This window comes from Oryctolagus cuniculus, chromosome 1 (genome assembly GCF_964237555.1).
Source record: "Oryctolagus cuniculus chromosome 1, mOryCun1.1, whole genome shotgun sequence".
Classification (NCBI taxonomy): domain Eukaryota; kingdom Metazoa; phylum Chordata; class Mammalia; order Lagomorpha; family Leporidae; genus Oryctolagus; species Oryctolagus cuniculus.
The window spans coordinates 133,035,119-133,107,207 of NC_091432.1; the positions used below are offsets into that span (position 1 = coordinate 133,035,119).

A 72,089-nucleotide genomic window follows, 5' to 3' on the forward strand; every position below is an offset into this window, starting at 1 on the left:
GGTTAAGTGGACACCTGTAACACCAGTATCCCACATCAAAGGGCTGGTTTGAGTCCTGGCTGTTCTGCTTCCCACCCAGCTCCCTGCTAATGAGGCTGGAAAAGCAACAGAAGATGCCCCAACTATTTGGGCCTACCACCCATGTGGGAGACACAGATGGAGTTTCAGGCTCCTGGCTTTGGCATGGTCCAGCCCCAACCATCGTCGCTAATTGGGGACCGAACCACCATTCTTGGGGAAGGTATTCAGCCTAGCAGTTAAGATTCTGGTTAAGGGGGCTGGCATTGTGGTATAGTGGATAAAGCTGCCACCTGTGATGCTGGCTCCCATACGAGCACAGGTTCATGTTCTGGCTGCTCCACTTCAGATCCAGCTCTCTGCTATTATGCCTGAGAAAGCAGCAGAAGATGGCCCAAATCCTGAGGCCCCTGCCACCCCCATGGGAAGACCCAGAAGAAGCACCTGGTTGCTGGCTTTGAACCAGCCCAAACTCAAGCATTGCAGCTATTTAGTGAGTGAACCTGTGGATAGAAGATTTTCTTTCTCTCTCTCCCTCTCTCCCTCCCTCCCTTCCTCTCTGTAAACTGTGCCTTTCAAAAAAAATAATAAATGAATCCTTAAAAAAAAGATTCTGGTCAGGCTGCCGATGCCTCATTTCAAAGTACCTAGTTTAGTTCTCAGCTATGGCTCCTGATTCCAGTGTCCTGCTAATGCAGACCCTGGGAAGCAGAAGTGATTGTAGTTGTGGAATGAGCCAGCAGATGGGACCTCTCTCTATGTCTCTGTCTGCCTCTCAAATAAATTTTCAAAAATCATTGTGCTTCTCTGTGCTTTCCTCTTTTTTAAAGATATATCTATTTGAAAGGCAAAGTGATAGAGAAAAAAGATATCTTCCATCCATTGGTTCACTCCCCAAAAGACTACAACAGCCAAGTCGAGGCCAGGCCAAGCCTGGAACTCCAACCTGATCTCCCACATTGGTGGCAGGGTACTTGGGTCATCTTCTGGTGCCTTCCCAGGCACATTCACAGGAAGCTGGGTGGAAAACAGTCAGGACTGGAAACAGCACTCCAGCCTGGGATGTCAACATCACAAGCATCGACTTGACTTGCTTGGCTACAACACCAGCCCCTGTGCCATTCTCCCATAGTCGCATCCCCCTCTGACCAGAGCGAAGGGAGGATCTCCACCTTAAAGGGCCATAAATAGCTGTATTGTGTCCACCTGGATAAGTTGGTGTACTCTCCCCTTCTTAATCATATCTTAATTGAATTACATCTGCCAAGCTCCTTTTCTGAATTCCATAGATTAGGACGTGAACATCTTTGGGAGGATATTATTTTGCCTGTCACAGCTGGTAATGAATTTTGTCAGGTTCCTATGACTGAAATTTTTTACTTGTACCCCCAATTTTTTGGCCATTCTTTTAGAGTAGATCTGCCCATGATAAATTATCTTTGTTTTCCATTATCTGAGAATGCTTTGATTCCTATGTATCTTTTCATAGAAAAATCCTATGTGTATTTTAATAGAGAATTCTGAGTTGACAGTTGTTTTCTTCAGTGCTTGAAAAACATTCCACTTCCTTTTGGCCTCCCAGCTGTCTCATGAGAAATCTACTGGTATTTGAACGTGTTGTTGCTGTTACTTGCATGGCTTTGTCTCCTCTCTTGCTGTTTTCAGGGTTTGTCTTGAGTTCTCCAGGGGTTATTATCTTTCAGAGCGGATTTCTTTGTGTGTTATCTTGCTGGGCATTTTGTTACCTTCTTGAATTTGTGGATTCATGCTAAATTTGGGTACACTTTGAGTATTATGCTAACCTGGATGTTACTTAAACCTCGGGTTTATAGCAAGCCAGCCTCACCTGGCACCAGCCTGGTGGGTAAGAAAGTCACTTACCTGTCTGTGGCTGAGAGTGGAATTCCAAGCTCCGGACCCGGCCTCCCTTGGCAGCTTTGGGGAGGGGGAGTCCCTTGTTAGTGTTGAGCAGGGATAATATTTCAGGCGCCCCAATAAGCCACCGCTGATAACACCTTGGCTGGGAGTGGAGGAAGCTCATTATTCCTGCTTCCCACAGGGCTCCAGTTGAGATTGAGGAGAGGTTCAGTATCAGCAGGTGTCTAGGCTTTGCACACGCTGACATAACCGCTGCAGTAACTAATCTGTTCCACAGTCAGGTGAGGGTGGAAGTCTGGGTTGCCCATTCAGCTTCTGAGGATCAGAGAACAGGGTGTTCAGCTGAATTACAGAGGTCCCCCAAAGAGCAGGGTTAAACACAGTCAACTTCCTCACAAAGGCTGCTGTAAGGGGGCGGAGCCACACGTGTGGAGGATTCTGGGCATTGCAGTTCCAGTCCCGCATTGGCGCAGGCGCACTGGCTTGCTTGGCATTTCGCCCACCGAGTCGGCGCCATTGCTGGAAGCGTTCCCGCCCTGCTCTGAGAGCGTCCTCGGTTGTCCTCAGTGAGACCATCAGGTAGTCCTTGCCCTGGCGCCAGGCCTCTTTCACTCTCCACTCCTCCTTAAGCGGTTGGCTCGCGGAGGCATCGGGGGCGTGGCCGTTCGCTCTGGCACCCCGGACCTGGGGGCAGACCCGGGCCCGCCCACCTGTGAGGGACATGATTGGGGCTGGGCAGCTCACCAGGCACAGTCTCTGTCTGGGCATCCCTCGCCCTGGGCTCCTGCTCAACCGGGTCCCGAGCCTCCTCTCCAGGGTCGGGAGTCCTGCCGGGCTCCAGACGCGGGGCCTGGGCTTGGGCTGGCCCTTCCTGGAGGGGAACCCAGAGCGGGTTAAGGAGTGAGGATGAGGCCGGCGGGTGGACCTCGGTTTCCCTTTGGGCAGCCTGTGCCGCTCTTCCTGGTGGGCCCATTTTGGGGGCATTTCGGAGAATCACGGGTACATCACCTGTCGCCCCCCGTGAGCTGACGGTGGCATTCTTGGCCGCTGCAGGCTGCTTCAGGAATGTGGGGTCCTTCATCGCTCTTAGACGACCGCACCGACTTGGGGTCTAGACAAGCGAGGGAAGTTTCTCCTCCTTTAGGCTCGTTCCACACTGTGTGTGGCCGCTTCTCACTGTCCACCTGGACCATATAGAACATGAGGAGTGGGAAACACAGCCCCTGAGGTCTCAGGAGAGTTTTGGCTTGGTCACCTGCAGCCTTTTCTTCCTGTGGGTATGTTGCTATCGACTGATACAAAGCTGAATAATACTGACCTTTAACTAGCATGACATTTTCTGCGTCTACAATTTTAAATGTGCTAATTGCACAGCCTGGTAGTGAAACATATTTTACAAGCATAATCTACAGAGTGTGTTGCCAAGTGAGACTTGATTCATCTTTACAGATCTGATTATTTAATTGGAAAGGCGGGGAAGACAGACACTCCCCCAGATGCCTGCTAGCACTATGGCTGGGCCAGGCCAAAGCCCGCAGCTCAGAACTCAGTCCAGGTCTTCCACCTGTTGTCTGCTAGGCTGCACGTCAGCAGGAAGCTGGAATCAGGACCTGAGACTCAAACCCAGGCTCTCAAATATTGGTCTCTGGTCTCCCAAGCAGCACCAAACACCTGCCTCCAGTTACAGAATATTTTTAAACAAATTATCCTTTGAGAAGTTTATTTTTATTGGCATGTTTTTAAATGTTTATTATAGGCCAGTGCCGCGGCTCACTAGGCTAATTCTCCACCTTGCGGCGCCAGCACACCTGGTTCTAGTCCCAGTGGGGTGCTGGATTCTGTCCCAGTTGCCCCTCTTCCAGGCCAGCTCTCTGCTGTGGCCATGGAGTGCAGTGGAGGATGATGGCCCAAGTACTTGGGCCCTGCACCCCATGGGAGACCAGGAGAAGCACCTGGCTCCTGCCATCGGATCAGTGCACTGCGGCGGCCATTGGAGGGTGAACCAATGGCAAGAAGGAAGACCTTTCTCTCTGTCTCTCTCTCTCTCACTGTCCACTCTGCCTGTCAAAAAAAAAAAAAAAGAAAGAAAGAAAAAAATGTTTATTATAGCCTCTTTTTTCTGTTTTGTTTTGTTTTGTTTTTTTCCTGCTTTAGCCAGTGGCTTCTAGATTTCATTATTTAGAGAATCAGATCTTTGCTTTGTCACCTGTTTTTTATTTGCTTTTTTTTTAATTCATTAGTTTCTTCCTTTATCATTTTTACCTCTTAGTTTTCTTATGGCTACCTTGCTAAGTGTTTTTCTTCTTTATTTTGAACACATAATGCTTTTGCTCTTTGCCAAAATCCTACCTGAAAGTATTTAGGGATATAAATTCAATCTCCTTAAAACTTTGGCAGCAATCATGTATGTCTAATGTATAATACTTTCATTTCCTAACTCACTGGCAATTAAATTTTAAAATTTTATTTTTGACTTAGTAGCTACTAAGGAGTACCTATTTTAAGTTCAAGGCCAAAAAAAATTCCTCTGGTCCAAACTTCCATTTACATTTGTATCCTATTGCATCATGTTTAGAGAATGTACTCTATTCAATTTCTTTTTATTTTTTAAAGATTTATTTATTTACTTGAAAGAGTTACACAGAGAGAGGAGGAGAGGCAGAGAGAGAGAGAGGTCTTCCATCCATTGGCTCATTCCCCAATTGGCCACAATGGCCAGAGCTGCACTGATCTGAAGCCAGGAGCCAAGAGCTTCTTCCAGGTCTCCCACATGGGTGCAGGGGCCCAAGGACTTGGGCCACCCTCCACTGCTTTCCCAGGCCATAGCAGAGAACTGATCAGAAGAGGAACAGCCAGGATTCAAATCGGAGCCCATATGGGATTCCGGCACTGCAGGTGGTGGCTTTACCCACTACACCTCAGCACCAACCCTAGTTTCTTCTTTTTGATTGTAACTTTTTCTTTGTGGTCTGTGGCAGATCTTAGCAAATGCTCCCTGAGTGCCTGAAAATAACTTTTAGATGTTAGTTTTATTATATTCACATCTGCTTAACTTCTGTATCTCTAATGTTCTTTGCATTTATGACAGTCTTGCTTTATGTATTTTAATTCTTGCTTTTCAGCAAAGTACTGGTTAACTATTGCAAGTATCATTCAGATGAGGTTCTGATTGGCATAGTCTATATTAAAATTAGATTTAGTTCTGCTCTATTTATAGGGCAAGCTGTTAAACCTTATGGGGAGTAAGGTACCCATTCATGGCAGGTGCAGAGTCAGTATGTTTAAGCATAACAGAGTCCCTAAATGAGGGAACATTTAATTACACAAGTTAGAGTTTTCCAAAACTCAATACTTGTTCTTTCAGGGCTGATGTGGTATAGCTGGTAAAGCTGCCATGTGCAGCACCACCATCCCACGTGGACACTGGTTTGAGTCCCAGCTGCTCCACTTCCAATCCAGCTCCCTGCAATGCACCTGGGAAAGCAGTGGAACATGGCCCAGGTACTTGGGTTTTGCTCGGATGTGAGTGACCTGGATAAAGCTCCTGGCTCCTGGCTTCAGACTGGCCCAGCTCCTGCCATTGCACCCATTTGAGTGAGCCAGTGAATGGAGGATTCTCTCTCTCTCTCTCTCTCTGCCTTTCAAATAAGATGAATAAATCTTTGAAAAATATTTTTTCTGTCATTGCCCTTTTGTTCCTGAGTCTTACGGTCCCATCCTGGAAGAATTTGTGTTAACAGTCTCTACCAGGGGGTATAAGGAAAGGTTATACATCGGGTGCTTCTGATTCTTGAACCAGATTCAGCAGTAGCAAGTTACCTCCTTTATACAGGTGGAAAAGTAGAATCAGTGCCAGGCACATCTGAACAAGATCTCCACCACCCTACTCCTCCATAGTATAAAACCTTGAATGGGCATGTGTCTTCAATATAAAAAGACTACTCAATGCTTTGTGCATTGAATTCCACTTTATTTTCTATTATTCTTGTTATCCCTGTGTCTTGTTTATTTTGATTTGCCTTATGTAGAAAGAGAGATTAAAAATTATTTGAATATGAGATTAGAGGGGGAATGTCAAGGTATCCAGTATTTAAATTTTGAAGTTGTGGTGTTCACTTTAGTGAAACTGCAGTCTCTGGAAATTTTAAGAAATTGACTCAAGGTCAGTGTTGTGATGTAATGGGTAAAGCTGCTGCCTGCAATGCAGGCATCCCATGTGGGCACTGGTTTGATTTCTGGCTGCTCCACTTCCAATTCAGCTTCTTGCTAATGGCCTGGGAAAGCAGTGGAAGATGACCCCAGTCCTTGGGCCCCTGCATCCACATGGGAGATCCAGATGAAGCTCCTGGCTTCAGCCCAGCCCAGCTCTGGATATTGCAGCCACTTGGGGAGCAAACCAACAGATGGAAGATATCTCTCTCTCTCTCTCTCTCTCTCTCTCTCTCTCTCTTCTAATTCTTTCAAATAAAACATAAATATTTTTTAAAAATTGACTTTTCACACAAAAGGAAGGAAAAAGATATTCTTGGAATATTTCTTTGTTTAATGAGAGGGTGACTGTGTCAAAGAAACATTGAATTTTCTTCCACTTTATACAGCAAATTGATTTAGTGGGAAAGGTATGAGCTTTGAAATTACATTGATTAGGGCCTGGCACTGTGGTGTATTGAGTTAACTCTCTGCCTGTGGTCCACTTTTGACCCAGCTCCCTGATAATGGCCTGGAAAGCAGCGAAGAATGACTCAAGTGCTTGGTTCCCTGCATCCATGTGGGAGACCTGGAAGAAACTCCTGGATCCTGGCTTAATCTGCCAGTTGCAGCCATTGCAGCCATTTGGGGAGTGAACCAGAGGATGAAAGATCTTTCAGTCTGTTTCTCTCTCTCTCTCTCTCTGTAACTGCCTTTCAAATAAAATAAATAAATCTTTTAAGGAAAAAAAGAAAGAAATTACATTGATTAGAAGTCATGTATCTGCATGACCTTAAATATGTAGTTTCCTTATTGTAAACCTCTCTTGCCTTATATATGGAATATAAATATAATCTCCGTTGGCTTGATGTGAACATTAAATGATAGTTTTTTTTTTATCTTAAGATTTATTTAAAGAGAGGGAGAAAGAGAGACATCTTTTTTTTTTTTTTTGGACAGGCAGAGTTAGAGAAAGGTCTTCCTTCCATTGGTTCACTCCCCAAATGGCTGCTACTGCCGGACGCTGTACCGATCTGAAGCCAGGAGCCAGCTGCTTTCTCCTGGTCTCCCATGTGGGTGCAGGACCCAAGCACTTGGGCCATCCTCCACTGCCTTCCCAGGCCACAGCAGAGAGCTGGACTGGAAGAGGAGCAACTGGGACAGAATCCGGCACCCCAACTGGGACTAGAACCTGGGGTGCCGGCACTGCAGGTGGAGGATTAGCCTAGTGAGCCACGGCGCCAGCTGGAAAGACATCTTTTATACACTGGTTCACTTCTCCAAATGGCCACAATGGCTGGGGCTTAGCCAGGTGGAAGCCAGGGATCTCCCACATGGGTGGCAGGGGCCCAAGTACTTGGGCCACTTTGCACTACTTTCCCTGGTGCAAGCATGGAGCAGCCAGTACTTGAAGAAATGCTCATGTGGGATGCTGGTGTCACAAGTGGTGGCTTTGCCCACTATAAAATAATTCCAGCCCCAAGAGTATTTTTTAAACTCTGGTGCCAGCTCTGTGGCTTAGTAGGTAAAGCTGCTTCCTGCAGTGCTAGCATCCCATTTGGGCAGCAGTTCGAGTCCCAGCTGCTCCACTTCCATTACAGCTCCCTGCTGTGGCCTGGGAAAGCAGTAGAAAGGTGGCATGAGTCCTTGGGCCCCTGCACCCACATGGGAGACCTGGAAGAAGCTCCTGGCTTCAGGTTGGCTCAGCTCCAGCCATTGTGACCATTTGGAGATGAAAGACCCCTCTCTCTTTCTCTGCCTCTCTGTAACTCTGTCTTTCAAGTTAATAGATAAATCTTTAAAAAAAAAATCTTTGTACAATGTCTGGCCTGCTAACTGTAACTACCTGTAATAGTATTAAAATCTTGAGATCTGGGATGGGCATTAGGTGTAGCAGATAAGATGCCTGGAATGCCTGCATCCGATATTGTAGTGCCTGGGATAAAGTACTGGCTCTGTTCTAGGTTCTGGCTTCCTGCTAATGCTCACTCCAGGAGGCAGCAGGTGATGGCTCAAATAATTCAGTCTCTGCCACCCATATGGGAGAGAGATTGATTTCCTGGCTCCCAACCTTGACCTGGCCCAGTCCTGGCTTTTGCAGGCATTTGGCAGTGAACCAGTGGTTGACATTCATTCATTCATATTCTCTCTCTCTCTCTCTCTCTCTCTCTCTCTCTCTCTGCCTTTAGAATCAATTTTTAAAACAATTACAGAAAATAATTATTACAACAGATTTCAAGATCTCTTGGACCAAAAGTCTTTGGTCTTCTCTCATCTTGAACATTACTCTTGTGTTCCCTTAGGTAGATCATGCTCACTTGTATCTGAAACTCCCTAGTGATATTGGTTTGTGTGACTTCCTGTCTTCTGCAGATATGTCTTTGCCGGACTCGACTCTTTCTGGAGAGGGAAACACAGAAGCAGAGATCATGGCTGCTGTAGTTTTTTTTTTTTTTTCCATTGGACCTCTGGTGTGTTAAGGTTTCCTCTGTTTCCAACCTGCTGTATTGATTTGCGTGTATTCTACTTCTGAAGTTTGGGACTTTGCCTCACCCAACCCTCTCTGGAAACTACACCTAACAGTTTGACACAGGAAATTTGGGTTCATCATGGTAAAATACAATCTATTAGAAGATTCACTTTCCAAAAATTCACAGCTACTGGCTCCAGCCTGGTGCAGCCCTAGTTGTTGGAACACTTGGCAAATAAACCAGCAGATGGAGATATCCGCTAAAATAAAATAAACAGTAATGTTTTTTTAAAAAAATTAAAAATAGATCTTTTTCTTAAAGAATCTTTCAGTTGGGACATTAGTGTTAGCTAAGTTGTTCAACAGAAAATTCATGAGAATAGATTTAAGCTGTTACCCAATTATAGGTGGGATTTAACTTGTCAAAAAGTATTTGTGAGGGTATCCTGGTGAGAAGAGAGCTTACAGGCAGGCTTTGAAGTAGTGAACAGTGACTAAGCTACTGAATCAAGTTGGAAAGCTGTAAAGGACAAGACTAGAAATTAGATGTTATGTTGAATATTTTAATTTTACCTAAGGACATTCAAGTGTATATGTGCTTGGAATAGGTATTAATCTGATTTAAAAAAAGTGTTTTAACAGTGACTTTGAAATACAAGTTTTGTAAGAAACACTTGATCAGTAGTTCTATGTTGGTTTAGTAATGTATCATAGCCTGGTCACATGCATCCCTAATTTTCAGAGGTTAAGGCTCATATCATTATTAATTTTTTAAGGTTTATTTATTTATTTGAAAGTCAGAGTTACAAAGAGAGAGAAGAAGAGGCAGAGAGGGAGAGAGAGAGAAAGGTCTTCCATGCAATGGTTCACTCCCCAATTGGTTGCAACAGCCAGAGTTGTACTTTTCCAAAGCCAGGAGCCAGGAGCTTCTTCCGGGTCTCCCATGCAGGTGCAGGGGCCCAAGGACTTGAACCATCTTCTAGTGCTTTCCCAGGCCATAGCAGAAAGCTGGATTGGAAGTGATACAGCCCAGATTCAGACCAGTGCCCATATGGAATGCCGGCACTGCAGGTGGTGATTCTACCCACTACTCTACAATGCCAGCCCCAGCATAATGCATTCTTATTTCATATTGTTAAAGCTAGTTCTTTCCCTTGAACATGAAATATTTCATGAGTCTGTACTGAGACTTCAAGTTCAGAACCATGGAGTTTTTAACCTAATCTCATCAGTATTATATTTATATCCTCCTCTTTATATCTTTGTTCTCCCATACCAAATTGATTAGTTTTTAGGAACAGTGATAGACTAATTTGCTTTATCCAGCACTGCACACACAAAAGTTACAGAATATCATTTCTACTTCTACTACCAATAAGATTGCTTACTGAAAATGTTTTGTTTTTGTTACTGTCTTTGTTTTGGAGTTCTTACTCAGAGGTACAGAAAAATTACTGTGTTAAAATCACTCAGAATAGTTCCTCTCTGATAAATGGGTATGCTATTCCAGCTGGTTGTAGTCTACTAGATTGCTTTCTTGAAGTTTAATCCTTGTTTTAAAACAATATAAAATATTTCCACAGTTCAAAAGTCAAATATACGAAACAAGAAATATTCCAAAGAGCCTAGGTTCTATTTCAGTTTTCTCTACTCTGTTTCCTCCTTCTCTCAGTAGTTCATCATTTTTTTTGACAGGCAGAGTGGACAGTGAGAGAGAGACAGAAAGAGATAGGTCTTCCTTTGACATTGGTTTACCCTCCAATGGCCGCCGCAGCTGGCATGCTGCGGCCGGTGTGCTGTGGCTGGTGCATCGTGCTGATCCAAAGGCAGGAGCCAGGTGCTTATCCTGGTCTCCCATGGGGTGCAGGGCCCAAGCACTTGGGCCATCCTCCACTGCACTCCTGGGCCACAGCAGAGAGCTGGCCTGGAAGAGGGGCAACCGGGACAGAATCCGGTGCCCCGACCGGGACTAGAACCCAGTGTGCCGGTGCTGCAAGGTGGAGGATTAGCCTATTGAGCCACGGCGCCAGCAGTAGTTCATCATTAAAAATACTTTGGACTCATTCTTCCATTATTTATACAAGCATTTGTACATATTTCATATCCTAACCAAAGAACTGCCCCCCAAAGTCTCATGTGTTCTTTTCTGTCTCAGAGCTTATAGCATTTTGTATCTGTGATCAATCTAGAACTGAAAGAAGATGATCTTTTACACAAGTCAGGGTTTTCTGAGATAGCAGGTTATTTGGGTAGAAACGACTAGCTGTAAACAAATATTTTAAAGACTTTCTAGAGAAGGAAGAAGCCATGCTGTTTGCCTCCAGAAAGTATAGTAGGATCAATATGTAGAGTTTCTAGAAAACCAAATTTGAATTTGGTAAAACTACTCGCAGATGGAACTCCAAAGATGGAATAGGCTTCCTTGTATGGTTTTAAGTTCTTATCACTGGAGAGATCTATATGTCCTATAAGGATTAAGCAGTTAGCATACATAATCATTTGGTGATTCTAATTTCTGGAGTTTTTCTCCAGTTTTATACATGTTATTCTGCCTAACAGGGATGATAGTATAGTCTCTGGGTGATCACGATTTATTTATTCTAGGAATCACTGACTTTTAAAGATGTGGCTTCACATCTTTTTAATGATATGACTTCACATTGGAGGAATGGAGATTGATGGACCCTACACAGAGGAACCTGCACAAGGATGTGATGCTAGAGAATTACAGGAATCTTGTCTCCCTGGGTAAGGTTAATTCCTCTTATATGTTGATAAATTTTCCCCCTTGACTCAGTTTACTGAGGATACAGAGCTTCTAAAGTACCTAACTGAATTTTAGTTTTGAGTTTAGGTGTCAAGCTCTCTGAATCTTTAGAGAACATTGTTGGTCATCGTGCTGTTCGTCATTCTTAACTAAATGATCTACTTATTGTAGAATAATAACTGCAAGGGGTCTTCAGAAAGTTTATGGAAATGTGTATTATGACAAACTACATGGATTTCACATTTTTACACCAAAATAAGCTCATACTGACTTGCTGTAACATGTCTGAATAGGTTCTAGTTTGAGGATAAGACATCAGTTTGAAAGGAGATCCTAACAGAGCACCTGAATTCTAAATTCTGCTGAAATTGAAACAAAACAAACATCATATTTATGTTGAAGCATGGGCTGGAAGAATGATGAAATCATTTATGCTTATTAAAAGTTTTCAGGGGGGCTGGCACCACGGCACAGTAGGTTAATCCTCCATCTGCGATGCCAGCATCCCATATGGGTGCCACTTGTCATCCCCGCTGCTTCTCTTCCAGTCCAGCTTTCTGCTATGGCCTGTGAAAGCAGTGGAAGATGGTGCATGTTCTTGAGCCCCTGCACCTGCATGGGAGACCCTGAAGAAGCTTCTGGCTCCTGGCTTCTGATTGGCTCAGCTCTAGACATTGCAGCCATTTGGGGAGTGAACCAACAAAAGGAAGACTTTTCTCTCTGTCTCTTCCTCTCACTGTCTGTGACTCTCCCTCTCAAATAAATAAATAAAATTAAAAAATAAAAAAAAGTTTTCAGGGACAATGCCTCCAGAGAAATCAGTTTACTAATAGAAAACTCATTTTAAGAAGCAGCAGGGTGATGTTAAAGATGAACACATTAGCAGCAGGCAATCCATGACAATTTGTAAGGGAAAAATTAATCTTGCTTGTGCTTTAATTAAAGAGACCTGACAGTAGCACAACAGTAGCCAGCCCTAAACATCCCAATTGCCTCAGTCTGCCTAGCTCTGACTGAAAAATAAAGTGGAAAAGAATTTCCACTTGATCCCCCAGATCAGCCCCAGATAAGAGCAGAGACTACCATAGAAAATTGTAAAACTGGATCAATTTCTTTCGAGAATTGTAAGAGGAGATGAAACATGTCTTTACCAGTATAATCCAGAAGGCAGAGCACAGACAAAGCAATAACTACTGAAGGTGGAAGTGGTCTCATCAGAGCAAAGGTCATGGTAGCCAGATTTTGGGGGTGCTTAAGGCATTTTGCATGTTGACTTTCTCTGAAAGGCTAAAGAACAATAACATCTACTTATAGCATGTTTTTGAGAAAGTTGGTCAAAGTTTAGCTGAAAAACCATGCAGGGAAGCTTTCCCAGAGTGTCCTTCACCACAGTAATGCTCCTCCTCATTCCGCTTGTTGAACAAGGGCAGTATTGTGAGTGTTTTTAGGGAAAACATCAGGCATCCACCTTACAGCTCCTTCTGACTTGTTTTTGTTTCCTAATCTTAAAAGATCTTAAAGAATGCCCATTTTTCTTCAGTTAAAAAGCTACAGTGATGTGGTTAAAATCCCAGAGCCCTCAGTTCTTTCATGTTGGACTAAGTGGCTGGTATCATTGTTTACAAGTATCTTCAACTTGTAAGCTCATGTTGAGAAATAACATTTTATTTTTTGTGTCTTTTAATTCCATTTATCATGAACTTTTTGAAGTCCTTTCAATATGTTTTTTTTTCTTTTTGGAATCTAGTTCCAAAGTTTATTCTCATCTGTTCCATAAAGGAATTATCAGTGCTTCTAAAAAGAAAGAAAACAAATGTGTCCATTTTCTTTTTAATTAATAATTAATTTGAAAAACAGAATGAGCGAGAGGGAGAGAAATCTTCCATCTACTTGTTACTCTCCAGATGTCTCACAGCCAGAGCTGGACCAAGCTGAAGCCAGGAATCCAGAACTCAGCCTAGGCCTCCCACATGGATGGCAGGGACCCAACTACTTGAGCCATCACCTGTTACCTCCCAGGGTGTACATTGGAAATTGAGACAGAATTCAAACTCAGGCCTCTGATGTGATGTGGGTGTCCTAAGCAGTATCTTGACCACTATGCCAAACACCTACAACCATTTTTTTAAAAAATATTTATTTATTTATTTATTATTTATTTGAAAATAAGAATTCCAGAGAGGCAGGCAGGGGCAGTCTCCCATTTGCTGATTCACTCCCCAGATGACCTCAACAGGTGGAGCTGTGCCAACCTGAAGCTAGGAGCCAGGAGCTTGCTCCAGGTCTCCCATGTGGGTACAGGGACCCAAGGACTTGAGCCATCCTCCACTGCTTTCCCAGGCCACAGTAAAGAGCTGGATCTGAAGTAGAATAGTCAGGACCTGAACCAGTGCCCATATGGGATGCTGGCACTGTGGGCGGAGGCTTTGCCCACTACGCCACAGTGCTGCCCCCCCATTTTGTGTTTATTTGAATTATTCCCATGATTCATTATCACATGAAACCATAGTATTAAGCTCTCTTGAGATAAATACCTTTATAATTCTCTAGATTGTTACTGTACAATAGAATGTTCTGCTATGATAGAGAGGCTCTAAGCCTCTGCCTATTGCACTGGAATTCCATATGGGTGCCAGTTCATGTCCCGGCTGCTCCTCTTCAGATCCAGCTCTCTGCTATGGCATGGGAAAGCAGTGGAAGATGACCCAAGTCCTTGGGCCCTGCACCCATGAGGGAGACCTGGAAGAAGCTCCTGGCTCCTAGCTTTGGATCAGCTCAGCTCAGGCCATTGCAGGCAATTAGGGAGTGAACCATTGGATGGAAGACCTCTCTGTCTCTCCCTCTCTCTCTCTGTAACTCTACCACTCAAATAAATAAAAATAAATCTAAAAAACAGAAATCTGTGGGGCTGGTGGTGTGGTGCAGCAGGTTAACACCCTGGCCTGAAGTGCCAGCATCCCATATGGGCGCTGGTTCAAGACCCGGATGCTCTACTTCCTATCCAGATCTCTGCTATGACCTGGGAAAGCAGTAGAGGATGGCCCAAGTCCTTGGGCCCCTGCACCCACATGGGAGACCCAGAGGAAGCTCCTGGTGCCTGGCTTTGGTTTGGCACAGCTCCAGCCATTGTGGCCAATTGGAAAGTGAACCATCAGATGGAAGACCTTTCTCTCTCACTGTGCCTCTCCACTCTCTGTGTAACTCTGACTTTCAAATAAATAAATCTTAAAAAAAAAAAAAAATAGAAACCTGTATCTTTGCTAGCCTATATCACACATTCAAGCCACTTGTGGCTTTTGAGCAGTTCAAATTTGCTCCACCTAAAGAACTGGATTTTTAATTTAATTTAAAGTCTAGTTTAAACTGTCATGCATTGCTATTAGCAACTGTATTGCACAGTGCAGCTCTGTATCTTTCTGTAATAGCCACTCTATGTAGAAAATTGAGAACTGAGACTGAATTTGGCAGTAGTTCTCACAACATCAATCAAATCCTATTTATTTATTTTTGAACAGGGCTTGCAGTTTTCATACCAGATATGAAATCTCATTTGGAGAATGGAAAAGTACCCTGGGCAGTGCTGAGAGAAATTTCAAGAGGCCCCTATCCAGGTAAATTAATCAGAATCAAGAAAAAGGTTTTATTTCAAATAATATCACTGGGGAATGTTCAATGGAATATCTGAAATATTTTGGGGGGTACCTCTGCTCAATGTTGTCTCAAAGCAAAAAATCTCCCCGCACCCTGCCCCATCCTCTTCATCTCTGCCTCTCCTCTCTGTTCCCTACTTTTGGTTTCCTATCCCACCTACTCTGCTTTCTTAATTTTCAGATTTTTTCTTCCTTTTTATTAGAACATGCACAAAATATCCCTATCACTTTATCCTTTCCAGTTAATTCTGTTTTTCTGATTTGTTTCACCATTATCTGGCCTTCCTTCATTTCCTAAAAATGTTTTCTTATGCTAACCTTATTTCTTTAAGCTAAAATGCTTCTTTTAAGGTAAACCTATTTCAAACTAGAACTTAAGTTTTAATTTTTCACTTGCAAGCCTGCTGAAATTTTGAGGGGATCTTTCTTCCCTCCAGTTCTTAACTAATTGAGAGTACAAACAAGAAATGAATCAGTTGAGAATCAAAATGCAGTACCCACTTAGTATTTAATGCCTTTTTGTTTTGAGACAAGCTGGAGAACATGAAATAGTAACTGGGATGGGGGTGAAAGTGTTTCCCTCAGATCAAGTGGACAAGGGCAGCTTCTGGAGATGGGACATTTAAACTGGGCCATGAAAGGTCAGAAGCAGCCATCCTGGGGAAGTGGAGAGATCATCTTGCCAGGCAAAGGGAATAGCAATGCAAAATACCTGATAGGAAAAGGATTATAATACATCCTAAATAAGAAGGGATTTGCTGCTATGGAAACTCAAGGGAGGGGGAGACTGGTAGGGAGTAAAGCTGGAGCTGGAGGGAAGCTGCCCCTGCAGGGCTTTGCAGATGATGGTCAGGAGCTTGGGTTCTAATCCAAGTGAGTGCAGAGCATGGAAAAATTTCAATGAAAGACTATTAGGAAACAACTCTGATTGAGTGACATAAAGCAGGCTAGGTTAAGAGGTTGTTCAAACAGTCTAGGCAAGAGATAGTAACTTGGTTAGGATCATGGTCTTGGAAAGACAAGTGGATTCTAGTTCTTATCTTTCTTCATGGTTTTTTTCCTTAAAGTCTGTTTTGTCTAATTTTTTTTTGACAGGCAGAGTTAGACAGTAAGAGAGACAGAGAGAAAGGTTTTCCTTCCATTGGCTTACTCCCCAAATGGCTGCTACAGCCGGTGCGCTGCGCCGATCCAAAGCCAGGAGCCAGGTGCTTCCTCCTGATCTCCCATGTGGGTGCAGGGCCCAAGCACTTGGGCCATCCTCCACTGCCTTCCCAGGCCACAGCAGAGCTTGACTGGAAGAGGAGCAACCAGGACAGAATCCAGCACCCCAACTGGGACTAGAACCCAGTGTGCCGGCGCCACAGGCAGAGGATTAGCCTAGTGAGCCACGGTGCTGGCCATGTTTTGTCTAATATTAATATCACTAAAACATCTTCTTTTTGGTTATTGTTTTCTCTGCTGTTACCTCTTTTCATCTTTTCACTTCTAATTTTTATGTATTCCTTTTATAAACAACATTCATTAATTTTATTTTTTAAGATTTATTTATTTACTTAAAAGTCAGGGTTACACAGAAAGGAGAGGCAGAGAGGTGGGGAGAGAGAGAGGTCTTCCATCTGCTGGTTAACTCCCCAGTTGGCTGTAATAAAGCTCCTGCTCCAATCTGAAGCCAGGAGCCAGGAGATTCTTCCTGATCTCCCATGCCGGTGCAGGGGCCCAAGGCTTGGGCCATTTTCTATTGCTTTCCCAGGCCATAGTAGAGAGCTGGATGGGAAGTGGAGCAGCCAGGACTAGAACCGGTGCCCATATTGGATGCTGGCACTTCAGGCCAGGGTGTTAACCTACTGCAGCACAGCACTGCCCCCCCCCTTCTTTTAAAAAAAAAGATTAATTTTATTTATTTGAAAGAGTTACAGAGCGAGGTAGAGACAGAGGTCTTCCATCCACTGCTTCACTCCCCAATTGGCCAAAACAGCTGGAGCTGAGCCAATCGGAAGCTGAGCTGATCTGAAGCCAGGAGCCAGGAGATTCCTCCAGGTCTCCCACGCAGGTGCAGGGGCCCAAGGACTTGGGCCATCCTCTACTGCTTTCCCAGGCCATAGCAGAGAGCCAGATTAGAAGAGAAGCAGCCTGGTCTAGAACCGGTGCCCATAGGGGAGTCACTTCAGGCCAGGGCTTTAACCCGATGGATGCGCCACAGCACTGGCCCCTGTTAATTTTTTAAACCAATCTGACAGTCTATGTTCTTTGGAGTGTTTCGTCCATTCGCAACTAATATGCTTACATCGTATCTAGCTCTGCCATCTAATTGTGAAAGTCTCTTGCCTATTCTGTATTCTTTTTCCTTCCATCCATGCCTACCTTTAGATGTACTACCTCTTATTGTTCTTTTTGTTTCCTTGGTAATTATTAGTCAGTTGCTAATTATACAGTTTTTAATTGTTTAGTAATTAAAACTGAGATTATAGCATGCCTTCTTGAATCAACAATTTAATACAAGTTTCTCTCCTCTCCAAGATAGAAGGAAATTATAATAGCTTATTCCATTTACCTTCACTTATACTTTATTGAAGTTATATATTTTAATTTTGTATATCTCAGATCTCATCAGATGATATTATTATTACTTTATGTTTATTTCTATCATTCCTTTATGTTCACTTTTTTTCTTCATTTCTGAGCTTTATCTGGGATAATAAACACACATTAGCATTTCCTTTTGTTCAGGTATTCTTTCAAAGACTGTCCTTTGGTTTGGTTTGGTTTGGTTGGAGTTTTTTGTTTGTTTTTGTTGCCACAAAAGGTCTTTATTTGACCTTCTTTTTTTTAAGATTTATTTATTTAGTTGTTTGAAAGTCAGGTTACACAGAGAGGAGAGGCAGAGAGAGAGAGAGAGCTCTTCCATCCAGTGGTTCGTTCCCTAATTGGCTGCAATGGCCAGAGCTATGCTGATCCAAAGCCAGGAGCCAAGAGCTTCTTCTAGGTCTCCCACATGGACACAGGGGCCCAATGTCTTGGGCCATCTTCCACTGTTTTCTCAGGCCACAGCAGAGAGCTGGAAAGGAAGAGGAACAGCCGGGACTAGAATTGGAACCCATATGGGATGCCAGCGCTTCAGGCCAGGGCATTAACCTGCTGTGCCACAGCACCGGTCCCCGTCCTTCATTTTTGGTGGATATTTTTGATAAGTTAAGAATCCTGGGGCCAGCGCTATGGTGCAGCATGTTAATTCCCTAGCTTGAAACACTGGCATCCCATATGGGCATTGGTTCAAGACCTCGCTGCTCCACTTCTAATCCAGCTCTCTGCTATGGCCTGGTAAAAGCAGTCGAGGATGGCCCAAGTCTTTGGGCCCCTGCACCCATGTGGGAAACCCAGAAGTAGTTCCTGGCTCCTGGCTTTGGTTCAGCACAGCTCTGGCCATTGAGGCCAATTGGGGAGTGAACCAGAGGATGGAAGACCTCCCTCTGCCTCTCCTCTCTCTGTGTAACTCTGACTCTCAAATATATAAAATAAATAAATCTTAAAAAAAAAAGAATCCTGTGTTCCCAAGTATACCAGAGTACTTCAAACAGTTTGTGGAATAATAGAATTAAAAGATAAGCTTATTTTGGTGTAAAATTTTTTTTTGAAATCCATACTTGTTTTTTCTTAATTGTCTTTTCCCATAGACTCTCTCTATATATTTTTAAATATTATCTATTTAAAAGGCAGAATTACAGAGATAGAAAAAGATCCATCTTCTGGTTCACTCCCCATGTAGCTGCAATGGCTGAGGCTGGGCCTGTCCAAAGGCAGGAACCAGGAGTTCCTTCTGGGTCTCGCACCTGGGTGTAGGGGCCCAAGCTCTTGGACCATCTTCTGTTGCCTTCCCAGGTGCATTAGCAGAGAGCTGGATCTAAATCAGAGCAGCCAAAACTCAAACCAGTGCCCATATGGGATGCCAGTGCTGCAGGCTGGGGCTTTAACCCATTGTGCCACAGTGCTAGCCCCTCCATTTGGTTTTTATTTTGTACTTTATAATTCTTTTTAAGATTTGTTTATTTACCTGTTTTGAATAGCAGAGCAACAGAGGGAGGGAGAGACAGATCTTCATCTGCTGGTTCATTCTCCAAGTGGCTGCAACAGATAGGTATGGGTCATGCCAAAGCCAGGAGCCAGAAATTCCTTCCTGGTCTCCCACACCAGTGGCAGAGGCCCAAGCACCCAAGCAACCCTGCACTGCCTTCCCAGGCATGGCCCTTGTGCTTTCTAATTCTTTGATGAAATTATTAATATTTTCTTAATGCTTTTGAATATTGTTGTCACCAGAGAAAAGGCCATGGAAGCTGTTGGGTTCTTGTCTTCATGCAAGAAAGAATTAAGGCATGAGACAGCAAAGTGATAAAGTTTTATTGGGGATAGGGCATCCATCAGAATGGAAGGGACAGATAGAGTGCCCAGTCACTCAAACTGGGGTAGAGTGAGGTTACATGGTTGAGTGGAGAGAATATACCTGGCAGGCCAGGCCAGGCCCAGCCAGGCAGATGGCTCAGCAGAGAGGCAGAGGGCTGAGCACACAGTCCATTTGGACTCCCTAGGTTTTTAAGGGAGTCTGTTTACCCACCTCCCCCTCTCCTCCAAGACGAAAGAGGGAGAGTCCTGACTGAAGGATTTGCTAGGTGAAAATTAACAAATTCTTCCCCAGATTTGCTGGCTGGAGCAGAGTAGAGAGGCTTCCCTTAGGGGTCTGTGAAGGTTTTATTGCCTCATGTTATCAGTCAGGTAACCCATTTGGTCCTGAGGAGAGAATACTCCTGGGAGCTTTCCTTGTGAGGAAGAGCTGGGACTACCTGAGCAGGACTTTGAAGTGCAAAATACTGGGCTCTGGAGCTTCTGCAGTAGGTGCTGGTTTTCAGGCCTTTCTCACAAACACAGGCTAAATTTCTGCCTTCCTACCTAACATTGTTATGGTTATTTTAAAGTTTATGGATTGGGGGGGTCAGTGTTGTGGCATAATGGGTGTAAGCACCTCCTGCAGTGCTGGCATCCCATATGGACTCCTGTTCAAGTACTGGCTGCTCCACTTCCAATCCAGCTCCCTGCTAATGTGCCTGGGAGAGCAGCAGAGGATGCCCAAGTCCTTGGGCCCTGCACCCACATGGGAGACCCAATTGAAACGCCTGGTTCCTGGCTTCATCATGGCCCAGCCCTGGACATTGTGGCCATTTGGAGAGTGAACCAGTGGATGGAAGATCTCTCTCAATCAATCTCTCTCTCTCTCTCTGTAACACTGCCTTTCAAATAAATTAAGTAAATCTTTTAAAAATAAACAATTTTACAGATTAATTCTAAAGTTTATGGTCATTAAAATATATAGATTGATTTTAGATATGTCCCTATTATTTCTTTTTGCCTTTTTTCTCAAGTGACTTTTGTCTCCTTGTGTATGCCTATTTTGGTTTTCAAGAATTGGCTATTAAAACCTATAGCAGTAATTTGAAATTGTGTATTATATAATCTTTTCCCACCAAGAAATAATATTTACTTTTGATTGGCTGCTGTATTAGGGGTTCTATCAATCCTCAGCTACTTTGATTCAATTGGAAATTTAACTGAGCTGATTATTCCTTGAACAACCTGCTCTGTTTTTTTTTTTATTCATCCTGTCCTTAGAGCATTTCACCTTGAAGTTCCAGGCAAACCCTGTGAGTCCCAGGGATGACCCCTTTGGTCACCCTATATTCAAATCTGTCTTTCCATATGAGGCTATTGAAAATTCTTAACTATTTAGCCTCACACATTTCATGGAGAATTTGCAGGCATTGGTCTCCCATCACCACTGCCTTTAGGGTCTGCATGAGGCATAAGCTGGAGTCAGGTGTCAAATGCAGGTACTCTGATGTGAGATGCAGGTATCTTAACCAGCTTCTTAACCACTAAGCTAAATGCTTGCTCCATGGATTTTTTTTTTTAATAGGAGAAAATATCACTGAATGAGCCAATTTGATTATTTGCTCAACCACCTTCCCTTAACCCTACCTTTTTCTTCCTAGAAAGTAAGGTCAGTTTACGGCAATTAAAACCAAATGTTCATTTACCAGTCCATTTTTCACATGATTTATCTCACTTAGTGAGATTTCTTCAGCTTAGGAAGTAGAAGTTATTTGATTTTCTCTTTTTCCCTCCCTAGACTTGGAAACTAAACTTACAACCAGGAATGCTGTACTAACAGAGGATACTTCTGAAGATTTATCACAGGAAGCCATAGTAGAGAAACTCACAGAAAGTGGCCTATGGGATTCCAGAATGGGAAGATTATGGACATGGAATGACAGGATTTTGAGATTGCAAAATAGTCTGGAGAGTCACTTGAGTCAAAAGATTGTTACACAAAAGAAAATGCCCACTGGTCAAAGAGGCTTTAGATTTGGATCTGTTCTTTTTCCAGAACCAAAAGTTGTCACGGAAGAGCCCCACAGAAAATTCCAAACACAAGAGGAAGGGTTCACAAAAAATTTGGATTTGATTACAGATACCCACTTGGGGAAGGTAATTGGCAAGGATCCAGAAGACATCAAATCCATAAGGCAGACTTCAGAACTCACTTTGAGGGAGAAATCATTAAAAAAGAAAAACCCTATGAATGTGGCACATGTGAAAAAGCCTTTCGCTATAGGTCATTCAACATCAGAGAACACACCCAAAGAAAAACCTTATGAATGTAGTGAATATAGGAAAGTATTCAGCCAGCTCTCATATTTTATCATAAAAAATTCACACTGGAGAAAAACTCTATAAATGTACTGAATATGGAAAAGCCTTCATTACTACTCCAAATGGCCATTAACCTGTGAGAAGATTTGAACCCAAGTAGTACTCAGGGAAACGCAGACTAAACTTCCAATGAGATCAAGCTTCCACTCATGGAGATAGAAAAAAATCAAGAGATCTGTTGCTAATTGGACTTGGGGGACATGTGTATTTTTGTTTTTTTGCTTGTTTGTGAGGAACTTTGGTTTATTTTGGGAAATGTCACATTTAAATGTCAAAAAAGTATTTAAGTGTTTTGTTTAAAAAAAAGATTTATTTATTTGAAAGAGTTACAGAGAGAAATAGAGACACATACACACAGAGAGAGAGAGACATCTTCCATCCACTGGTTCACTCCCCAAATGGTCACAATGGCCGGAGCTGAGCCGACCAGGAGTCAGGAGCTTCTTTCGGGTCTCCCATGTGGGTGCAGGGGCCCAAGGACCTAGGCCATCCTCCGCTATTTTCCCAGGCACCTTAGCAGAGAACTGGATTGGAAGTGGAGTGAGCAGCCCATATGGGATGCCAGCACTGCAGGAAGAGGATTAACCTAGTACACCACAGGGCCAGCCCCTAAGATGTTTTCATAAAATTAAGGGAACAGCTTATACAAATAACCATGTATTCTTACCTAAGTGTTCTAGCTTGTATTTGTACCAGCAGTCCAGCAATGCAAACTATTTAAAATATACATATTTATCCTTTGACCTAGAAGATGCAATTTTGAGAATTTTTCCCATGGAAATAAAAATAATATCAATGCATAAGAATACAAATAGGGCCAGTGCCATGGCTCAATAAGCTAATCCTCCACCTAGTGGTGCCGGCACACCAGGTTCTAGTCCTGGTCGGGGCGCCGGATTCTGTCCCAGTTGCCCTTCCAGGCCAGCTCTCTGCTGTGGCCAGGGAGTGCAGTGGAGGATGGCCCAAGTGCTTGGGCCCTGCACCCCATGGGAGAGCAGGAGAAGCACCTGGCTCCTGCCTTCGGATCAGTGCGGTGCGCCAGCCACAGTGGGCCGGCTGTGGCGGCCATTGGAGGGTGAACCAATGGCAAAGGAAGACCTTTCTCTCTGTCTCTCTCTCTCTCACCATCCACTCTGCCTGTAAAAAAAAAGACAAATAAATAAGAGTGTTTCCTGAAGTATTGTTTAGAGGGAGAGGGAGAAAAGCCCCATTTGGAAAAGTAAGCACTCATTACTAGATAAATTGTGATAAATCCTTATTTTGAAGCTCATGAGGATAATTTTTAAAATGAGTTCTGTCTGTACGGGAGAACTTCATGATAGTTCCACAATGTTTTGGTAAATAATTGCTTTATAGCAGGAATGTATATACACAAGGTTCCATTTTTGTTAATGATTATAACACGTATTATGTACTTCTGTGTGTATGAGATTGGATGTGCATGGAGAAAACAATGGAAGACTATACACCAGGTATCAATACTGGTTACCTTGAGGGAGAAGAGATGTGGGGAGAAGGGAGGAGGAGAAGACTGGAAAAATGGAAACATGCAAATGTAGCATATGGTGTAAAACTATGCAATATTCTATATTTATGTGAACTTTGAAGGGACGAATGAAGTAGTCTCTGAAAACTTAATGATGGTTGTTTCAGGGTTGGTGGACTATCAGGTACTTTTTGTTTGACTTTTCTGTGTGTGTAAGTTTTTCTTTACAATTAGTAGGTAATATTTACATAAAAAATGAATAGCATCTTTCTTGTGAAGCAAATTTATTTGACACCTACTGTGTCCCAGGCACTCCTATAGGTGTTGCTTATATATAGGTGAGGGAAGGGTACTCTAGGGTCTAAAAGCATGAGAATTGGTTCTAATGTTGGGTAGACTCCCAAAAACTTACCCAGTACTTCATTCCTTCCACTCCCTGAATTTCATCTGGAGGAAGTAGTGAAAAGTTCAAATGAAAGACATGCCCCAAAATATCTGGAACTTTGTACAGGCTGTAGACCAGAAGACTACAGTCTCAAAAAATAGTTCCAGGGGCTGGCACTGTGGTGCAGTGGGTTAACACCCTGGCCTGAAGGGCTGGCATCCCATATGGGCACTGGTTCTAGTCCCAGCTGCTCTTCTTCAGATCCAGCTCTCTGCTTTGGCCTGGGAAAACAGTAGAAGATGGCCCAAGTCTTTAGGCCCCTGCATCCCATGGGAGACCCAGAAGAAGCTCCTGGCTCCTGGCTTTGAATGGGCATGGCTCTGGCCATTGTGGCCAATTGGGGAGTGAACCAGTGGATAGAAGTCCTCTCTCTCTCTGTGCCTTTCCTCTCTCTGTGTAACTCTGAATTTCAAATAAATAAATAAATCTTTTTTTTAAAGTAGTTCCAGGGGCCAGCACTGTGGCATGGCAGATGAAGCTGCCTCCTGCAGTGCTGACATCCCATATGGGCTCCAGTTTGAGACTTGGCTGCTCCACTTCCAATCCAGCTCTCTGCTGTGGCCGAGGAAAGTAGTAGAAGATGGCCCAAGTCCTTGGGCCCCGGTATCTGCTTGGGAGACCCAGATGCTCCTGGGCTCCTGGCTGTAACCTGATCCAGCCCCAGTCACTGTGGTCATTTGGGGAGTGAACCAGCAGATAGAAGATACTTCCTTTTCATTTTTTTTCCAGGGTGGGGTGTGTGTGTGTGTGTGACTTGTTTTTAGTCCTCTGGAAGAGTGTAAAAGAGTGGCATCACTGGTATAGCTGTTACTTTTGCCATACGTGTTTTCCATAAAAATGACCAATGAAGCTTTCTTGGGCTAGTTTTCTTTGAAGAAATTTTTCAATTATGGATTCTATTAACTTGATATTAATTATTAATTTGACATAGGATGATTCAAATTTTCTATCATGTAAGTTTTAGAAATGAATTTTTTGATAATTTGTCCATATCATTTCACCAAAATAACTTAATTTTTGACTTTCAATAATTCATAATATCTTCTTATCACATATCTGTATGATTTAAAGTGAAGACCCCCTTTTCAGTCCCCATATTGGTATCTGTTTGCTCTCTTTTTAAAGTTTTCTTATTGAGGCTCTCTAAGGATTTTAATGTTTAAAAAAAGTCTCAACTATTAGCTAGTTTTCATATTATTACCTCCTATGTATTCTATTTAGATATGACTCACTTCCTTTTGTAGATTCTTGGAATGAGATCTTAGTTGATTTTCATCATTTCTTTTTTGCTAATATTTGTATTTATGCATTTCTTCATGAGTACTTATCTGCATCCAATAGGTTTTTATTTTATTTTTATCATTTTTTATTGATAAAAATAGATGGAACAAGTTGAATCTAATTTAACCTTATGTTTTGATGAGGTTTTTTTTAATGGAACAATTCATGAATTTGCATGTCATCCTTGTGCAGCAGCCATGTTAATCTTCTGTGTCTCGTTCCAATTTTAGTCTATGTGCTGTTGAAGTGAGCACCTAATGGGCTTTCACAAACTTAGAGCCACCACCACTATCAAGCTATATTCAGTTCATACAAATTTAGGATTCTTACATCCTCCAGTTGAGCTGATACTTTTGTCAATATTAAATAGCCTCCTCTGGCTGTCTAATTTCTTTTTTTACAATCAGTTTTTTTTCCAGTCCTAATATAATCGAGGCAATTTTCCTTCGGTTAGTATTTGTATGGTATGGTAGGCAGAATTCTACAATGGTCTCCAAATTCCCAGCTCCTGGTGTGCATGCAGTTCCCAGCTATTCAAACTCTAAAAACTAGGTGCTTTTGTGAAGGGATGTTACAATTTTAATTCATTTAAAATTAATTTTAATTAAGGCTCTAGGTCAACTAACCCCAAGGGAAATGGCCCTCAGAGGGTGTGACATAACCAGGTGTTCTGCTGGTGAGAAAGGTTTCATACCCTGTGGAGTCAGGGTGAGACATCAGCTTTGTGGCTGACTTTGAAGGTGGTGGGGCTATGTCTCAAGGATTGTAGGCAAACTGATGACAGAGCAGTGTGTGGACAACAGCCAGCAAAGAAATGGGGACCTCAGCTCTGCTCACTGGTTGAAGAGTTTGCACGTGGGTTCTTCCCAAGTCCCCAGGCGAAATGCAATCCAGTTGACCCCTTGATTTCAGACTTGAGACCCAGACAGTGCATTCTTGGATTTCTGACCTACACAGCTGTGAGCTAATCCACAGTTAATGTTACACAGCAATAGAAAACATTACACATGGTGTGTCATTTTGGATTCTTCTACTTTCAGCTAATCTCTGTCCTTAAAGCAGATCTCTTGTAAGCAGTATATATGTAGGCATCATTTTTATCTTGTCTAATGATCTTTGTTAATTGGAGTGTTTAATCCATTTACATTTAATGTCATTGCTAGTGCAGTTAGATTTAAATTTCTCATCTTGTTATTTGTTTAATCTGTTTCTTCCTTTATTTCCCCTTTCTTGCTTTTCTGTACATTAACCAGAAGTTTTTCATTATCTCATTTTTTACTCTAGTCAATGTAATATATACTCACTAATTATTTAGAGCAGTGGTTCTAAAAACTAACCTCATAATAACTCTGAGACATTATTTGCCTTTTTCACTCTTGTTCTCTTGAATGAACAATGAGGTTTTCCAGAAACTACATGACATGTGATACTGCAAATTTAGTGCAGAAGGAAATATGCTAATTCACTTATCTTAAGCCCTTGTTACAAACTTGATAGTACCCAGCCCTTCCACCCACCACCCATGCCAAAACTCCTGTATAGAAGCCCTAACACCCAGCATCTCAGAATGTGACTGTATCTGGAAATAGAATCCTGAAAGATGTGATTCATTAAAGAAGAGAGCCTGAGGATCAGCCCTACTCCAATCCAACCGCTTTCCTAATAAGAAGGGACTTAGAACACAGCAAGACAAGAGAGAAGCTATTAGCAACCCAAGGAGCGGAACCTCAGGAGAAGCCAACCCTTCAGGCATTTTGATGTTGGACCTCCATCCAACATCCAGAATTGTGAGAAAACCGGTTTCTATCCTATAAGCCATCCATTCTGTGGTATTTTCTTACCACAGTCCTGCAAATGAAGATGTTAAAGAGGTGTGCCAAAATGGAAAACAATGCCACTCTTTGCATCTAATTTTTTGTCTTAAAAATATTTGTATTAAAATAACATTTTCCAATACCATGTTGTGGGTTATTTTTTCAATAAATATTGTTAACTTTTATCATTTTAATTTCAAATACCAAGGCCAGCTCTGTGGCATAGCAGATGAAGCTGCAGCCTGCAGTGCCAGCATCCCATATGGGTGCCGGTTTGAGTCCCGGCTGCTCCACTTCTGATCCAGCTCTCTGCTATGGCCTGGGAAAGCAGTAGGGGATGGCCCAAGTCCTTGAGCCCCTGCACCTGCATGGGAGACCCAGAAGAAGCTCCTGGCTCCTGGCTTCGATTCAGTGCAGCTCTGGCTGTTGTGGCCAGTTTGGGAGTGTACCAGCAGATGGAAGACCTCTCTCTCTCTCTCTGCCTCTCCTTCTATCTCTCTGTAACTCTGACTTGGGTACTTGGGTCTCTGCCACCCACATGGGCAACCCAGATGAAGCTCCAGGGTCCTGGCTTTGGTCTGGTCCAGCCCAGCTGTTGCAGGCATTTGAGGGGAGTAGAAGATCATCAAAGATTGTTTGTGTGAGCATGTCTACATCACCGTGCCTTTCAACAATCTCTCTCTCTCTCTCTGCCTTTCAAATAAATAAAAAATTGTACATGGGGGAAGATACCATTTTAAATAGTTATGTGTTTCTTGTTTTCATTTTTCTCTAGCTACTTACTAGTTTCCTTTTGTCCTTGGATTTTTTATGTTTCACTGCAATGTCCCAGGGTGTAGACTTTGTTCTTAAATCATAGTTGAAATTTGTAGAGCTTGAGACAGTCCTGTGATGTCTTATTTTATGATAAGAATTTTTTTTAACTTTTATTTAGTAAATATAAATTTCCAAAGTACAGTTTATGGATTACATTGACTTTCACCCCCATAATTTCCCTCCCACTCACACCCCTCCCATCTCCCGCTCTACCATTCCGTTCACATCAAGATTCATTTTCAATTATCTTTATATACAGAAGATCAATTCAGTATATATTAAGTAAAGATTTCATCAGTTTGCACCCACACAGAAACACAAAGTGTAAAAATACTGTTTCAGTACTAGTTATAGCATTACTTCACATTGGACAACACATTAAGGACAGATCCCACATGAGAAGTAAGTACACAGTGACTCCTGTTGTTGACTGAACAATTTGACACTCTTGTTTATGGCATCAGTAATCTCCTTAGGCTCTAGTTATGAGTTGTCAAGGCTATGGAAGCCTTTTGAGTTCACTGACTTCGATCTTATTCCGACAGGGGCATAGTCAAAGTGGAAGTTCTCTCCTCCCTTCAGAGAAAGGTACCTCCTTCTTTGATGGCCCATAATTTCCACTGGGATCTCACTCGCAGAGATCTTTCATTTAGGTCTTCTTTTTTTTTTTCCAGAGTGTCTTGGCTTTCCATGCCTAAAATACTCTCATGGGCTCTTCAGCCAGATCTGAATGCCTTAAGGGCTGATTCTGAGGCCAGAGTGCTATTTAGGACATCTGACATTCTATGAATTTCCTGTGTATCTCACTTCCCATGTTGGATTGTTCTCTCCCTTTTTGATTCTATCAGTTAATATTAGCAGACCAGTCTTGTTTGTGTGATCCCTTTGACTCTTAGACCTATCAGTGTGATCAATTGTGAACTGAAGTTGATCACTTGGACCAGTGAGATGGCATTGGTACATGCCACCTTGATGGGATTGAATTGGAATCCCCTGGCACATTTCTAACTCCACCATTTGGGCAAGTCCGATTGAGCATGTCCCAAATTGTACATCTCCTCCCTCTCTTATACCCAGTCTTATATTTAACAGGGATCACTTTTCTGTTAAAATTTAAACACCTAAGACTAATTGTGTGTTAATTACAGAGTTCAACTAATAGTACTAGAACAAAAAAAATACTGAAATGTTTGAAGTATTACATTGTACATCAACAGTCAGGAAAAGAGCTAATCAAGTCACTGTTTCTCATAGTGTCCATTTCACTTCAACAGGTTTCCTCTTTGGTGCTCAGTAGTCGCCGATCAGGGAGAACATATGATATTTGTCCCTTTGGGACTGGCTTAATTCACTCAGCATAATGTTTTCCAGATTCCTCCAATTGTTGCATTGTTTTTGACTGCTGTGTAATATTCTATAGAGTACATTGTCCCATAATTTCTTTATCCAGTCTAGTGTTGATGGGCATTTGGGTTGGTTCCAGGTCTTAGCTATTGTGAATTGAGCTGCAATAAACATTAAGGTGCAGACATCTTTTTTGTTTGCCAATTTAATTTCCTTTGGGTAATTTCCAAGGAGTGGTATGGCTGGGTTTTATGGTAGGGGTTGGTTGTTGTGTTTTTTTTTTCTTTTTTTACAGGCAGAGTGGACAGTGAGAGAGAGAGACAGGGAGAAAAGTCTTCCTTTTGTCATTGGTTCACATTCCAATGGCCGCCACGGCTGGCGCACTGCAGCCAGTGCACTGTGCCAATCTGAAGGCAGGAGCCAGGTGCTTCTCCTGGTCTCCCATGGGGTGCAGGGCCCAAGCACCTGGGTCATCCTCCACTGCACTCCTGGGCCATAGCAGAGAGCTGGCCTGGAAGAGGGGCAACCAAGACAGAATCCAGTGCCCCAACCGGGACTAGATCACCGTGTGCCGGTGCCGCTAGGAGGAGGATTAGCCTATTGAGCTGCAGCACCTGCTTGGTAGGGTTATATTCAGGTTTCTGAGGAATCTCCAAACTGACTTCCATAGTGGCTTAACAAGTTTGCATTCCCACCAACAGTGGGTTAGTGTCCCTGTGATGTCTTTCATCAGTGGGAATATTCTCAGCCAGCTTTCTTCAAATATTGCATCTGTCCCATTCCCTCTCTCCCCCTCATTCCGATTCCAATTACAGATGGGCTAGAACTCTACACTGAGTTCCAAATGTCTCGTTATTTGCAGTATTTTCCATCTTTTTTATCTTTCTGTGCATCAAAGTGGATACCTTTTGCTCACCTGTATTTCTGTCTTCTAACATCTGTTGTACTTGCTTTTAATCTATTAAACCTGTCTTTAATTTTCATCAGTTTATTTCTGAAATTTTCATCTTATTTGGATTCTAATTATCTGCTGACACCCTGCATACCTTGCTCTGGTTTGGTGGTTGTTGTAGTGCTGTTAAGTCCTTGGCTCTTAACTGCAATAGCTTCTTCACTTCTGGGTTTATTCCTATTTCCTGTTGTCTGGTCACATGTACTTTTTTTTGCATCTCCACATACCTTCCACTATTTCATTTGATACCAGAAAGTATAGATGAGAACATTGTAGGGAGCCCTAATTTATTTCAGCAGTATTCTAGTGAGTCACCTCAATCCCATTGATGGTCAGCTTTGGACTTTGCTTCGATTTTGCCTTTGATCCTAACACGTGGTCCTCTTGGGAGCCAATGGAAGCTCCAAGGTGTTTACTAAGCTCCTCTGACTTGGCACAACTCGATCCTGAGTTATAATCTCTGCCTTTGCAACCTTGGGGAGTTTCTAGAATTTATGTTCATCCTTTGTCACCATCACACTGTATAGAGGTCAGCTAAAGATCTGTGGTACATCTGTCAGTCAGCTAATGTGTGGGAATGTTCACGGAACCATTGTGCATAACCAAAACAGGGAACAACCCAAACTGGTGAATGAATAAATGAAATATAGTATTGCCACACAATGAAATTGTATTCCCCAACAAAAGAGAATGGAGTACTGAGAAGTGCAGTAACAGAAATCCTGGAAACATGCAAAAACCAGAGGAAAGTAGTTGAATGAGCTATGTGGCAAAGCATTCTAACCTAGCTGTAAAAAAAAAAAAAATCAAGGAAGAACACCGTGAGCTGCTAGGGATGAATTTTCCAGGATAAAGTGGCCAGAAAGAGTGCAAAACTTAAGTGCAAAAGGGCATTTATGGTCTGCTTTGCTTTGTAATAGTAAGGAGATCACAAAGGCATCTTCTCTGCCCAGGTGTGCAGAAGAATGCAGGAATGATCAGCCAGTGAAGAGATTATTTACAGGGGTGGTTGGCAAATGGGCAGAAGGTAGGGGAAATGATGGGAGAGTGGCAGAGGCTTTAATACAGCCTTTTCTATAATCCAGACATTTGGAATTACGGTTATATTTCACATAAGCAAGAATGCAAGAAAATAAACCCCCATCAGTGTGAATGTGTTAAGGAACAAACCAACTGGATTACCAATGAGTATCAACTGAGAGAGAAGGGCTTGGGAAGGAAAGCACTAACCCAGGGGTGGGCACGGAGGTGAACCCACCCCTTAAGGTGCCAGCGGGGTACGGGATCATTGCTTTGCATTTTTTACAACTTTTCTGTAATGGCCAAATGTTCAAAAACGGGTCTTAGTTTTGCACCTGTGCTTACTGCTGAGTGACAAAGTCACTTCCTGAGTGTGGCCGCGGGGTCTTTCTGGCCACTTCCATCCAGACGCTAGGGACTGGAGCCCTGTGCAGCACACGCAAACCCTGGCCCTCGCTGCTGCGCGCTGACCACATTGCGGATGCTGCAGCCACCACCTGGCCTCACGGGGACTGTGGCTCCCGACCTTGGCGCAGGTTCTGAGCCCTTGGAGCCAGCAGCCTGGCCGACTTGGGGCTGCAGAGACTAAGCTGCCCAGCCCTGCAGCTGCGCAGTGGAGCAGAAGCAAGCTCTTTCCCGTTTGATCTGCAACACATCAAAAAAAAAATCACAGAAGGAAGTGGCCAGGGTGCATAATTAAAAAGTTTTAAAGCATCAAAAGTCAGCATTGTTTGCCTGGGTGACCTTGTGGCGCAATGGTAGCATGTTTGACTCCAAATCAGGAGGTTGTGTGTTCAAGTCACATCAGGGTCATGCCTGATTCCCAAGGTGTCATTTTCTAGGTGACCAGGGTCACAGGCAACAAGGTGGAGCCCTATCTTGCCAAGACTTCCCTGGCCCTAGTGGGCTTACCTGCTCACCTGTGGTGTCCCTCTCCCACCGCAATATTAAAAAGAGTTACTTTTAAATAAATGAAAAGGGACCTCTTTCATACTAAGAGAACCGACAATGAAAATGTAAATTTCAATGGCTTGAATTGCTATCCCAACCTCTGAGATTGGTGGGGTCAAAAAGTGGATGGTGAGTTGCATTACTCCATTCTCAATGCTAATGCTTGGGCTCCTACTACCTACACTGGAGACCAGGATGAAGCTCTTGGCTCCTGACTTCAGCTTGGCCCAGTGCTAGTGGTAGTGACCAAGTAGAGTGAACCAAGGGATGGAAAATCTCCCCCAACTCTGAATTTCAAAAATAAATAAATAAATCTGAAAAAAAACGAAAAAGATACAGGCATTCCAGAGCCAGTGTTACAACACAACAAGTTGGCTTCCACCTGTGATTCCAGCATCCCACGTGAGTGCCAGTTCGAGTCCCAGCTGCTCCACTTGGCAACCCAGCTGCCTGCTAAGGCACCTGGGAAAGCAGCAGGAGATGGCCCAGGTGCTTGGGAGAGAGCCGATGGACTTCAGGTTCCCCACTTCATCCTGACCCATCCCCAGGTGCTGCAGCCATTTGGGGAGTGAACCAGCAGGTGGAAGATCTCTCTCTCTCTCTCTCTCTCTCTCTCTCTCTCTCTCTCTCTCCATATTTCTCTGTAACTCTGCCTTTCAAATAAACAAAAATTTTAAAAATAAATAAATAAAAAGATAAGTCATACCATGTAATTACTGTTTGCTAAAGTAAATCCTGTCATTAAGCTTTATTCCCATAGATTCTAACATTTTGAAAGCCCTACCTTCTAACAGTGATGTGAAGATCTACAACATTCTTAAGTCTCATGTTTGGAGCTGACCAATAGGAAAGTGAGCCTCCAAGCCTGGGTGCAGCCCCAGAAGTCTCTCCAAGGGTGGGTTGTGGGCAGAGCTGGTTTCCAGCCTCAGAGAACTGGCAAACAGAGCCAGAGTGTGGTCTCCTCCCAGCTCTGTTTAGAGTCCTGCTCCGCAGTGAGGACTCACAAGGGAAGCAGAACTCTCCCTCTGTGGTCCCAGGCCCACCCTCCCTCTGTTGTCTGCCACAGCCCCAGCCACTCAGGAGACTACCTGGGACATCACAGCTCTTGGGCGCAGTTGCATCCAGTTCCCTTAGCCCCACACCAAAACTTGTGGGATGCAGCAAAAGCAACTCTTGGAGGGAAATTTATGGCAACAAAGGCATACATCAAAAAGGATGGAAGCCAGGCCAGATTTATGGCACATTGGTTAAGCCACCACCTGCAACACCAGCATCCCATATGGGCACATGAATCTTTTTTTTAATATTTATTTATTTGAAAGGCAGAGTTACAGAGAGGCAGAGGCAGAGAGAGAGGGGGAGAGAGAGAGAGAAAGAGAGGTCCTCCATCCACTGGTTCACTCTCCACATTGCCACAACAGCCAGAGCTTCACCGATCTGAAGCCAGGAGACAGGAGCTTCTTCCAGGTCTCCCACACAGGTGCAGGGGCCCAATGGCTCAGGCCATCTTCTACTGCTTTCCCAGGCCATAGCAGAGAGCTGAATTGGAACTAGAGCAGCCAGGACTTGAACTGGCACCCACATGGGATGCCAGCACTTAGGCAGTGGCTTTACCCACTCCACCACAGCACCAGCCCTGAGAGAAATCTTCTATCCTCTGGCTCACTCCCCAATTAGTTGCAACAACCAGGGATAGGCCAGGCCAAAGCCAAGAGCAAGGAGGTTCCTATGGGTCTCCCACATTGGAACAGGGGCCCAAGGACCTGGACCATCTTCTGCTGCTTTCCCAGACCATTAGCAGGGCACTGGAATGGAAGTGAAGCAGCCAGGACTCAAATGGGTGCCCATATGGGATGCCAGCATTGCAGGCAGCGGCTTTACCAACTATGCCACAATGCTGGTCCCAAAAAATCTTCTAAAAAACAAATAAATGAATGAGAAAGATCTCGAGTAACAACCTAACATGACCTCTCAAGGATCTAGAAAAAATAAGAACAAAGCCCAAAGTTAGTCAGGGAGGTAGGAATGATAATAAAAATCAAAGCAGAAATACTCAGAAATGAAATAGACTAGAAAAAACAATAGAAAAGGCCTACAAAACGAAGAGATGGTTTTTCAAAAATATTTATTTATTTGGAAAGCAGAGTTACAGAGAGGCAGAGACAGATAGAGGCAGAAAGACAGAGAGACAGAAAGGTCTTCCACCTGCTGGTTCACTCCCCAAATGGCTGCAACAGCTGGAGCTGAACCAGTCCAAAGCCAGGAGCCAGGATTTTCTTCTGGGTCTCCCACGTGGGTGCAGGGGCCCAAGGACTTGGCCATCTTCCATTACTTCCACACACACATTAGCAGGGAGCTGGATCGAAAGAGGATCAGCTGGGACTCAAACCAGCGCCCATATTGGATGCCAGAACTGAAAGCATTGGCTTTACCTATTATACCACAGTGCTGGCCCCTGAGAGCTGGTTATTTGAAAAAGTAAACAGAGGGGCCAGTGCTGTGGTGCCACGGGTTAATGCCCTGGCCTGAAATGCCGGCATCCCATATGGCCCCTGTACCCACATGGGAGACCAGGAGGAGGCACCTGGCTCCTGGCTTCAGATTGGCACAGCTGTACCAGCCATCTGCGGGGGGGACCAATGGAAGGAAGACCTCTCTCTCTCTTTCTCTCTCACTGTCTAACTCTGCCTGTCAAAAAAAGTTATTTATTTATTTGAATGGCAGAGTTACAGAGAGGCAGAGGCAGCGGGAGAGGTCTTCCATCTGCTGGTTCCCTCCCCATATGCCACAACAGCTGGATCTGAGTTGATCCGAAGCAAGGAACCAGGAGCTTCTGATTCTCCCAAGTGGGTGCAGGGGCCCAAGGACCTGGGCCATCTTCCACTGCTTTCCCAGGCCACAGCAGAGAGCTGGAGTGGAAGTGGAGCAGCCAGGACTCGAGCTGGCACCCATACAGGATGCTGACACTGCAGGCAGCAGCTTTACCTATTATGCCACAGCGCCAGCCCTGAGACTCTTAAAGTCCCCAGTATTTTCCAAAGAGAAAAAAACCCAGTCCCAAATCTGAAAGTTTTCACTCTCATTTAAAAAAAAAAGTAATTATCAAAATAAAGCCTTGGAGAAACCTGTGAGGTTTAATAGTTTCCTCTCCCGGATTCCCACGGAAAGATCTGGAAAGGTGCAGTTAGGGAAAAGCACTGCCTTTCATCATGATCGTGCTGGAATCCATATGGGGAACTAGGCAGCAAGATTAGGCAAAAACAGGGGAGCTGGAATTTCTGCCAGCCCTGTACTGTAACCCTAATCCCCTCACTTTCCCAGGATGCACCTGTGGCTTGCCCAGGACCAGGAAAGAGGAGACACCATTAGGTCTTTGAGGAAGTTAAAATCCACGTGGAGGTGCCATAAAACCTCCAGAAAGCCTCACACCTACTACACTCTACCCTATTGGTATATTCAATCCAGGCACTGCCCCCTAGCTCCTAACAGTCTGGTCATGTGGGTGGGCCCTCTTTGCTCATGACCATACTCAGGGATCCATCTGGGGCCTCCTCCTCCCCTTCTCTCTCCACACAGGAACTCTGGGGCCCACTCATGACATTCAGATATCTCTCCTTGTGAAGCAGCCCACGCTCACGAGTGAAAGGATGTTCTCTCCATTATTCCAATAAATGCTACCCTACTTGTGCGCTGTATGTGTGCCTCCACTTTCAGTTCTCTCTGTGCAATAAAGGTTAAGATACACAGGCCCATAACAGATCACCCCACCCAGTGATGAATCTATTTTGTTCACAGATAGAGGGCATTTTGGGATCATCTTCATGCAATTGGAACTTTTCTCCCTTTGCCCTGGGCTCTGGCTGCTACTCTAGTTCTGCAGTTGATTTATTTTCTTGGCCTCTCCTCACCAGAAGTGATGCACACAACTCTATGAGAGAAGGGCCTGAGTCATGTCCATGGCCTGCCTTCAAGAGAATTCCCTGTCAGATGAAGGCACGTTCTACACACATCCTGGGAGTCGGTTACACTGAATTGTTCCTCTTGATGCTCTTATTCTACTGGCCTTTTCAAATCAAATGAATAATCCATTTGGTTGGTAGAGGCAACATCCAGATACAAACATCCCAAATGTACACCAGTTTGAGTCTCGACTCCTCCACTTCAGATCCAGCTCCCTGTTAGTGTGCCTGGGAAAACAGCAGAAGATGGCCCATATGGGAGACCTGGAAGAAGCTCCTTGTTTCCAGTGTCAGCTTGGCTAATCCTGGCCATCCCAGCCATTTGGGGAAACTAAGAAGCAACGGCAGGGGCCGGCACAGTGGCATAATGGGTAAAGCTGCCACCTGCAGTGCTGGCATACCATGTGCGTGCTGGATCGAGTGCCAACAGTTCTACTTTTTTTAAAAAGAATAGCACAGCTATCTTTTTTATCTTTTAATTTTTTATTTGACAGGTAGAGTTACAGACAGTGAGAGAGAGACACAGAGAGAAAGGTCTTCCTTCCATTGGTTTACTCCCCAAATGGACACTACAGCCGGTGCTGTGCCAATCTGAAGCCAGGAGCTTCTTCCTGGTCTCCCATGTGGGTGCAGGGGCCCAAGCACCTGGGCCATTCTCCAATGCCCTCCCGGGCCACAGCAGAGAGCTGGACTGGAAGACGAGCAGCCAGGACTAGAACTCAGTGCCCATATGGGATGCCAGCACCACAGGCAGAGGATCAACCAAGTGAGCCATGGCACCAGCCCCTGACTTTCTACTTTCAATCCAGCCCTCTGCTATGGCCTGGGAAAGCAGTGTAAGATGTCCCAAGTCCTTGGGTCCTTGCACCCATGTGGGAGACATGGAAGAAGCTCCTGGCTCCTGGCTTCAGATTGGTGCAGCTCTGGCCATTGCGGCCAATTGCGGAGTGAACCAGTGGATAGGCCTCTCTCTCTCTCTTTCTCTCTCTCTCTCTCTCTGCCTCTGCCTCTCTGTAACTCTGCCTTTCAAATAAATAAATAATTTTTTTAAAGTGTTTTCCTATGTGTGTAAAGTCTAAAATGCACAGTCATCATGGTAACAGGAATATGAACTGATTGTTAAAAACTGGATTTGACTGTGTTTTTTGATACCGACTTAAGATTCTTCAGTCCACTTGCAAATAAGAATGCACAAGAGGCCCAAAGTAGACCCAGACAAAGCTGCTTGGGGGTTTCTGCCCCACCCCAAGGGAGGCAAAAATGATGTGGGCTCCGCAGGCAGCTAGTTTAGGACAGCTAAGCCTGAAGTCACTAACACCCACCCATGTGTAATTCTATCCTTTCACTTGCCAATCAAAAAAGCTCTTTTCCCAGCATGCATCTGCTTCATCCAGGACCTGGGGGAAGATGCCATCAAGGGCCACCACTTTGGCAAAGAAGGTTAAACCTCCTCCTGCAGTGTTGGCATCCCATATGGACCCCGCTTCATGCCCCTGCTGCTCTGCTTCTCATCCAGCTCCCTGCTAATGCACCTGGGAAAAGCAGCACAAGATGACCCAAGTGTTTTGGGCCTCTGCACCCATGTGGGAGACCCAGATGTTGTTCCAAGCTCCTGGCTTCAGCCTGGCCCAGCTCCGGCCATTGCAGCCATCTGGGGAGTGAACCAGTGGATGGAAGATCTCTCTTTGTCTTTGTAACTCTGACTTACAAGTAAGTAAATACATCTTAAAAAAAGAAGAAGAAGAAGGTGGTGGCTCATGATTTGTGGATTAGCACTTTCTTTCCTGTGCACACTGTCCACAGGATAGGTTTTGAACAATTTTATAATGTAACTTTCTGTTTTCTACTGTCAAACACTAGTAGGTTCCACATAGAGTCAATCCTCCACACATTTGGGTTCTCTAGGAAGAAAACTTCAGAAACCCAAGCAAACATTATATTTGTATGTGTAAACATGACATTGCATACACTTGCCGAATAGAAAGAATTTGCTTTTCTCCAAAACCACTTTGAAGGTGATTTTTTGGTTAAATTTCACCCAAATTCCACAACACTTTGTCTAGATATGCCTGGATGAAAGCAGAAATGTCTGGTGTGCTGTGGCTATGTGAATCACAGGTCTTGCTGCAGCCTCTGTGTTTGTTTGTGTTTTCTGGACATCATCTACAGACTTTAAGTTTTTGAGTGAATTTTATAATCTAACTTTTAGTTTTCTGCTGACAAACCCTAACTGGTTCCACATGGAGTCAAATCCTCCACACATTCAAGTTTTCCTAGAAGAAAGCTTCAGAAACCCATGAAAATATGACATTTGTGTTTGTAAACATGACATTGCATCCACTTGCCGAAGAGAAAGATTTTGCTTTTCCCCAAAACCTCTTTGCTGGTGATTTTTTGGTTAAATTTCACCCGAATTCCACCTCCACCTTGTCAGGATATGCCTGGATGAAAGCAGAAACATCTGGTGTGTTGTGGCTATGTCAATCACAGATCTTGCTGCAGCCTCTGTGTTTGTTTGTGTGCTCTGGACATTATCTGCGGACTTTCCAGGTTGGAGATTATTTTACCATGTAACTTTTGTTTTTCTGCTGGCAAGCACTAATTGGTTGCACATGGATTCAAATCATCCACACATTTTCGATTTTTCTAGGCAGAAAGCTTCAGAAACCAGAGCAAACATGATATTTGTGTTTGTAAACATGACATTAGATCCACTTGCTGAAGAGAAAGATTGTGCTTTTCCCAAAACCATTTGATGGTGATTTTTTGGTTAAATTTCACCTGAATTCCACACCACTTTGTCTAGATATGCCTGGATGAAAGCAGAAATATCTGGTGTGTTGTGGCTATGTCAATCCTAGGTCTTGCTACAGCTCTGTGTTTGTTTCTCTTTTCTGGACATTATCTAACAACATGACAGTTTTGAATGCATTTTAGCATGTAACTTTAAGTTTTCTGCTGGCAAACGCTAATTGCTACCACATAGAGCCAAAACCTCCACACATTCGAGTTTTCTAGGCAGAAAGCTTCAGAAACCCGAGCAAACATGATATTTGTGTTTGTAAACATGACGTTAGATTCACTTTATGAAGAGAAAGATTGTGCTTTTCTCCAAAACCATTTTGACGGTGATTTTTTGGTTAAATTTCACCTGAATTCCACACCACACTTTCCAGATATGTCTGATGAAAGCTGAAATATCTGGTGTTTTGTGGCTATCTCAATCCTGATCTTCCTACAGCCTCTGTGTTTTTTTTTTGTTGTTTCTGGACATTAATACGGACTTTACTGTTTTGAATGCATTTTAGCATGTAACTTTTTGTTTTCTGCTGCCAAACGCTAATTGATTGCACATGGAGTCAAATCCTCCAAACATTCGAGTTTTCCTGGCAGAAAGCTTCAGAAACTTGAGAAAACATGGTATTTGTGTGTGTAAACATGACATTAGATCCACTTGCCTAAGAGAAAGATTGTGCTTTTCTCCAAAACCGCTTTCACCTTGATTTTTTGGTTAAATTTCACCCGAATTCCACACTACATTGTCCGGATATGCCTATATGAAAGCAGAAATATCTTCTGTGTTGTGGCTATCTCAATCCTGATCTTGTTACAGCCTCTGTGTTTGTTTGTATTTTCTGGACATTATCTATGAACTTTAGGTTTTGAACGAATTTTATAATGTAACTTTTTGTTTTCTGCTGGCAAACACTAGTAGGTTCCACATAGAGTCAATCCTCCACACATTTGTCATTTCTAGACAGAAAGCTTCAGAAACCCAAGCAAACATTATATTTGTGTGTGTAAACATGACATTGGATCCACTTGCCGAATAGAAAGAATTTGCTTTTCTCCAAAACCACTTTGAAGGTGATTTTTTTTGGTTAAATTTCACCTGAATTCCACCTCCACCTTGTCAGGATATGCCTGGAGGAATGCAGAAATATCTGGTGTGTTGTGGCTATCTAAATCTGAGATCTTGCTACAGCCTCTGTGTTGTTTGTGTGTTCTAGACATTATCTACGGACTTTACGGGTTTGAGATTATTTAAGCATGTAATATTTGTTTTTCTGATGGCAAGCACTAACTGCTTGCATGTGGATTCAAATCGCCCACACATTCAATTTTTCTAGGAAGAAAACTTCAGACACCAAATAAAACATAATATTTTTGTTAGTGCACATGATTTTGGATCCACTTGCCAAAGACAATGATTGTGCTTTTCCTAAAACAAGTTTGATGGTGATTTTTTGGTTAAATTTCACCCGAATTCCACACCACTTTGTCTGGATATGTCTGGAGGAAAGCAGAAATATCTGGTGGGTTGTGACTGTCTCAATCCCAGAACTTCTACAGCCTCTGTGTTTGTTTGTGTGTTCTGGACATTATCTATGGAATTTATGGTTTTGAGTGAATGTTATAATGTTTTAGTTTTGTGCTGGGAAAAGCTAATTGGTTCCACAAGGAGTCAAATACTCCACACATTCAAGTTTTCCTGTCAGAAAGCTCCAGAAACCTGAGCAAACATGCTATTTGTATTTGTAAACATGACCTTGGATCCATTCGCCGAAGAGGAAGAGTGTGCTTTTCTCCAAAACCACTTTGACAGTGATTTTTGGGTTAAATTTCACCCGAATTCCACAACATTTGTTCCGGATATGCCTGGAGGAAAGCAGAAATATCTGGTGGGTTGTGACTGTCTCAATTCCAGATCTTGATACAGCCTCTGTGTTTGTGTTTTCTGGACATTATCTATGGACTTTATGGTTTTGAGTGAATGTTATAATGTTTTAGTTTTGTGCTGGGAAACACTAATTGGTCCCACAAGGAGTCAAATACTCCACACATTCGAGTTTTCCTGTCAGAAAGCTCCAGAAACCTGAGCAAATATGCTATTTGTGTTTGTAAACATGACCTTGGATCCATTCGCCGAAGAGGAAGAGTGTGCTTTTCTCCAAAACCACTTTGACAGTGATTTTTTGGATAAATTTCACCCGAATTCCACAACACTTTGTCCAGATATGCCTGGATGAAAGCAGAAATATCTGGTGAGTTGTGGCTATTTCAATCCTAGATCTTGGTACAGCCTCTGTGTTTGTTTGTGTTTTCTGGACATTATCTATGGTCTTTACGGTTTTGAGTGAATTTTAGCATGTAATTTTTGCTTTTCTGCCGGCAGACCCGAATTGGTTGCACATGGAGTCAAATCCTCCACACATTCGAGTTATCTAGGCAGAAAGCTTCAGAAACCTGTGCAAACATGATATTTGCCTTTGTAAACATGACACTGGATTCACTTGCTGAAAGAAAGATTCCAGTTTCCTCCAAAACAATTTTGATGGTGATTTCTTGGTTAAATTTCACCCGAGTTCTACTCCAGTTTGTCTGGATATGCCTGGATGAAAGCAGAAATATCTGGTGGGTTGTGACTGTCTCAATCCCATATCTTGCTACAGCCTCTGTGTTTGTTTGTGTTTTCTGGACATTATCTATGGACGTTATGGTTTTGAGTGAATTTTATAATCTTTTACTTTTCTGTTGGCAAATGCTAATTGGTTCCACAAGGAGTCAAATACTCCACACATTCAAGTTTTCCTGTCAGAAAGCTCCAGAAACCTGAGCAAATATGCTATTTGGGTTTGTAAACATGACCTTGGATCCATTCGCCGAAGAGGAAGAGTGTGTTTTTCTCCAAAACCACCTTGATGGTGATTTTTTTGGTTAAATTTCACCCGAATTCCACAACAATTTGTCCAGATATGCCTGGATGAAAGCAGACATATCTGATGAGTTGTGGCTATGTCAATCCTAGTTCTTGCTACAGCCTCTGTGTTTGTTTGTGTTTTCTGGACTTTATCTATGGACTTTATGGTTTTGAATGCAGTTTAGCATGTAACCTTTTTGTATTCTGCTGGCAAACGCTGATTGGTTGCACATGGAGTCAAATCCTCCACACATTCGAGTTTTCTAGGCAGAAAGCTTCAGAAACCTGTGCAAACATGATATTTGCTTTTGTAAACATGACACTGGATTCACTTGCCGAAAGAAAGATTCCAGTTTCCTCCAAACAATTTTGATGGTGATTTCTTGGTTAAATTTTACCTGAATTCCACACCACTTTGACCGGATATGCCTGGAAGAATGCAGAAATATCTGGTGTGTTGTGGCTATCTCAATCTGAGATCTTGTTATAGCCTCTGTGTTTGTTTGTGTTTTCTTGACATTATCTACGAAGTTTAGGTTTTAAATGAATTTTATAATCTAACTTTTTGTTTTCTGCTGGCAAACGCTAATTGGTTGCACATGGAGTCAAATCCTCCACACATTCAAGTTTTCTAGGCAGAAAGCTTCAGAAATCAAAGCAAACATGATATTTTGTTTGTAAACGTGACATTGCATCCACAAGGCGAAGAGAAAGTTTGTGCTTTTCCCAAAACAACTTTGATGATGATTTTTGGGTTAAATTTCACCCAAATTCCACATTTTGTGAGGATATGCTGGGAGGAAAGCAGAAATATCTGGTGAGTTGTCGCTATGTCAATCTCAGATCTTGCTACAGCCTCTGCATTTGTTTGTGTATTCTGGGCATTATCTAGTAACATTAGGTTTTGATTGAATTTTACCATGTAACTTTTTGTTTTCTTCCCGCAAAAGCTAACTGTTTCCACATGGAGTCAAATTGTCCACACATTCTGGTTTCCTAGGCAGAAAGCTTCAGGAACACACGAAAACATAATATTTCTTTTTGCAAACATGACATGGGATCTACTTGCTGAAGAGAAAGATTGTGCTTTTCTCCAAAACAATTTTGATGGTGATTTTTTGGTTAAATTTTACCCGAATTCCACAACAATTTGTCCAGATATGCCTGGATGAAAGCAGAAATATCTGGTGAGTTGTGGCTATGTCAATCCTAGTTCTTGCTACAGCCTCTGTGTTTGTGTTTTCTGGACTTTATCTACGGACTTTATGGTTTTGAATGCAGTTTAGCATGTAACCTTTTTGTTTTCTGCTGGCAAACGCTGATTGGTTGCACATGGAGTCAAATCCTCCACACATTCGAGTTTTCTAGGCAGAAAGCTTCAGAAACCTGTGCAAACATGATATTTGCTTTTGTAAACATGACACTGGATTCACTTGCTGAAAGATTCCAATTTCCTCCAAAACAATTGTGATGGTGATTTCTTGGTTAAATTTTACCTGAATTCCACACCACTTTGACCGGATATGCCTGGAAGAAAGCAGAAATATCTGGTGTGTTGTGGCTATCTCAATCTGAGATCTTGTTATAGCCTCTGTGTTTGTTTGTGTTTTCTTGACATTATCTACGAAGTTTAGGTTTTGAACGAATTTTATAATCTAACTTTTTGTTTTCTGCGGGCAAACACTAATTGGTTGCACATGGACTCAAATCCTCCACACATTCAAATTTTCTAGGCAGAAAGCTTCAGAAATCAAAGCAAACATGATATTTTGTTTGTAAACATGACATTGCATCCACAAGCCGAAGAGAAAGTTTGTGCTTTTCCCAAAACAACTTTGATGATGATTTTTGGGTTAAATTTCACCCAAATTCCACATTTTGTGTGGATATGCCTGGAGGAAAGCAGAAATATCTGGTGTGTTGTGGCTATCTCAATCCAAGATCTGGTTACTGGTTACTGACTTAAAACCTATGTGAAACTGGTATCAATTATAAGCTAGTATCAATAACCTAGTATCAGTAAACTAGTATCAATTATAATATTGACAATACGAGTTACAATCTTAACAATTCCAACTATAATCTTGACATTAATCCAGGTATTGATTTTAATCATACGTAGATCATATGTAGAACATAGACAAATTACATTTTTGTCATTAATCTATGTGTACTCTATCTGCTTCCAAGCTTGATCGATCATGCTAGGGGGTTTCTGTGCTCTGCCAAGTGTGATGTAGTGGACTGCTATTATTCAACTGTTTTAGATCATAGTTTCAGAGCAGAATCTCATGGTGTGTGGGGGGGCACCTTTCCAGAATGGAGTCTCAAGTGCTCCAAACTGGAGTCCCTACTGGTAAGGTGTTACTTCAAGATATTAACCCTTTATCAGTTATATAGTTTGCAAATATTTTCTACCACTCTTCACTTTGCTTAGTGTTTCCTTTGCAGCACAAATCTTCTAAGCCTGATGTAATCCCTTTTGTCTCTTTCTGCTTTCATTGCCTGTGCTTCTGGGGTCTTTTCCAAGAAGTCTTTCCTATGCCAATATCTTGCAGAGTTTTCCCAATGTTTTCCTCTAGTAATATGTTGATATCAGGTCATAGATTTAGATTCATGATCAGTTGTGAGTTGATTTTTGTATGGGTGTAAGTACAGGTTTTGTTTCATATGTCTGCATGTTGAGATCCGATTTTCCCAACACTATTTGTTGAAGAGACTGTCCTTTCTCCAGGGATTGATTTTAGCTGGTTTGTCAAAGATTAGTTGGTTGTAGCTGCATGGATTAATTTTTTTGGTTTATATTTTGTTTCATTGGTATACATGTCTTTTTTTCTTCCAGTCCCAGGCTATTTTGTTTGTAACTGCCCTGTAGTATGTCTTGAAATCTGGTCTTCTGATACTTCCAATTTTTTCTTGTTTAATGTTGCTTTAGTTATTTGGGGGTCTCTTGTGTTTCTACACAAATTTTAGCATTCTTTTTTCTAGATCTGAGAAGAATGTTCTTGGAGTTTTGATTGGGATCTCATTGAATCTATAAATCACCTTGGGTAGTATAAACATTTTGATGATATTAATTTTTCCAGTGCACAAACATGAAATATTTTTCCATTTTTTTGTGTGTTCTTCTATTTCTTCCTTTAATGTTTTGTAATTTTCGTTGTTAAAATCTTTCAAATTCTTAGTTACATTTATTCCAAGGTTTTAATTGTTAGTAGGTATTATGGTTGGTATTGTGCTTACAAGTTCTCAGCCTAGACTCATCATATACAAATATATTTAGCTTATCCAATTCCCAAATGATTCAAAGTTCTCTTTTTTGGTACATTATAAAAATTGTAAAAGGAGTTGTTAATTATCCATCCCAGATAATAATTCCTGTCAGATCATTCATAGAAAGATACAATTATAAATGTGGATGTTAATTATAAGTGTAGGTGTTGATGAATCTGCCATAGTTTACTGTGGTATTTTTGGTTAAATTTTAAATCATTCCTGATTGCAAACTGATGAGTATCATAACATTTGTGGCAGTGAAGTGTGTTCATAACTTACATTCCTACTTTCTCTGAATTCTGAATGATTCAAGCTGGACATGGAAAGAAGTCAAAATGTAAGCTTTCTAGCCCACAGAGTTGTTAGTCTTGATGCTTAGCAACAAAGATTCCCTTCCGTTGCCCTAGTACATTACATTGCATCCTTACCTAGTCACTTACAGAGTACAGGTTTTTTGCTAAATTTACAGTATAAAACAGGGCAGACAAGAACTCATGTTCTCTCATAGGCATCCTAGAAAAGTTCTAAATAAAGAAAAGGGGGGGGTGGTAGCTCATTGCCTCTTTCCAATATCTCCATTCATGCAAGTCATTCATAAATCCCACATAGAGGAACAAGTGAGCAGGGGTCAGGAGCAGTGCTCTAATGATTAGGGATTTTATTTTGTGGAGAGGGTTGTATCCTTGTCAGCCTACATTCAAAAAAGATACTCTGTCCGAGGAAAACAAGAAAACTAGGAAAGTCAGCATACCCAAATTATTGCTTTTAATTTTAAAGACTCTCTTGTGTCCAACTGTGGTCACTATGTTAAAAGGAATATTCAGAAGAACGTGAAAATTTTGAATGTTGAGAAAGGAGTTGCTCTCCTATGACACGGGTGAATCTATTGTAAGAACAATATGCATGAGTACATTCTTATAGAATATTTCTGCAGTGGTTTTTGATTTCTTACAGATTTGAGTTTTATAAAATGATGCCAAATCATAATATTTACTTGTTTACTCAAGAGACACAAATATTTTCCTTTAAAATGAAGAAACAAATTGTAAATGTTGAGAAGCAATTAATTCTAGTATGTGGTAATTTGCAGTAACCAGTAAGGATGGCTAAAATACATACATACATATATATATATTTAAAATGCAAACCAAGAAGTGAAAAATGTTTTTGTTACTTTAAAAATGAACATTACAAATTCTCTCCTTAAAATATATTTCACCAGTGACATGGCTCACAAGGCTAATCCTCTGCCTGCAGTGCTGGCACCCCAGGTTCTAGTCCCAGTTGGGGTGCTGGTTCTGTCCTGGTTGTTCCTCTTCCAGTCCATCTCTCTGCTGTGGCCCAGGAGAGCAGTGGAGGATGGCCCAAGTGCTTGGGCCCTGCACCCACATGGGATATCGGGAGGCCATGGTGGCCATTTGGGGGGTGAACCAATGGAAGGAAGACCTTTCTCTCTGTCTCTCTCTCTCTCACTGTCTAACTCTGCCTGGCAAAAAATAAATAAATAAATAAATAATGCTTTGTACACTCTCAGTTCTTATTCTGAAGATGTTAAAGTGTATCACATTTTTATTGAGAAGCAAAGAAAAATGTTTCATTTTAGAATATTAAAAACAAACAATTTTAAATTTTGCTGAACAGTTTGTAATAGTTGAATTTGTATTTTAGGCATAAATATGTTTTATTCTTGATGTATTATGACAGATATATTATTTTAATGGTAATGGAATGTATGAGGTAAATGATCCAACAGATTTGTTTTCATTAGATCAAACTTTCCATGGGGTACCTAAACTTAGAATGAGTTTGATATCACAACACTATTTACATTCTCTGTAAGAAAAATAAAGGATATTTGTCAATAGATTTCAAATCACAGAATGAGATAGTCCAATTTATTTTTGGTTCTCAGTGATGTATTGCTGTGTTTTATAACACCATGCATTCACGAAAAATAGATTTTTATTCAAAAGTTCACATTTGTACCAATTTTTTTCTGTAGGTCTAAAATTTTTCTAAATGTCAATCTTTCTATAAAAAGTTCACATGTGTTGCCTGATGTAATCAATTTTTTCTAGATTTATTTTTATTTGAAAGACAGAGTTACATAGACAGGTAGAGACAGAGAGAAAAGTCTTCAATCTGCTGGTTCACTTCCCAATTGGCTGCAGAAGCCAGAGCTGAGCTGATCTGAAGCCCAGAGCTGGGTGCTTTTCTCAGGTCTCCCATATGGGTGCAGGGGCCCAAGGACTTGAGCCATCCTCTGATGCTTTCCCAGGTGCATTAGCAAGGAGCAAGGTCAGAAATGGAGCAACTGGGACTCAAACCAGCACCCATATGGGATGCTGGGACCACAGGCCGGGGTTTTAACATGCTGTGCCACAGCACTGGCCCCTGAATTCAATTTCTAAAGTGTATACACTGACAAGAAGAATTACACAAAGTACACTCATCTAACAAGGCATATCTTTGCTAAATTTAAAGACAATGACTTTACCTGCTACACCTAATGCTAGGCTTAAGTATTTGGTTTGGAGCAATACTCATCTTCAGTTTTCATAGGTTTTATCAGAAAGTATTTGATAGTAAATCCTTTTAGTGAATATATGAAATACATCAAACATTGAATTTGTGAAAAAAAATGCTGCCATTCAGATCATGCCAAGTCTAAGGCTTTGCCACTTCATGATTATATATCCTTGGGCAAACCAGTTACTTACCTCTTCATGCCTCAGTTGCATTTTCTTTAAAGTTAACAGGAGCTACCTCCATTTTTCTGGAAACATAAAATTCTGGAAACATCACCTGGTATAAAATAAATGTTAGCAATTATTATTATTATCTATTCACATTTTCCTAAATAAAGGTATTTAAATATCTGTGCCTTTATGCTTAATGTTGTAGTGTACACATTTAGATACAACTCAAAATTTATTTGAAATTATATACATTCAATTTTTGTAAAACTTCATATTTTGCTTGACATGGTAACTCAAACTGGATTCCATTCATTTTAATTTGATGAGTGAGCCATTTCTTATCTAATTCCCTAGATAATATAACTTATTCACTCATTTGTGCTTTGTGATGATACCTGCCTCTTTTTCAAAACAGTAACTAAACTGCATCATTTTAGGTCAAAAATAAATCAATAGAGTAAATTGGTATTTAAAGAAAGGGACTATTCTTTGGCAGTAATCTTAAACTAGCATATTGATGCACTTTGGTAAATGCATTGGAGACTTGCTAATTGTGTATGTGCATTTGTGAATGTATGTAGGGTACATGGGTGTGTGTGTGTGTGTGTGTGTGCTCAATTTAAAGCTACAATAAAATTGTAGCATTATACAAAGAAATAATTCTAGAAAATCATGGTTTGCAATAATTTTTGCTCTTTGGAGATTATGATGTTTAGATGATGCCTAAAAAGTTCCTGTGAATTTTTTTCAGAATTCTAGTAATATACAACACTGAAATTCATACAGAAGGGGAAAATAGTTGGGTTCCAAGATATCATTAGACTATAGAACCAATCAGCCATAATTCAGGCCCCCAAATTAAACTACTTGTATGAGAAAATTTAAGTAGTTGTATTGATGTCACATATTGTTTGCAAACAAACGTATCTTTTTAAAATTATTTATTTATTTATTTGAAAGCCAGATTTACACACAGAGAGAAGAAGAGGCAGAAAGGAGAGAGAGAGGTCTTCCATCTGCTGGTTCCCTCCCCAACTGGCTGCAATGACTAGAGCTGCACTGACCCAAAGCCAGGAGCCAGGAGCTTCTTCTGGGTCCTCCATGTGAGTTCTGGGGCCCATGGACTTGGACCATCTTCCAGTGCTTTCCCAGGCCTTAGCAGAGAGCTGGCTCAGAAGTGGAGCAGCCGGGACTCAAACCAGCATCCATTTGGGATGCTAGCAGTGCCAGGCTGCAGCTTTACCGCTATGCCACAGTGCCAACCCCAAATGTATCTTAATATAACTGTATTTGATAAACACATAACATTAGTGTTGAAAGAATAAATACTTATAAACCTCAATGAAGGCAATTTGTCATTAGGTAACAAAACCATGAAATACTATTCAATTGATTTCTAGTCCAGATATTTTTTCATAAAGAAATTTTAAACAGAATTATATTGATGCCAAAATATTCACAATAGAATGATTCCCAAAAGTGCAAACATATGGTAATCATTTACATTGGATGATGCTTGATAAAATTCATCCATAAATTTAATGTAGTCTATCATTTAATAAATCCTTTAAATTAATTGAATTAGTTGAGGATATGCTTTGAATAGTGTCTATAAAAAGTGTAGGGCAATAATTTATACTGACAATCATTTAATGTGTAGAAATCAATGCCCATAATGTTAATTGTATGATAGAATTATAGATCTTCTTGAAACTTTCAATATTCTTGTTTTCCATGCTGCCTTGTTTTACAATGAGAAAAACATTTAAAAAATTACTTGAGGGGGAGAGACTGTAGCAGAGCTCTTATCTGTTGGTTCACTTCTCAAACACCAACAACGTAGATCTGAGTCAGCCTAAAGCTAGGAGCTGGAACTGAATGCAAGGCTCCCACATGAGTGGGGAACCCTACCACCTGACCAGTCAGCACTGCCTCTCAGGGTCTGTGCTGGCAGGAGAGTGGAGTAAGCATCCGGAGCCAAGATGTGAAGCCAAGTTCTCCAACGTGGGACACTGTTCCCAAATGGCATCTTTTTAAAAAAGATTTATTCCTTTATTTAGGAGGCAGAGAGAGAGAGAGAGAGAGAGAGAGGTCTTCCATCCTCAGGGTTTTTCTCCAAATAGCTGCAATGGCCAGAACTGGGCCAATCAAATGCCAGGAGCCAGGAGCTTCCTTCAGGTCTCCCATGTGGGTGCAGGGGCCCAAATCCTTGTGCCATCTTCAACTACTTTCCCAGGCCTTAAGCAGATAGCTGGATCAGAAGAGGAGCAATCAGGACATAAACTAACACCCAAATGAGTTGTCAGGGCTGCAGGTGAAGGCTTAACCTACTAAACTGCAGCACCATCCCCCCAAAATGGCATCTTAACTGCTAAGCACAATGCCTTCCAATGTTATCTTCATTAGAAAAAAAGGTATACCTGCATCCTTTTTGTAAGTTTGACTGTGAGTCGAACTATACGAACTAGTTGTCTCCCTCCCTCAGGCTGGGCTGGTTGTCTAGAACACTCTGGGTCACCACTGACCCCAGGCCTCTTGGGTAGACCCCCTCACGCAGCACAGTCCCCTAGCCCATGGTGGGGCATGAGTGGAGAGGGGTGGTGAGGACCAGGGCAGCACTAAGTCAGGTGACTGTGGAATTACTCTGGATCACACTGCTGCTGGTGATTGGGAGCACATACCACTGATGCAGATTCTCATGGTTGGGAAGCAGCAGCTCAGTGGCCAGTGCCTCACACACACATTCCACTGGTTGGCTGGCTGCAGGCTCTGCCTGTGCCCACAGCATAGAGCAGGTGGAGCAACTGCCTGAATGAGGAGAGGGCAGATGGCACGCAGCATAGCCATAAGTAATGGAGGAAACAATTTCTCAAAGGTCAGAAGAGTTTGAATTTCTGGAGCAAAACTGCAAAGTACTTTTAAGACACTCAAAGTCAGTGACTTGCAACTGGGTGTCTGATTTTACAAAATTCCTTGAAAACAGACCCATTGCATAAGTATCTGACACATCAGAGGGAGACAATCTGACTCTGAGGACATCCTATTTTCATTTCCACATTTTGTTGACTCTACCTTACAGCCACTCAGAATTTGAACCCTATTGTCAATCTGATTGCACCATCTACTTCAAGTAAAATACCTCAAGTCATTTTCCAATCCAGTGAAGCTGCACATTGCTGCACCATTCAGAGGAAGAAAACATCCCAATGTCTCTCCTCCAAGTTGCCCAAGGCTCATGCAGTCAGTGTGTTGCATCCTGCAGCTGATGCCCACCTTTGTAGCCACCGATCCTGCCAGTAAATGCAGCCAGCATCTCCAAGTGTTAAGGACAACCCCTTTCAAAGAATCCACCTAAATGTAACACTGCAAGGGAAAAACATACCTTGTGCAGCTGGGTCACCAAACAGAGATGTGAGTGAAACAGTGGCAGAAGTTGATGAAAAAGAGGGTGCTCACTTTGACTTTTCTGTGCCTACCTCAGAGACAGTCATGTATAGATATCAGCTGGCCCATGTCCTCAGGACAAAAGCTGATGATGGGTTCTCAGGTGCCCAAAGCAGCTGTCATATCTCTTGTACCTCAGTGCTTTTTACAAAGCCCATAGATGCCAATGGTGAGCTCAGATGATACCAGGCTCTCCCATTGCCTCCATTCCTGGGTTTTCCCATTTAGCAGCTAAAGTCTTTTCTCAGATTGACTCTTCCAGAATAAGAAGTCCCATCTGTAGTTATCCAGGATGTGACAAGACCTACTTTAAAATTTCTCATGTGGGACCACAGCTGTGTTGTCTGCAATAGCCTGCATCACCTATGGGTGCCAGTTCAAGTCCTGGCTGCTCTGTTTTGGATCCAGCTCCCTGCTAATATACCTGGAAAAGCAGTGGAAGATAGCCCCAGTACTTGGGCCCCTGTACTCACATCGGAGACCCAGATGAAGATCCTGGCTCCTGGGTTCAGCCTGGCCCAGCCCTGACCATTGTGGCCATTTAGGGAATGAACCAGTGGATGGAAGATCTCTATCTCCCTCTTGCTTTCTGTAATTCTGACTTTCAAACAAACAAACAAATAAATAAATCTTTAAAAAACTCTCATGCGATAGTCCCCAGGACAACACATACAGGAAAAAACCCTTTTAGCTGTAAGTGGAGAGGTTGTGAAAGGTGGTTTGCCCTTCAGATGCACTGTCCATGGCCCTTCAGGCCAGGGCTTTAACCCACTGCACAACAGCGCCGGCCCCAATTTTTATCCTTTTTAAGGAATGACCATACTGTTCTCCATAACATCTGTACTAATTTGTGTTTTCACCCACCATATATGAAGGTTTTCTTTTCCCATATGCTCTCTAGCATTTGTTATTTTTTATCATTTTGGCATAAAGATGATATAGTATTGTTCATGGTTTTGTGTATTTTTGAATCAGATAATTTGTTTATTAAATATTTGTTTATTTGAAAGGTGGATTTAGAGAGAGAGGGAAAGACAGAGATAGCTTTCATCTGCTGGCTCACACCCCAGAGTTTCAACAGCTGAGCCTGGGGCATGCTGAAGTCAGGAGCTTCATCCAAGTCTCCCACGTGAGTGGCAAGGACCCAAGTCCTTCGTCCATCTTCTGCTGGTTTCCCAGGTATTTAGCAGTGAGCTAAATTGGAAGTGGAGATTCCTAAACTCAAAGTGGAACTCACATGATATGCTGGCCTCACAGATTGCAGCTTACCCCACTTAGCCACAATGCCAGCCCCTCTATCAATTTAATTCCTCAAAAATAGGTCAGTAATGTTGGCATCCATCTCATTTTTTCTGTTATTATTCAACTTATTGATGTCTTATTTTTGTTCACATTATTCCTCTCAATTGCTCTACCTGAGGTGAGTAGGGCTGCTGTGTTGCTTAAATGCAGTGTGTGCTTTAGATTACTCATTTACTGAGTGCATGCCATTCACATAGCACTTCACTGAAGTTCTGCTATGTCCCAAATCCTCTTCTAGGCACAGAATTCAGACCACTTTTCTCTTAGGCCTAGATCTTGCCTTTAACATACTACTTGGAATTTAGTAGCTCATGAAATCTGCAGACTGCATAAATGAATGAATATTTTGAGGTCTGTGCTTTTGTGGAGGAACTTCATAAGAGACAGAAGGAATAAAATAAATCAAAAGTATCCACAGTATATAGAATGTATACTATTTTACAAGTCATAGAGAAGAGGAAGAAGAAGGAAAGTAGTGAGACTAGAAAGTTTGTGGCAAGACTAACAGGCACTGGTCAAGAACTTAATAAGCCCATTAGGAAAGCAGTAAGGTTTCTTTACCCCCCTGTAGACTCTGCTCTCCTGAGGTGAACAGGGTCCTCTAAATCCACTTGCTGCACACACAAAAACCTGAGCATTGTATTCTCCCACAGGTGTTGGAGACTGATATTGTGTTCTGATTTATATTTACATAGTGGCTAGTGACATCGGGCATATTCACATGTTTTGACCATTTACATTTCTTTTGAGAAATGTCTATTCAGATCCTTGCCTGTTTCTTCACTGTATTTTTTGGAGTTTTTCCAATTTATGTAAATGTTCTGGAAATCTGTAAACATTCAGAGTTTTAATTTTCCCTGCCATTCTGTTCGCTGTATCTACACTCTGATGTTTACTTTGTTGTGAAGAAGTATCTTAGTTTGATATACTCAAATGTCTCTGTTTTTATTTTTGTTACTATTGCTATTGGAATCTTACCCAAAAGCTATTGTCTGTTGAAAATATTTAGAGTTTCCCTATGTTTACTTGGGTTTTGGTCTTATGATTAGATTTTTAATTCACTGTGAGTTCACTTTCACATAGTGTAAGAGATGTTGGAGTCTATTTTCAGGCTTCTACATATGGATAACCAAGTTCCTCTGCACCACTTGTGAAAGAGATTCTTCTTTCTCCAGGTCATTTTAGTTCCTTTGTTAAATATGAGTTGCTGGTAGAAATTTGGGTTTATTTCTATGCTACCTATTCTTGTCCATTGAACTATGTGTCTGTTATTATGTCAGTGCTAACACCTCTTCTTTTTTTTTTTGCAGTTTATTTATTTATTTGAAAGGCAGAGTTACAGAGAGGTAGAGGCAGAGAGAGAGAGGTCTTCCATCCACTGGTTTACTCCCCAAATGGCCACAATGGCCGGAGCTGTGTTCATCTGAATCCAAGTGTCAGGAGCCTCTAACAGGTCTCTTTGCAGGTGCAGGGGCCCAAAGACGTTGGCCATTTTCTACTTTTTTTCTCAGGCTATAACAGAGAGGGATATAAGAAGTAGCTGGGAAACATACTGGCACCCATATGAGATGCCGGCACTGCAGACGGTGACTTTACCTGCTTTGTCATAGTACTGACCCTTGTAATATGTCTTAAAATATGGTGTGATGTCTCCAGCTTTTTTTTTGCTTTATAATATTGCTTTAGATGTTAAGCATCTCTCATGTTTCTATATGAATTTTAGCATCATTTTTTCTAGCTCTGAGAAGAACATCGTTGGTATGTTGATTGGGATGGCATTGAATTTGCAAATTGCTTTTGGTAGTATGGACATTTTGATATTATTCTTCCCATTCACAAACACAAGTTTTCTGTGAGACTGTCAAAAAGCCTTGACAAAAATTGGACTTTATTACACAAAACTTGGTCACTTTTTGGGATCATTTAAATCCATATTTTTGCACTAATATTTGATAAATAATGAAAGACTTTCTCTGAGCATTTTAGTAGGAGAAACTAAAATATTTATTTTATCAATTTCTTCAAATATTGTTTAGATGTGATATTCAAATATTGTTTAGAGCCATTGTCTGTATTCCCTCTAAATTAGGATCTTTTTGCTTTTTGCCTGTTAAACTTGCCCTTGATTCAACAACCCTTTTTAATGTAATGTAAACTGAAAATGTCATTTCATAAGCTAAAAAAATGACAAAGAAGGAAAAAGAAGGGAGGGAGATTGAGTATATAATTATGTTCTCTGAATTCTTTCTATAAACCATATTGAATCTTTTAAAAGGTAATTAAAATTAAAACTCTAAATTGGACCATTATGACCAATATTTAAAACAAGTGATTAAAAACTGTAGATGCCTTCAATTTTGATTATCATTCTTATTTAGACTATCTGAAAGAAATCTGGTTTCTCACTTTAAAATACACCAGTGTATTAGAATTCAGTATTAAATGACTTTGTTTAAAAGTGTTATTTAATCTATTGCTTTAAGTGGTAATACTATGGCCATTGTAAAACAAAATCCTTATCATTTTTCATAAAACAGAAAGGGCCTTTAAAACATCATCACTAAAAATATTAAGAGACCTAAAATATAACAGTCTTAAAACCCAAGTGATGCCATTCAAAATTTTCAAATATGCAGGGATAGTTCGTGTCAAGTAACTAAATAATTGTTAAGTGTATATATGTAATAGCTTCTATAAATTCTTTTGGCAAGGGCTGGCACTGTGGCATAGTGGGTGAGGCTGCCACCTGCAGTGCTGGTATTCCATAGGGGCATCAGTTCAAGACCTGGCTGCTCCACTCCCTATCCAGCTCTCTGCTATGGCCTGGGAAAGCACTATAAAATGGTCCAAGTCCTTGGGCCCCTGAACCTGCATAGGAGACCAGGAAGAGGCTCCTGGCTCCTGCCTGCTAGTCGGCACAGCTCCAGCCATGGAGGCCAACTGTGGAGTGAACCAGTGAATGGAAGACCACTCTCTCTGCCTCTCCTTCTCTCTCTGTGTAATTCTGACTTTCAAATAATATAAATAAATCTTTAAAAACTTCTTTTGGCAAATAGATGAAGCTATTTGTTATACATTTCAAATAAATAGCAAACATACTAGAAAATATATTGAATAAAATTTAAGCAACTCATAGCTATACACAGAAATTTCTCACCATAACAACATAGCAACCACTAAATTTCCAAACTTAATTTTCCACAACTTAGAATCTTTAACTCCAGAAGGAGTACTAAATTGACAGAACAGTGGCCTATGTATCAGGATACCTAATTCTAATACAGAATTATCCCTGCTACAACTTACCTATGTGACCTTGAACAATTCACTTTACTTCTCTGGGCCTTGGCATTTAGCATCCTCATGTGATAAAGGAGGCTTGGATAATATCAGTTGTACTCAAGATAGACTTCAACGATCTCTCAGTTTCCAAACAGGCACCTTAAGGGAAAGTAATACTTTAGATCAAAGCTTACATTTTTAAATATAAATATATTTTAAACTGTTTCTACAACTAGTACAAAACAACACATTCAAATGTGTACCATGCCACTTTTCAATATTTGGGAATAATTAATGCATCATTTTAGAGCATTGTCTTGAGGCCAGCGCCGTGGTGTAGCCAGTAAAGCCACTGCATGCAGTGTGGGCATCCCATATGGAGGCCGGTTCAAGTCCCGGCTGCTCCACTTTCCATCCAGCTCTCTGCTAGAGCTTGGGAGAGCAGTAGGAAGTTGGCCCAAGTCCTTGGGCCCCCTGAATCTGCATGGGAGACCCTGAAGAGGTCCTGGCTCCTGGCTTCAGATTGGCATATCTCTGACCTTTTAGGCCATTTCGGGAGTGAACCAGCAGAGGGAAGACCTCTCTCTCTCTCTCTTCCTCTTGTTCACTATCTGTGTAACTCTGCTGGTATCCCATCTGGGCAAAGCGTTCTAGTCCTGGTTGCTCCTCTTTCAGTCCAGCTCTCTGCTATGGCCCGGGAAGGCAGTGGAGGATGGCCCAAGTGCTTGGGCCCTGCACCCGCATGGGAGACCAGGAGAAAGCACCTGACTCCTGGCTTTGGATAGGCACAGCTCCAACTGTGGTGGCCATTTGGGGAGTGAACCAATGGCAGGAAGACCTTTCTGTCTTTCTCACTGTCTATAACTCTACCTGTCAAATAAAATTTATTAGTTTTTCATAAAAACTGCAGTATTGAAAAGGTTCTAAAATCCCTCTAATTCTAAATGTCTGTGACTGCTAACTCATTAGCACATATTGCATTCTTTATATCTGGGTAATCATGATAATTCACTTTTAAATGATTAACAGATCTGCTTTACATATAAATGCATGCTTTACCAAAAATCATACAATAAGCAGGCTACATACTTTACTTCAAGTAAAACTGCCATATCCAGTACTACAATTGTAAATAACACAGTTTCAATTGTTCAGCATTATCAATTATAAATTCCCATAGCATAGCAATAGTCATAAGAATAAAGGGGCCGATGCTGTGGCATAGCAAGTAAAGCTGTGGCTTGCAGTGCCGACATCCCACATGGGTGCCAGTTCAAGTCCTGGCTACTCAAATTACTATCCAGCTTTTTAGGCAAGTAAGACTTACTATCCAGCAGTAGAGGATGACCCAGACCCTTGGGCTCCTGCACCTGCATAGGAGACCCAAAAGAAGCTACTGGCTCCTGGCTTTGGATCGGCACAGCTCCAGCCATTGTGGCCAAATCAGGAGTGAACCAGCGGTTGGAAGACTGCTCTCTCTCTCTCTCTCTCCCCTTCTCTGTGTGTGTAACTCTGACTTTCAAGTAAAATAAATAAATCTTTTTTAAAAAAGGACTAAATAAAAGGAAGGTGAAGATTACAAAATTGTTTAACTTTCATTTAAGAAATATAAATTTCCAAAGTACAGCTTTTGGATTGCAGTGGCTTCCCCTCCCCCATAACTTCCCTCCCACCCATAACCCTCCTATTTCCTGCTCCCTCTCCCATCCCAGAATATTACAAAATTGTATGAAGGACATTTGTACAGTATACAAATATACTGATTTCTAATGTAATATTTGAATACTTGAAGCAGGAAGGCTAAGAACTTCTTTGCCAAAATAACATGTTTTGTCCAGTGTAAAACCCATTTGCCATCCCAATACACAAAGGGATTTGGGGCAATAAGGAAAAAAGAAGTCCACACATGCAGAAATGTTAAGCAAAACAAAATAGAGAATGTATTTAGTTTCATGCAAATCACATGAGAATTAATAGTATTCCACCAATTTCCAACAAATATTTTTAACTTTAATGAATGAATGAATTTTCAGTTACATAGCAGAAAACTTCTACCCTCTCCCATAAAACTGAAAGAGAAACTTTTTAAAAGTAAAAACTGATGAAAGAATTCTGCAATACACGTTAATGTTAAGTAGCCCAGCAGAGTTTACTTAGAAATACAAACACACACACAGAAAATAAATACATTAAAATCTTACTGAATAGTTCAGTAATAGTTCAGGATCCAATATAGTGTGCAAAAGATTCTGGATTTCCCAGTCACTTTGTATAGGAAATGATTTGCTTTGCTATGTCGCATGTAACTTTAGATTCCTGAACATCTCCACATTGCTTCTTACCCTGAGTCCCAGCAAATACAGGAACACAGCTGTTGAATCATTCATTTTCTGGATTTGGGAATATCAAAGAATTAATGAGTATAGAAAGTTGTACAGCAGAGACCAAGAATATCCAAGGGAGGTCAGGAAAACCAATTGAACAAGTCAAAATACTAAGAATGTATACTGAATGCTCTGTTTTTAATATGTCTTACTTACCTAAAAAGACATGAGGGCTATTGCTCTCTCTCTTAATACAACTAAGGAGAAGATATCACCAATGCTCGAGAAAAATGAATAGACAGCAGAGCTAACACAAAATCCCAAAAATCCAAAATAGAATAACTGGATATGCACTCCTTACACACATCCTGAAGTGGCAATGAAGTAGAACAAATCTAAAATTAGAAAAAATTCTTTTTTAAAAGATTTATTTATTTATTTGAAAGTCAGAGTTACACAGAGAGAGGCAGAGAAGAGAGAGGGGTCTTCCATCCACTGGTTCACTCCCCAGTTGGCTGCAATGGCCAGAGTTGTGCCGATCCAAAGCCAGGAGCAAGGAGCTTCTTCCAGGTCTCTCACATGGGTGCAGGGGCCCAGGACTTGGGCCACCTTCTACTGCTTTCCCAGGCTATAGCAGAGAGCTGGATCTATATGAGATGCCAGCACTGCAAGTGGTGGTTCTACCCACTACACCACACTGCTGGCCCTGAAAATTCTTGTCAAATTAAGAACATTTAACCTTTGTTTTAGAATGAATTATTAAAATATCTAAACTGGGGGAATACATAATTTCTTTCTTTAGAAATCAGAAGAGAAAAACAACACTTCAAGGCTACTGTGACACCACACAGAAGGAATGGAGAATCATGACCTCAATTAGCCTAGGGACAGAATAAAAGGGAGGGAAATAGGAACAACAGAATTAAGATGAATAAGCTTTGACAGCGGAGAGAATCTGAATGTAAAGAAAAGGCATGCAGTTAACTGAAACAATAGAGATAAGTCCGAGAGGAAAAAACATTGTTAAGACATATTAATGGGACCAGAGCTGTGGCTTAGTAAAGTCAAAAAAAAAATTAAAATTTGTTTTTAAATTATATAATTAAAAAAGATAAAAAAGATGTTCAATCTTAAGTCTCTACAGCATAAGATAAACATCAATTTTCCCAGGTTCTATTTGCATTTATTAACAAAGTTTCATGGGTATAATCACTAGAGTGGCTGCAATAAGTCTTTTTATAAAAATTTTTTTTTATTTTGACAGGCAGAGTGGACAGTGAGAGAGAGAGACAGAGAGAAAGGTCTTCCTTTTTCTGTTGCTTTACCCCCCAGTGGCCGCTGCGGCCAGTGTGCTGCGGCCGGCACATTGTGCTGATCCAAAGCCAGGAGCCAGGTGCTTCCTCCTGGTCTCCCATGCAGGTGCAGGGCCCAAGCACTTGGGCCATCCTCCACTGCACTCCTGGGCCATAGCAGAGAGCTGGACTAGAAGAGGAGCAACTGGGACAGAATCTGGTGCTCCCACCAGCACTAAAACTCGGTGTGCCTGAGCCACAGGTGGAGGATTAGCCTATTGAGCCATGGCGACTGCCTCCAATAAGTCTTAACCTGGGATGCAACTAAATTTAACAAGGATACTCAATAGGAATTTTAGAAGAATTCCAAAATATGTATCAGAATAAAAATAAATATTTTACTTGGTACATCTCATTTTAACTATACTATTGTCTAAATTTCCAATTGTCAGATGTACTAAAAAAGTCCCAGAAGCAGCAGAGTTGGTCCAACATGATGAGGAATAAAATAAAGTTTTTCAGTTACAACTTGCCTAGAGAACATGAGAATTCGCAGATCCCAGATTAAAATAATCAAGAAGGCCCAATAAAAGAAAACTCAATGTCTTCATACACTAACATTTATTACCTCAGATTTATTTAACAAAAAGGTGATTATTCCAGCTATATCCCATTAGGTAGCCCAATTTTACCTGCTAAATCCAGTAAAAAAAAAAAGCACCTCATGATATATTACTAAAATCATATTCCTATATGCCATCCACCATGTCCACTGTACCTTATACCTAATGTTAAAAGATCTGATGAAAATCAATAGATAAATGATGTGTCTTAACAAAGTGTGGCAAATGTGTTTTATTCAAAGTTTTTCCAAAAACCCCGCAGTCTCAGTTTGCCTTCACCTTGAAAAGACACTTCTGAGGTTTACAAATCAGTCCAGCTTCTTTGGGCCTCCCTCCAATGAAAGGGGCTAAAATCCATCAAAATAAACTCTAAGCACTGTCCTTGTGCTCCCAGTGACTTTTTCACTCTAGGGTCTCACAAACCTTCTGAATTCTTTAGATCACCTGTGATGTCCATTTGTTCTCAAAGATGCAAGTAATTTCCCCTCTTGGAACCTTGTTATTAACTGTGCTGTATGAGAAATGAAGTCTCCTACACACCTTGTGCTTTTGATTCTCCAAATCATGTTGTCTGCTAGGACTTTGGCCATGAATATAGGACAGCAATACCTGAACATGATTACTGAGATCACCTTAATAAAGGATAGATTGGGGCCAGCACTGTGGTGCAGTGGTGTCATCCTTTACCTGCAGTGCTGGTACCCCATATGTGTACCAGTTCTAGTCCCCATTTCTCCTTTTCCCATCCAGCTCTCTGCAATAGCCTGGGAAAGCTGTAGAAGCTGTTCCAAGTGCTTTGCTCCCTGCCAAAATGTGGGAGACCTGGAAGCTCCTAGCTCAGATTGGCCCAGCTCCAGACATTGCAGTCATTAGGGAGTAAATGAGCATATGGAAGACATTTCTCTCTGTCTCTTCCTCTCACTGTCTGTAAGTACACCTGTCAAATAAATAAATAAATTCTATATATATGTACATTTATTTATATTTGCATGTATATAAATATATTCATATATATTCTATCGTTTGAGGTAAGTCAGCTTGAGCATGTCCCGAATTGCACATCTCTTCCCTCTCTTACTCCCACTCTTATATTTAACAGAGATCACTTTTCAGTTAAGTTTCAACACTTGAGAATAACTGTGTATTGATTACAGTATTCAACCAAAAATATTAAGTAGAACAAATAAACAACAGAAATACTGAGAGGGATAACGTGTTAAGTTGTTCATCAACAGTCAGGGCAAGGGCTGATCAAGTCACCGTTTCTCATAGTGTTCATTTCACTTTAACAGGTTTCCTTTTAATATATAATAATTATAAACAGATAATATCCAAGATGGTGGAATAGTGAGGGCATGCACCGATAGTCCGGGAAAATTTAGTTTAATAAAAGCAGAGTTACAGTAGCCTCAGTAAAAGGATCAGGAAAAAAATTGCAGAGGAAACTCTTCCGGAGCTAGTGGCTGTGACTCAGAGGACGTACTGGGACAGAAGGGTCACCCACCGCACGGAAGCCGAACCGTGGGAGCCGCAGAATCTGAGCGCCAGTGCAGGAAGGGGGGTCAATGTGACACAGACACCAGCGGGGAGAGGAGGGATGCCCAGGGCTCCGAGTCCACACATCGGCGCTGGAAGCGGAGGTGAGCTCAGTAACTGGAGACATTGGTGGGGAAACGGCAGACAGAATTTTAGAGGGAAGCGGGCTTTGAAGCGGGAAAGTTCAACAGACTGACTACAGGAGAGAAGGAAAAAAAAAAGGTGGGGGTGTACTGGTACAGACAAGTTCCTCTCTCCCCCGACCTTGCAAAGGCAAGCAAGAGACAAAGAGCTGGGATATACATAATAAAAGAGGAGAGTTAAGGCTACAATTCAGTAGCATAGGCAACCCAGTGGAAGCCGCAGGAGAAACGGAGCCTGCACAGACTCTTTGGGTAGAAGCCAGAGATCGGAAGCTAAATACCATCCATTCTGCTCAGCCTTGCAGTATTACTTACATCCTGAATAAAAAATAAAATAAAATAAAATAAAATAAATGAATAAATAAATAAATAAATGAAGAGAGATTTACCATGCATAACCTGAGGGTGTCACTTTGCACACCTGTAACCCTGAAGAACCAAGCAGAGCTCTCAGGCCACACCCATCTCAAGCCTCCAAGGCTCCTCCAACAGCAGGTAGTCCACTTAACACGGACACAGTATAAAAAAAAACACCTCACAGTGAGGGAAAAAGAATTAACCATGCCAAGCAATAAACACAGAAATCGAGGGAACAAGACCAACGATGACACTATGACACCTCCAAATAAACAAAACACCCCAAGCCAAGATTCTGAAGATGATGAGATAGAAGAAATGCAAGATACGGATTTCAAAAAATTTATGATAAGAACATTTAGAAGTTTTCAAAAGCAAATCCTTGAACTACAGAAATCCTTATTGGACAGGATTGAAAAATTCTCTTGTGAAAATGAAATTTTAAGGAAGAATCAAAATGAAATGCAGAAACTAGTGGAACAGGAAAGTGTGATAGTGAAGAGAAATCAAAATGAAATGAAGAGCTCAATAGATCAAATGACAAACACATTAGAGAGCCTTAAAAACAGAATGGGGGAAGCAGAAGAGAGAATATCGGACTTAGAAGACAGAGAACAGGAAAGGATACAGTCAAACCAAAGAAAAGAAGAGGAAATTAGAAATCTAAAAAATATTGTTGGGAATCTACAGGATACTATTAAAAACACCAACATTGGAGTTCTAGGAGTTCCTGAAGGCATGGAGAGAGTGAAAGGATTAGAAGACCTTTTTAGTGAGATACTAGCAGAGAACTTTCCGGGTATGGAGAAGGACAGAGACATCCTAGTACAGGAAGCTCATAGAAACCCCAATAAACATGAACAAAAGAGATCCTCACCACGACACGTGGTAATTAAACTCACCACAGTGAAACATAAAGAAAAGATCCTAAAATGTGCAAGAGAGAAACATCAGATTACTCTCAGAGGATCTCCAATCAGACTCACAGCAGACTTCTCATCAGAAACCCTATAAGCTAGGAGCGAATGGCGAGACATAGCACAGGTGCTAAGAGAGAAAAACTGCCAGCCCAGAATATTATATCCTGCTAAGCTCTCATTTGTGAATGAAGGTGAAATAAAGACCTTTCATAGCAAACAGAAATTGAAAGATTTTGCTGCCACTCGTCTGGCCCTGCAAAAGATACTTAAAGATGTGCTTCACTCAGAAACACAGAAACACAGCCATCAATATGAAAGAAGGTAAAGGAAGAACACCTACCAGTAAAAGAGCATGGGAAGCTCAAAGCATATACTAGAAAATATCTCCGGGAAAATGGCAGGGCAAAGTCACTGCATATCAATAGTCACATTAAACGTTAATGGACTTAACTCTTCAGTTAAAAGACACCGATTGGCTGATTGGCTTAAGGAACAACACCCAACTATTTGTTGCCTACAAGAAACACATCTCTCTAACAAAGAGGCATGCAGACTGAAAGTGAAAGGTTGGAAAAAGATATTCCATGCCAACAGAAACCAAAAAAAGCAGGTGTATCCATATTAATATCAGACAAAATAAACTTTAATACAAAAACTGATGAGAGACAAAGAGGGGCACTATATAATGATTAAGGGTTCAATTCAACAGGAAGATATAACTATTATAAATGTGTATGCACCTAATTACAGGGCACCGGTCTATTTAAAAGATATGTTAAGGGACTTAAAGGGAGATTTAGATTCCAATACAATAGTACTGGGGGACTTCAATACTCCACTCTCAGAAATAGACAGATCATCTGGACAGAAGATCAACTGGGAAACAGCAGATTTAATTGACACTATTGCCCAAATGGATCTAACAGATATCTACAAAACTTTCAATCCTATATCTAAAGCTTTTACATTCTTCTCAGCAGTGCATGGAACCTTCTCTAGGACTGATCACATACTAGGTCATAAAGGAAGTCTCAGCAAATTTAAAACAATTAGAATCATACCATGCAGCTTCTCAGACCACAGCGGAATGAAGCTGGAAATTAGCAACTCAGGAAACCCCAGAAAGTATGCAAACAAATGGAGACTGAGCAATATGCTCCTGAATGAACACTGGGTCATTCAAGAAATCAAAAGAGAAATCAGAAACTTTCTGGAAGTAAGTGAGGATAACAACACAACATATAAAACTTATGTGATATGGTAAAAGCAGTATTGAGAGGCAAGTTTATAGCAATAGGGGCCTATATCAAGAATTTGGAAAGAAACCAAATTAAATGAGTTTTCAGCACATCTCAAGGACCTAGAAAAACTGCAGCAAACCAGACCCAAATCTAGTAGGAGAAGAGAAATAATTAAAATCAGAGAAGAAATTAACAGGACTGAATCCAAAAAAACATTACAAAAAAATCAGCCAAGCAAAGAGCTGTTTTTTTGAAAAAATAAACAAAATTGACACCCCTTTGGCCCAACTAACTAAAAAAAGAAGAGAAAAGACCCAAATCAATAAAATCAGAGGTGAAAAAGGAAACGTAACAACAGACACCACAGAAATAAAAAGACTCATCAGAAATTACTACAAGGACCTGTATGCCAGCAAACAGGAAAATCTATCAGAAATGGATAGATTCCTGGACACATGCAAGCTACCAAAATTGAACCATGAAGACATAGAAAACCTAAATAGACCCATAACTGAGACAGAAATTGAAACAGTAATAAAGGCCCTCCCAACAAAGAAAAGCCCAGGACCAGATGGATTCACTGCTGAATTCTACCAGACATTTAAAGAAGAACTAATCCCATTTCTTCTCAAACAATTCAGAACAATCGAAAAAGAGGGAATCCTCCCAAATTCTTTCTATGAAGCCAGCATCACCTTAATCCCTAAGCCAGAGAAAGATGCAGCACTGAAAGAAAATTATAGACCAATATCCCTGATGAACATAGATGCAAAAATCCTCAATAAAATTCTCGCCAATAGAATACAACAACACATCAGGAAAATCATCCACCCAGACCAAGTGGGATTCAACCCTGGTATGCAGGGATGGTTCAACATTCGCCAATCAATCAATGTGATTCACCACATTAACAGACTGCAGAAGAAAAACCATATGATTATCTCAATTGATGCAGAGAAAGCATTCGATAAAATTCAACACCCTTTCATGATGAAAACTCTAAGCAAATTGGGTATAGAAGAAACATTCCTCAATATAATCAAAGCAATTTATGAAAAAAACCCACGGCCAGCATCCTATTGAATGGGGAAAAGTTGGAATCATTTCCACTGAGATCTGGCACCAGACAGGGATGCCCACTCTCACCACTGCTATTTAACATAGTTCTGGAAGTTTTAGCCAGAGCCATCAGAAAGAAAAAGAAATTAAAGGAATACAAATCAAGAAGGAAGAAGTCAAACTATCCCTCTTTGCAGATGATATGATTCTTAGAGGATCCAAAGAACTCTACTAAGAGACTAAAAACCATCAATTATTTTTCATTTTATGTTTCTGTGTGGGAGCAAACTGTTGAAATATTTTCTTAATGTATGCTAAACTGATCTTCTGTATATAAAGAGAATTGAAAATGAAAAAAAAACAGGTAATATTATATAATTTATTATATGTACTATATATATAATATATATATATATATTATGGAGATTACTTCAATAGCCAGAGTGTGGCCAGGTTGAAGCCAGGACCTTCTCCTCCAATGTGTGTGGCAGCAACCCAGGCACTTGGACCATCTTTCACTGCTTTTTCAATCCATTGGTAAGGAGCTGGATCAGAAATAATTATATATTTGTATATAAATAATAAATTTATATATAATAATTATATCTCATATATTTATAATAATTATATGTAATTCTATATTATATATAGAAATATATAATATAATATGATATATTATAATATATAATATAATATATTATATAAAGAACTATATAATATATTATAATATACATATATATATATATAAATATATATATGATGTACCAAAATGTGGCATTCTCCATTTGGCAGAAGGGACAGGCTCCAATATCTACTGTCTATGTCTGTATGTCAGTATAATGCAGGAGGCAACCCCTCTACCAAATAAGAAAAGCTATTTCAGTTCAGCTGGACATCATTCTGCTGACTGTTGACCTTATTACTGTTAGTCTGGATGCTTTCATTGGTTGCAATCCAGGACCCAATTTTCCCATAGATATAAACATCATCAAACATGAAAATTTGGTAAGAAAAGCTTAAACTGAGAGTTAAGATTAATAACTATTTAAAAAAAATTCTCAGAACCCATCTAATCCAAACCTTGGACAATTGGAAGCTGTTGTACTTGGCCCACCCATAAATGAAATGGATTCTAAATCCTTTAATTGCAAGGAGAGTATCATAGACATTAATGCTCCAAACGGATCCAGTTCCCTGCTAACGTGTCTGGAAAAGCGGCACAGGATGACTCAAATATTGGGGCTCCTGCACCCATGTGAGAGACCTGGAAGAAGCCCCTGGCTCCTGATATCAGTCTGGCCTAGCCACAGTCATTGCAGCCATTTGAGGAGTGAACAAACCAGGAGGAAGATCAATCTCTCCCACTCTCTCTTTCTAGTGCTGCCTTTCAAGTTCTTAAATAGATCTTTTAGAAAGTAGATCACTTCAATAAATTTGCCATTGCTCAGTCATGATGACTTTTACTACCTTAAGTTCTTTTTCAAAAGATTTATTTATTGGAAAGGCAGAAAGAGGAGCTGGTGGTTGTGGTGAAGTGGACAAAGCTGCTATCTATTACATTGGCATCCTGTATGTGCACCAGTTCAAGCACCAACTATTCCATTTCTGATCCAGCTCCTTATTAATGGACTGAAAAAGCAGTGAAAGATGGTCCAAGTGCCTGGGATGCTGCCACACACATCGGAGGAAAGCTCCTGGCTTCAACCTGGCCACACTCTGGCTATTGAAGTCATCTCAAAAATGAATTAGGTGGTAGAAGATTTCTGCCTCTCCCTCTCTCTGTAACTCTTTCAAATAAGTAATTAAATATTTTAATATGAAAAAAAAGGCAGAGAGACACAGAGACAAAGCAAGAAGGAAAGAGAAGCAGAGAGATCTCCAATCAGCTAGTTCATTTTCTATATGGCTACAACTGTGCAAGACCAGGTTCTCAAGTCCCCATTTAGGTTACAGTTCTCCAAATTAGATGACAGGAATGAAAGAATTTGAGCTATCATCCATTGCTTCCCAGGGATATTAATGTGAAACTGATTTGGAAGTGGAGTACCCAAAACTCAGATTAGCGCTGCAATATAGGATGTGGGCATCTGTTGTGATGGCTAACAAATTGGAAAACCTAGAGGAAAAATCAACAGATTCCTGGACATACACAATATACCAAAATTGAGTCATGAAGACACATAGAAAAGCTAAACAAATCAAAAACCAAGACAGAGATTGGATGAGTAATAAAGACCCACCCAACAAGGAAAAGTCCAGGATCAGACAGCCTCACTATTGAATTCTACAGGACTTTTAAAGAACTAATTCCAATTCTTCTCAAACTATTCAAAACAATTGAAAGAGAGACAATCCTCTCAAACTCCTTCTATTAATCCTGCATCACCTTAATTCTTAAACTAGAAAAAGATACAGTGGAGAAAGAGAACTATAGAAAAATATCGCTGATGGGGGCCAGTGCTGTGGCACACTGGGTTGATTCTCCACCTGTGGAGCCAGCATCCCATATGGGTGCCAGTTCTGGTCCCGGTTGCTTCTGTTCCAGTCCAGCTTTCTGCTCTGGACTGGGAGGGCAGTGGAGGATGGCCCAAGTGCCTGGGTCCCTGCACCCACTTGGGTGACCAGGGAGATGCTCCTAACTCTGGCTGCTGATTGGACCAGCACCACCTGTTGGGCTATATGGAGAATAAACAAGGAGATAAAATACTTATGTCTCTCTGCCTCTGCCTCTGCCTCTCCCTCTATGTAGCTCCACCATTCAAATAAATAATTCTTTTGAAAAAGTCAACAAACAATAAAGGCTGGTGGAGAGGTAGAGAAAAAGGTACCCTAACCTGTTGTTGGTGGGAATGAAGCTAGTACAGCCATTATGGAAGGTAGTATAAAAGTTCCTCAGAAATCTGAAAACAAACATACCATATGATCCTGCCATCTGACTCCTGGGAATTTATCAACATGAAATGAAATAGAATATGCATAGGCATGAGTTATCTGTACCCTCTTGTTTATTACAGCTCAATTCACAATAGCTAACATGGAATCAACCCAGATATCCATCAGCTGGTGACTGGAAAAAGAATATGAGCTATATATACAGTGTAAAATACTATTCAGCCACAATTGAGAATGAAATCCTATCCTTTGTAACTAAATGGATGAACTGGAAACAATTATGCTTCATGAAAGAAGCCAGTCCCCAAAAGACAAATACCATATGTTTTCTCTGGCTGGTGGTAATTTATATATAGACAACAAAAAGTAGCATAGGAGTTAAATTGACATTTTGAGATTTGAGTATTGTTCATAGCACTTTTCTGTACTCTTTGATAGAGTATACAACATATACTCATTGATATTTCTGCTACTACTTGCTGAATTCTTTATTTTGTAGAGGGTTAAAGCTTGTGATTCTAAAATAAAATCAAAGCATGCAGCTGTAAAAATTAAAAGAAAATAAAACAAGAAGGAGGGAGTTGGAAATATGAGACCAAGGGAAGATAGGGTAGGATGTTATCAGTTTGCTCTTCAATCTGTATATATAAATTACATGAAATTTGTTCACTTAATATGCATTTAAAAATATAAACTTAACACTAGAAGAAAAAGACCTGAGATCAATGTTTTCTGGATCACCACTAATAAAATTTAGTCTTCATTTATGTCTGACCATATTTAATTTCTTATTTATTTATTTTATAAGAAAATTAACATCACCATTCCTAACAAGTCCATCCTGCTTCATCCATATCTATCAGTTCCCACTCTGCTAATAATTTTTCATGAACTTAAATCCATATCATCTTAAAAAGATGCAATGCGGGGCTGGCGCTGTGGCCTAGCAGATAAAGTTGCTGCCTGCAGTGCTGGCAAGGCATATGGGTGCCAGTTCAAGTCGTGGCTGCTCCACTTCTGAACCAGCTCTCTGCTATGGCCTGGAAAAGCAGTAGAAGGTGGCCCAAGTCCTTGGGGCCTTGCACACATGTGAGAGACTCGGAAGAAGCTCCTGGCTTCGGATCGACACAGACCAGCCATTGCGGCCAACTGGGAGTAAACCAGCAGATGGAAGACCTCACTGTCTCTGTCTGTCTGTCTGTCTATCTCTCTCTCTCTCTCTACCTCTCCTCTATTTGTGCAACTCTTTCAAATAAATAAATCTTTAAGAAAAAAAAACTGATTCATGTTATTGTTTATGTGTTTTAGAGGCTTTGCAGATGTTGATTACATGTGCCATGAAAACCCATTGAAATGCAAATCCTATAATAGGCAACTCCATGTTCACTAAACTGGTAAAATCCAGTGCATGTGTTGAGAAAAACACACTAGCAATAAATTTCAAAATGCTGTTAAATATTATAAGTGGCTGTCAAAGAGCTAGAAATCTGACAGTGACTCATTATGTCATTTATTTAGTACATAATGCTGAGAAAATCAGAAGTATTTGTTAAAACTTCTGCTAAAATGCACTAGATTTATAATTTTTAAATGCATCTTTCCTATATGTAATGCAGTCCTGTGCTTTCCTAGGCCATTAGCAAAAAGCTGGATTGGAAGTGCAGAAGCAGGGACTCAAACTGGTGCCCATGTGGGATGATGCTGGTGCTGCAGGTGGATGCTTACTCTACTATGCCACAGAGTGGGCCCAGTGAAAGGTTTTAGGAAGACATCTTTCATGTAGACTAGGCTGCAATATTGCAAGGTAAGGTTTAGCTTTTATTCCCACACATCAGTATTCATCTTTTAGAAACTATAAATACTGAATATCATACATATATACATAAATATAGGTAACTGCAGATTTTGTTGTCATTCTTTCTAATTCTCTTTTTAATGCCTGCTAATAGGCCATCTTATGGATTATTATATTGATGTTACCTGTACACAACCATCAGGCATTTCCACTGTTGAATGTGTTTATGTGTACAGGCAGTTTTGTTTGTGTATACATGAATGCACATTTGATGGAGATAGCACTGACAGTAATACTGTGAGAAATCCTAACGCTGATTTCATACTTTCTGTCCTCCGCAGAGATGGCTGTCATTGAAGTAGACCACAGGGCCCCCTTTTGCTGTTATGGACTGAAATGTGCCTCCCTAAAACTCAAACACTGAAGTGCTAACCACCAACATGACTCTACCTGAAGAAAGTGCTTTTAAGCAGATCAAATGATAGATGTGTCTGCCTCATCGGAGAAAGTCTTCTGGAAAAAATGAGCCTATTAGGACCTTGATCTGATATTTTCAACCTCACAACTCTGAGAAGTAAAATTCCATGATTTAAATCATATTCTCTGTGGTATTTTCTTAGCAAATTAATATATCCTCATTTCTGCCAGCATTTTCTGCTGTCATCTAGAAGGTCCTTGTGATTAGCAGACACATATAGAAACTAAAAACTATGATTTTAGATTACCAAGTATCTACTAACACAAAAAAGATATCCCAGAAGCAACCTACTACCATCCTCCAGGACCCAGAAAAAAACAGGAATGAGTCAAGTTGCAGGGCAGTAGAAAAAAGTGAATAATGAAAGATCACAGCAGAAATAAATAAGGAGGGTTTGGTGCTGTGGCGTAGTGGGTTAAAGCCTTGACCTGCTGTGCATGCATCCCATATATTGCTGCTAGGAGACCAGGTGCTCCACTTCCAATCCAGCTCCCTACTAATGCACCTGGGAAATCGGTGGAAGATGGCCCATGTTCTTGGGTGCTGGCACCCACATGAGAGACTTGGAAGAAGCATCTGGCCTTTCAAATAAATACATAAATCTTAAAAAAATAGAAGCAGTGTTAGCACTGTTGGAAAAACAGACACATAGTTCAATGGAAAAGAATAGGCAGCTGAAATAAACTGACTTTTCTACAGGCAACTCCTATTTAACAAAGGAAATAAAACAAACAGGAGAAAGAAGAATCCCTTTAGCAAATGGTTTAAAGGAAAGTGATTATCCATATGTAGAAGCCTGAAAATATGCCCCAACACCTCATACACTATGTAAAAGCAACTCAAGGTGAATTAAAAGTCTAAATATAAAACCAAAAACTAAGTAAACATATGAGAAACTGTAAAACATTAGCATAGACAACAGTTCTGGGTAAGATTCCAAAAGCGCAAGTAACAAAAATAAAATATACAAATTTGAGCATATCAAATTAAGATACATCTTCACAACAAAGTAATCAACAGAGTGAAGATACAATGGGCAGAATGGCAGAAAACACTGAAAACTCTGAATATGACAAACGATTGATAGCCAGAACATACATATATAGAACTGGAAAAACTCCAAACAAGAAGCAAAATGTACAGTTAAGAAATGGGCAATGATCAGAATAGATGTTTCTCAGAAGAAGAAATCTAAATGGTCAAGACATATATGAACATGCCCAATATCACTAGCCATTAGGGAAATATAAACCAAAACCAATAGCAGACTCCATCTGTGGGAGAAGACAATGCTTGGGTTTTCATTTGTGCAACAAGTGGGTTTAGAGGACCCTGTTCACCATTAGAGGGCAGAGTCTACATGGAAGTAAGGAAACCTTAATGTTTTCCTAATGGGCTTGTTAAATTCTTGACCAGTGCCTATTACCTTTGCCACATACTTTCCAGTCTCACTACTTTCCTTCTTCTTCCTCTTCTCTGTGGCTTGCAAAACCAGTATACCTTCTATATACTGAGGATACTTTTGTTTTGTTTTATTCCTTCTGTCTCATGATGTTCCTCTAAGAAATCACAACCCTCAAAGTATTCATTCATTTATGCAGTCTGCAGTTTTCATGGGCTACTACATGGCAAAGTACTAGGTTAAAGGAAAGGTATAGGTCAGGAACTGAGCAAAGTTCACAATGATGAAGCCATTGGGGAAATGAACCTGATGCAAGACCTCTCTCTCTCTCTCTCTCTCTCTGCCTCTCCTTCTCTCTCTGTGTAACTCTGATTTTCAAATAAATAAATAAATCTTTAAAAACTAACTAAATAAATATAGTAATAACCTGGTGGCAATACCTTTCTATCAGAACATGTGAAGCATTCAAACACAGTTTGTCCCAGAAAGTCAGCCATAGTTTTCAAGGACACATCTTCTACTCCACTT

The 72,089-nt window shown here is 41.2% G+C and overlaps 1 protein-coding gene and 2 non-coding genes across 4 annotated transcripts; 2 read left to right on the forward strand and 1 right to left on the reverse strand.

The window, feature by feature from the left end:
- The first annotated feature begins 2,385 nt into the window (after positions 1 to 2,385).
- On the forward strand, positions 2,386 to 23,887 carry LOC103346525 (zinc finger protein 624). 2 transcript variants are annotated; one of them, XM_070065678.1, is made up of 4 exons: positions 2,386 to 2,475; positions 11,159 to 11,302; positions 14,837 to 14,932; positions 21,144 to 23,887. In XM_070065678.1, the coding sequence occupies exons 2-4, from the start codon at positions 11,233 to 11,235 to the stop codon at positions 21,749 to 21,751; spliced, it is 774 nt and encodes a 257-aa protein (XP_069921779.1). In that variant the 5' UTR covers positions 2,386 to 2,475; positions 11,159 to 11,232; the 3' UTR covers positions 21,752 to 23,887. The 2 variants fall into 2 exon arrangements, with proteins under 2 accessions (XP_069921779.1, XP_017195470.3); XM_017339981.3 differs by lacking the exon at positions 2,386 to 2,475 and having other exon boundaries at positions 10,790 to 11,302.
- A 1,199-nt stretch (positions 23,888 to 25,086) lies between these two features.
- LOC127486588 (U6 spliceosomal RNA) lies at positions 25,087 to 25,193 on the reverse strand. The gene has a single exon (XR_007913240.2). It is a non-coding gene; the product is annotated as a U6 spliceosomal RNA (small nuclear RNA).
- A 6,433-nt stretch (positions 25,194 to 31,626) lies between these two features.
- Positions 31,627 to 31,698, forward strand: TRNAW-CCA (transfer RNA tryptophan (anticodon CCA)). Its single transcript has one exon. It is a non-coding gene; the product is annotated as a tRNA-Trp (tRNA).
- Positions 31,699 to 72,089: the final 40,391 nt, after the last annotated feature.

What these genes read in the sequence shown, in the direction of transcription:
- LOC103346525 (XM_070065678.1), top strand. Translation starts at nt 11,233, where the DNA reads ATGGACCCTACACAGAGGAACCTGCACAAGGATGTGATGCTAGAGAAT. An exon ending in CAGGAATCTTGTCTCCCTGG is followed by an intron (nt 11,303 to 14,836) that starts GTAAGGTTAATT and finishes ATTTTTGAACAG; the next exon opens with GGCTTGCAGTTTTCATACCA. An exon ending in TTCAAGAGGCCCCTATCCAG is followed by an intron (nt 14,933 to 21,143) that starts GTAAATTAATCA and finishes TTCCCTCCCTAG; the next exon opens with ACTTGGAAACTAAACTTACA.